The 63843-nt window shown below is 34.7% G+C and overlaps 4 protein-coding genes and 2 pseudogenes across 5 annotated transcripts; 2 read left to right on the top strand and 4 right to left on the bottom strand.

Annotated features, from left to right (window-relative positions):
- Positions 1–3256: 3256 nt before the first annotated feature.
- Positions 3257–8371, bottom strand: LOC130951832 (nuclear transport factor 2). Of its 2 annotated transcripts, none has more exons than XM_057880571.1 (10): positions 8182–8371; positions 7955–8037; positions 7724–7861; positions 6803–7079; positions 6497–6723; positions 6138–6303; positions 5899–6020; positions 5758–5817; positions 4741–4804; positions 3257–4000 (listed from the first exon to the last, which is right to left on the bottom strand). In XM_057880571.1, the coding sequence occupies exons 2-10, from the start codon at positions 8006–8008 to the stop codon at positions 3705–3707; spliced, it is 1404 nt and encodes a 467-aa protein (XP_057736554.1). In that variant the 5' UTR covers positions 8009–8037; positions 8182–8371; the 3' UTR covers positions 3257–3704. The 2 variants fall into 2 exon arrangements, with proteins under 2 accessions (XP_057736554.1, XP_057736553.1); XM_057880570.1 differs by having other exon boundaries at positions 3258–4000; positions 6138–6309; positions 8182–8370.
- Positions 8372–24581: 16210 nt separating this feature from the next.
- LOC130948531 (glycerol kinase) lies at positions 24582–27466 on the top strand. The gene is made up of 4 exons (XM_057877290.1): positions 24582–24919; positions 25156–25377; positions 25884–26832; positions 27114–27466. Exons 1-4 carry the CDS (start codon positions 24786–24788, stop codon positions 27363–27365), a joined length of 1557 nt encoding a protein of 518 aa, XP_057733273.1. The 5' UTR covers positions 24582–24785; the 3' UTR covers positions 27366–27466.
- A 1325-nt stretch (positions 27467–28791) lies between these two features.
- Positions 28792–30156, bottom strand: LOC130949135 (pentatricopeptide repeat-containing protein At2g37320-like; annotated as a pseudogene).
- On the bottom strand, positions 30147–35136 carry LOC130948532 (putative pentatricopeptide repeat-containing protein At1g53330). The gene is made up of 4 exons (XM_057877291.1): positions 34798–35136; positions 31838–33665; positions 30965–31221; positions 30147–30723 (listed from the first exon to the last, which is right to left on the bottom strand). The coding sequence occupies exon 2, from the start codon at positions 33500–33502 to the stop codon at positions 32102–32104; it is 1401 nt and encodes a 466-aa protein (XP_057733274.1). The 5' UTR covers positions 33503–33665; positions 34798–35136; the 3' UTR covers positions 30147–30723; positions 30965–31221; positions 31838–32101.
- Positions 35137–37960: 2824 nt separating this feature from the next.
- On the top strand, positions 37961–41695 carry LOC130951900 (galacturonosyltransferase 8-like). The gene is made up of 4 exons (XM_057880650.1): positions 37961–38274; positions 39062–39302; positions 39813–41057; positions 41301–41695. Exons 2-4 carry the CDS (start codon positions 39153–39155, stop codon positions 41574–41576), a joined length of 1671 nt encoding a protein of 556 aa, XP_057736633.1. The 5' UTR covers positions 37961–38274; positions 39062–39152; the 3' UTR covers positions 41577–41695.
- Positions 41696–48619: 6924 nt separating this feature from the next.
- On the bottom strand, positions 48620–49479 carry LOC130949134 (uncharacterized; annotated as a pseudogene).
- Between the last annotated feature and the right edge of the window lie 14364 nt (positions 49480–63843).

The raw sequence follows: 63843 nt of genomic DNA, 5'->3' as shown, positions 1-63843 counted from the left end.
TTCACCAAACAGAATATGACCTCAATCAAATAAAAAAAGATACTCGATTTTGCATTAATTAGCTAGTCGAAGAAATAACATACTCATTCATTATTCATGGTTCATTATATTTTTTAAATAATATATAGAAAATATATATCCTGTGTTGTGACTATTAGTAATTTTATTAATAAACCTTTTTTAAACTATTACTAATTTCAATTTTAATAGAAAATCTGAGGAAATAATTTCACTTGCCATAAATAATATACAAAAACTGTTAGTATATTATCTTTTATATGGTTAATTGAATTTATCAATGATTTTTCTGTGTAAATCGTTATTACCCAGTTTTTAATAACTACTTAATATACAAACTTTGAAATTGGAAATTATTATTACTAATTCAATTAACTGGTTAATTGAGTAATAATTGTCAAATTATTAAGGTGCAAAATCATTGATTTACTCAATAGATTTTCATATATTATTTATATTTCAAGTAATAATTTGAAATTATATTATTTACCCAATTAATAATACTATTATAAATAATTATTTTTTGCATTGATTTTTAAATCAATTATTAAATAATTATTTTTGTTAAGATAATTGATTATAAATTATTTCAAATTATATTTTGTTAAGATATAATTATTTAGATTATTACTCATGGCATGGGTATAATTTCATTTTATACCAATTAATCAATTATAATTATATGACACGGGTGTAATTTCAATTTTATCCACCGATTATTGGCAAATAAATTTTATTCTAATTATAAATAAAATTTGTTTTTATTGGAAAATAAATTGTCTTTAGGTCAACGATTTAATATATGTGTAGGTTCATTTTTTGTCAAATATAATAAAAATACAAATAAAAAAATAAAGGATAAAAACAAACTTAATAATATCTGACACTACTTCATTTTATTAAATTATTTAAAAATAGCAAATCCATAAAAAAATCGTAATATATAAATTGAGGCAATAATTTAAAATTCTATAATTATAATTTAATCAAATACTAATAGTAAAACCAAATTACCTAAACAATATTGAACCTATTCTAGTCCCTAGTCACGTATAGTATAGAATCATTCTTGTAACGACAACCAATTGAATAACATCGTAAGTTTCAATATTTAGAATTCATACAAAATCAGACCATTCTCTTGTTAGATAAGCTTCATCATCCGCTATCCATGCAATGCGGCAAGATATAGAATTGTCACACCGAGAAACCAAACTAACTCTTATTCCCCTCAATGGCATTGCATGCAAAAGAAAGCTGGTAATTTCTGAAAAAAATAAAAATATGTTAAAAAATTATTCTAATAATGAACAACTTAAACTAAGAAAATTTAAATATATTACCAATCGTTGAAATTGTATATCTGAATTTGTCACGAATTTAGCAAAACTGAACTGAAACTGAGGGAATTCAATTTCATTATGTGCTCCACTTTAAAGATTTTCGGGCAGGCGTAAAAAGCATGGAGGGGATGGAACTTGAATTTGCCCTATAAAGTTCCGTGGATGTAATTCCTCAATCAAAAATCGAGCTCCTCATAAGAAATCTAACTTTAACCACATTCCATTGGGTTGGTCATAATAGGTGAGTAGATCCAACCATCCTTCGATAAAGTAGAGACTATTGCCTCTTCTTTGAACGCTTACATCTATGTAGTTGGAACCCGAATCAGTGAAGACAACTCGATGAGGTATTTCATGGATGTGATGCATTGTAAATGATTGTGGCAAAAGACAATCGAACTGGAATATTAGACGATAAGAATAACTTAGAGTAACAACAAATAAAAAATTATCAAAAGAATAATATAATAGAATGAGTATATGAAAAATATTATAAAAAATTATAAATTATACCTTAAAAAGATCAACTTCAATAAAAAACAAAGAATATATTCTTATTCTATGAAGTAGTAAAAAAAACACTAAATATAAAATTATGAATTGACTCTCAAATTTAGATTCATGTACCACAGGATATATAGACTTTAGTAAAACAAAAATAAATATGTAAATTACCTATTATTAAGGTAATTTTTTAATAATGCATTAAATTTTGATTTGATACAATTATAATGAAGATATGTTTCTAAATTAGTATAATTATATATTATTCATTAAATATTAATTATAATATAATTATATCAAAGATATTTTTTATAAAATAATTTAAAAAAATTATTTGATATACGTGAATCGGATAACAAAGATTTTTTATTATTATTATTACTATTATTGATATTATTATTATCATTAAAATTATTAAAAGTATTTTTAATTGATAATTAATAAGTAGTTTAATAGTGCATTAAATATTAATTTGATATAATTATAATGAAGATATGTTACTAAATTAGTATAATTATATATTATTCATTTAGTATTAATTATAATATAATTATAATAAAATAATTCAGAATAGAAAAAAAATTTTATTCGTTTTGGAGGGAAAACGGAAGCATGAGAAATCGACACATCACCTTTAGTAGTTAGGGAAAAACCCAATTTTAGTATATTAAGTAGATTTTAAACACTTTTAGAAATATCTGATGGGTGAAATTTGAATGGAGTCTATAATTAATTTCATGGTGATGGAAAAAGTATAATGATGAGAAACACCTCTTTAGTGTGCAAATATCATTTTCTAACCTATAATAAAATTCATCTATGTCAAATTTCACTAAATTTATACATCAATAAATATATATTAAACAACTCTCTTGTCTATGTATATTTTAAATAAATCTAGTGTTAATTTTTAATTATATACAAAGCTCATAAACCATAACAAGTTTATTACATGATTCAATCATTCATCAAATCCAATCGATCAGATATAAACCCTGATGTACCCATTGGTTTTCCAATTCGCGTCGAATAAACTCAATTCAATGCGTGCATTGAGTATACACGTTCTGCTAACAAATATCTAAGCCCAAACAATTATCTCAATAAATCTTATGAAATAACAAATTAGTTTATTTTTTTTATCAATCTTTCACCAATCCAAAATTAACTTGCCCATCCACGTTGCCACCTAATTCTCACCCCTACATGAATGGGATTTACATCCATTTCTACTAGGAATGCTACGGTTGGTATTCATCTAAGAAGTTCATGAATGATGTTTTGTATTTCATAAAATGCTAATCATCAAATGCAGCATATAGAACTTAAAACATTGATAATAATGCTTAACATTTAACGCCTAAACAAATGGAGGAACCATTACTAAATAACATGCCAAACGAATGGAGTACTCAATATTTGTTCTAATATCATATTCAAATTTAAGTCTTAGATAGTTTTACACAAAGGAATTTTGCGTATAATGCCACTATCAGCCTGTCCTGTCAGAAATGATAAATAGACGATTTCTCACAAAATTGCAATCATGCTTCCAAAAATATTTAAAGAACTCTGGAAGCAACAAAAGGTCAAAAGCTAACCTCTGCTATATTGACACTGCTACTACCACTAACCAAATATTTAGGGCACTACCTTTACCTAAGTCACTAATATGGCAAAAAAATAGTAAGAGAAATGACCCCTAAGAAAATCTTAGTCCACCCCAAATTAAAATTTAGTTCCTTCATTGCCGCTTTACCTTTAACTAAGTGACTGAAATTGAAAATATCTTTCAATGAGTTCATCGCACCAAAAAGGCCACAAGGGTTAATAAGTTGCTCAAGCAGAAGCAGCAACACGAGCGTCCGTAGTTTTGACTGCCGCAGTACCAGAAAACCCACCACTTCGATTCCTCCGTCCACCATTTGCTCCAGGATGATTATTTCGCTGGTACCTGTCACCTCCATGATGTAGAAACCCACCCTGATTAACATTCCTATACCCACCAAATTCACCCTTTGTGTTAGGGTCGCCTCGGCCATAGCTTCTCCCATTTCCATAGGTTCCCCGTTCTCTTGCTCCTTCATTCCTGTATCCTGGCCTCCTTCCAGATGGGAATCGCCCCCTGCTATTCACTGGACACAAATAGAAACAGTTTCACTTTGCATGCAACATATTTTAAATTTCAAAATGGATGACCACCAATGATGTCTACTTGACTAGGCCAGTGAGAACAAATTGAAAATAAATAGACAACATAACTCGGGTCTTTTCTCACACTTGGCTAAATGATAAATAAAATATGGCATGCAACTTGAAATAAACAAACACTGACGATTGAAGAACCAAACAAAGCATAATCTATTTTCAAGAGAAATATCAAAGCTTTCATTTACCGAAAACATTGCATAACATTGTTTAAGTGAAACACAGTGTGCTAACTGATAAGAAAGGAAAGCATATGATAATGGCGTGATATGTGGAAGAGATAACATGGACAGGTGCAGTATCCCATCCTCAAGAAGTCAAATTGTGTGTAGTGTCAACATTAGGACATAGGAATAATGCATGTGAGACTTGTGCTCTGTCATGTGATTATTGTTTGGGTTGACACATTGTCATAGAAACAGAGGAGTAATGTTGACACTAAGAATGCAATTGTTAAGTAGTACAAAAGAAAAGTGTAGAATCACACCTTAAAAGCTAGTTGTTAAGGGGGAAGAACCATCTCCTTAGATACAACAATACATCAAACATCCCATCATACTTGATGTGGGATTTTGGGCACCCCATAATGCCTAGGTCCCTAACAGTGGTTCACAGGAAAGGAAAGGTAGACTAAAGGCAAAAAATGTTATGAATGCAGGACGCTTACCTCGAGTTGTTGATCTCTTTTCCTCAACCAAAACTTGGTGCCCTTCAATCAGAATAGGTGATGCCTGACATTGCCAATGAAAAGTGTTAACTCATAAATCCACATTCAAAAACAATTATATTGTCCAAGGGTATGTGACGCCGTATAGAAGAGTTTGACTTAATAAATACAAACAACTCTACATAAATAACTCAGCTTGGAAAGAGTTTATACACGATACATCTTAAACAAGACAAATGGAGAAACTTCTAACGCATCTTCTATTTAAGAACCACAACAAAAACCATCTACTCCCAAGATAAATCATGAACGACAGCATCAGCCACGGCAAACTTTTGAATCAGAGTCAATTCACTGACTGAAGTGCCAAATAAGCCAGAGCTTCAATATTAACAAGACATACTCAACATAGACAATAACAAGCTTAGGATAATGAATACCAGCCAAGCTCATTAGGAGATATATCAAAAATAAAATATGTCAAAGCAACTGCATAAGAAGTTGCAAAAGTGACATGACACTATGCATATGTTCTTTCTTGAGGACAAAGAGAATAATTTTTACACAAGAGATCCAAGTAAATATAATACCCAAACACGGAGCCTTTAATATGATTGTGTAAAAATAGAATTCATCACTTTGGTGGCCCACTTTTTTTCTTCTTTTGTACAAAAGTAACCATCACTAGTAGCTCATTTAAGGATATAATAATACCTTGAAAAGACAAAACTATAAGCATCTCTTTTTAATCATTTAAAGACATAAAGTTATAAATTCATAATGCAACAAGTTTTCCCAAAAGGAAAAAAACTGAACATTTCTTTCTTTTAATATTATTTTTTAAAAAAATTATTAGAAGATCACCTGATTGAACATTCTTTTAAACCATGATTTTAAAAGAATATCGCAACGTATTAGAAGATGATGATGATGAGCTATGCAAATTGAAATTGTATATGGAATTCTGAAATCCAAGGAGTATATCTCATTTTTTTTATATCTGATTTTTTTTTTTACCTCAAGTGCACTTTGGGCAGCACTTGCTACTTCAAACTCCACAAAGCCAAAGCAAAATCCCTGTTCATCCATATGCATATAGATGTTAGCTAGAAGCTGATAATAAGAACTCGGAAATCTTTGAATGAATATGCATTATACCTTTTGTGATCTAACTTGGATACCACCATTCTTAATAGGTCCAAACTTCTTGAACACACTCTCCAGGAGGGAAGGTGTAGTGTTGGGTGATAGCCCTTTCACATGAATAGAATAACCCTCAGCTGTCATAAAGGAAGGAGTCATGTTAGCAATATCAGTGCGATAAACATAGTGGGAATAAACAAAGACATGAGACAGAAAAATATGAACCAAAGAGTGGAGTTAGATGGGCACTCGACCTTCAGCTTCTTGAATGTTTGCAATTTCTTTAGTATTTGTCTCGGAACCATTTGCTTCTGAACGACTGGGTGGCGGAGATAGAGTACCTTGTTGCTCTTGGCTCTTGGTGAATGTAGCCACAGAGGTTGCGGCTGTAGAAGATGGTTTTTCACTCTTCCTCATCACCTTAACCTTGAAAGATGTACTAGTTAGATAGACATAGTAATTAACGATAAATTATTACTCATCTAGGGAAGAGAGCAAGCAAAATTTGACATCACATTCTCTATAAAACTGCCATTATTTAAGAAAATAGAATTCCAAATGTGATTCAGCAATCTGGTAGCAACAAGAGGGTGTATTGTAACAGGATACTAACAATGGAGGCATATGACTTCTTTGGAACTCTCTCGTTGGAAGATGCTGATCCAGCTATGGGCTTTGAATCATCAGGGTTTTCATCAAAAACTTCAGGTATCAGAGCTTCCGCTTCTTCAGCTGAACCTTCCCCATTTTCCATATTGAATGCTTCCTCCCTATCACTAACCACAGCTATCTTGGATATTTGCTCTGAAGCATGCATCACCCGTACAGAAGGATCTTCCACTAAAAGGAAGAAAAAGAAAAAAAATCTTGAGATAAATTGAAATGCTTTAATTTAAATTGCAAAGTATGCACACATTACCATGGTCAGAAGTCACTGGAGATTTGGAATCATGAGCACACCCTTGGGATTCATTGTCATTAACATATCGCAAAATATCATTCAAAACAAAGTAACCTTTCTCTTGAGGTGCAAGGAAGAAACATTGAGTAAATTTCTGCTTAATCTTGTCCTCTCCTTTTATAAACCCAGTGACCAGGACAAGGACACCCCCACCATAAGATTCTTGGGCATCAACAGACATAATTTCCACACTGAGTTCACCATAACCCAAAGATAATATCTTCTTATTAATATCCTGCTTGATGAGAAATTAAATTTACATTAGGATGTTTAAAAAGAAATGGAGTGGCCAACAAGTTAAGGGGTTAAAGCTAAAGAACATTTAACCCAAAGGGTTTTGTCTTACCCTTATAACCTTACTCAACAGTTTAAAACAGATAAGATAGAAAAAAAGATCAAGAGAATATAATATATTTTTACAATGTTAATCTTTACTCAAATAATTAGACACAATAGGTTTTCTAATAGTATTAATTTTAAAGATTTTTAAATATTAAATGTGTAAAAAATTATAGGAAAAGCTAACTTCTAAAGTTTCACCTCTATTTTTCCATCTATACCAAACCCACATAGTTGCCCCCAAACCACCCCCCCCCCCGGAAAACAAAAAAAAAAATCGCTCCAAACAATACAACGATACAAATATTTCAATTCCTTTCCTTCCCTTCCCTGTCCAAACCAAACTCATGAACATAACCTATGTTTCAGTCACAAAAACCCAAGCAGAGAATAAGTATCAATTTAAGATTGAGTCTTCCATCATTTACGTCTCAAAGATAATCTCACATCCATAAACATACAAATGTAAATGCAAATGTACATACAAAATCAAGCACATAACACGGGTAGGCTAGGGTTCATTCAAAAGAGAGAACTCACCTCCATTGTGGTTGTAATTCCCATTATGCCATTTTCCTCAGGGCGGCCAAACTTGCTGACATCCTGGTAAAAGCGATGCACGAGCTCAGGGCTCTCGTGCAGCATATGGTAATACTGATCAACAAAGGCACTTCCAACCTATATTACACAATCATTACAAAACCCAATCATTCATACTACGGCGAAAAGGCGAAAGATTCGACACATTGAATCCAAATATACATTACATACAATATGAGCAGGTGGAGAAGTTCTAGATGGAACTTGCTGCTCCGATGCGGCCATTCGGATATCTTTCCAAAATGCCGATTGAACTGCAGAACGAAATTATAGATTTTGAGTTACAAAATACAAAACTAGAAATAAGCACAATTCAAGAAATAAAAAAAGGCTCAAAAAAGAAGAAAAAGAACAGACCAAGATCATAAGAAGAACTACAGAAAAGAAAAGTCGGTTACCTGGACGGATCTGGACGGAGACGCGAGGATCTGTGGCGGCGATTCGAGTCGCGGTCTCCTGAACAGCGGCAGTGGGATCTGGCCGTGCGGAGAGCCTGGACTCTGGAGGTGGAGGGTTTGAGTGGGAAAAGAGTGTGAAGAGTGGTTGTGAGAGTTGAGTCACTCGGGCTATGAGAGTGATCAACGAAGAGGTACCTGGCCCTAATTAAAATTAGGGCGGTGAAACGGGCCGGACCGGCCCGGCACATTTAAGCCCGCAATGTCACAGAACATTGAACTCTAAAATATACGTGTGGTTTATTAAAGGCCGTTGTTTACTAGCATTTGATTTGCATTTTCCACGGAGCGAAAGATAGTGCGCTCTAAGTTCATAAACAATTTAATTTAATTTTTTTTAAATATAATTTAAATAATAAATATTTATATTAAAAATAATTTATTTTGTATTTGATTTTTTAATTTCAAAAATATTTATTTAAAAAAATAAAAAAATTTATTATAAAAAAATTTATTTTTTATAAATATTATAATAATCTTTTAAAAAGTTATAATTTTATTTTAAAAATTGTAATAAATATTAATTTTTATATCTATTTATAAGTCAAAGTAAGGAGTACAATACTCGAGTAAATTTTTATAATAGTTCTTGAGATTCGCATGAATACTTAATGTAGTCTTTAAAATTTCAATTTTTTCATAGTAGTCCTCCAAATAGAGCACCGAGCACTCATAGTGGTCCCTGAGCATATTTTTTGTGATGAATCGTCACCGGAGTGCTTATGTGGCGTCGTTTCGCCACGTTAGAGCCAGCTTAGCTGGCACGTTTCCAATTTATACCCATATTGGTCCCTCTCTCAATATTTAACCCTAAATTTCAAAATCCAAATCTCTAATCTTTTTCTCTGACAGCTCCTAGACCCTCTCAAACACTGAATGGTAGCCCACTTCTTTCTTCAAATACAAAGAAGACAGAGATCTTTTTCAAAGTTCACACATCACAACAAATACAAACATTTCATATTTTTTTTTTCTAAACTTTCTCAACAATCAAACATTGATCACCAAACAAGAATGAAAAGTTCAAAACTAGAAGAGAGGAGATTGGCAAAGAGATCTAACTGGCGGTGAAAGAGAGTACATAGGAAGTGACCGAGACTAAGAGTACCATGCAATTGGATTGGTGTGCAATGTACCCATTCATCATTGGTAATTTCTGTTAAACTCTACCACCTTAATCTATCTGACACTTTATCTCCTAGAATTTGTGTGACCTTCCAAGACTAATTGAGTTGAATCTCTCAAAGAATTTTCTTTCTGGTCCAAATTCGGATGGTTTTGCTAATAACCATAATTTGGAGATTCTAGATTTTGTACAAACAGGTTTCAGGGAGAAATTCTAACCCCAATTTGGAATATAACAAAACTTAGAAAGCTTTACCTTTGTAAAAATTATATGCATGGTGAGGTACCTAAAGATCTTGAAAACTTAGCTTCACTTGAGGAGTTAGTTATATATAGCAACAACTTAACAAGGAGAATTCCTAAACCAACTAGCAAGTTGAAGAAGTTTAGGGTTATTCGGGCGGGACTAAATGCTCTCTCATGGCCAATACCAGTCACGATTAGTGAGTGTGACAGCTTAGAGACATTGGGTTTGATGTAGAATCAACTAGAAGATTCTATTCCAAGGGAGCTTCAAAAACTTCAGAACCTTACCAACTTGATTCTATGGCAAAACTCACTGTTTGGGGAGATTCCTCTTGAGATTGGACACAATTGCTTGCTTTGCATATGAATTTGTTTGTCGGTGATGTCCCAAAGGAGCTTGGAAGAAAGAAATGGGCTGCTGACAGGATCAGAAACTGGGAGCTATCGGAGGAAAAAATTAGATATTTAGATTTTGAAATTTAGGATTAAATATAGAGGGAGGGACCAATGTAGGTATAAATTGAAAAAGTGCCAGCTAAGCTGACTCCAACGTGGCGAAATGACGTCACGTAAGTGCTTCAGTGATGACTCATCACCAGAAATATGCCCAGGAACTATTATAAGTGCTTGGAGTTCTATCTGAAAGACTACTATACGAAAATTGAGATCTTGAGGACTATATTGAGTATTTACGCAAATCTCAAAAACTATTATGTGAATTTAACCGTTCCTTAAAAATTAACCTATTATCAAAGATTGTCAAGTAACTAAGGTTTTAGTTTTTTACGCAATTCATTGTAAATGAAAAAAATTAAATAGTCCATTTATAAATAAAAAATAGTCAATTTAAAAAATAACTTAAAAAATTTAAAATTTAAAATAAAATCAATGAAATTTAAAATCATAAAATCAAAACAGAAGAAGATATTTTTATTAAACAACAGGATCGTAGAGAATATCATTTTGGGATCCAAAAAATGAAGACGGTTAAAAGTCACCATTGGGAGGCCGTCGAGGAGCACTTGGTTGGTGACGTTGCAGAAGATTAGAAGCCCAACATACAACATGCTTTGTGAAGCTTAAAAAGGCCAATGATGATCTAATTTTCTTTTATTGAGTCACCTGAGAAACCAAAACCAAAATCGAAAACTTTCGCGCTGTGAAGGCATGCAATGCACGGTGGCGTGCAGTTAGAATAAAAAGAGTGTTTATCGAAGAAGGATAAAGTAGAATATTCAACCGCTTTTTATGAAGTTAAGGATTATCACTGATATCTTTATTTTATGTATTTTTCTAGTTATTAGGAATGATCCTAACAAATAATTATTCTATTTAACCTTTTGTTTTTATGACGAGGAGAAATAAGATATATATATATATATAATGTATTTATAGTCATTAAATTGGTTATGATTAAGATTAAATATACATAATAAATGATATTATAAATATATTTATTGAAATGAAAGATCTTGAAAAAATTAAATTTTATTTTGGTGTGCAGATCGAGCATATAAAAAATAGGATTGTTATTCATTAAACAACACACATAGAAAAGATCTTGAAGAGATTTTATATAAATAAGTCATATTCATTATGTATCTCAATGATCGTAATTAAGGTATTTGGATGTGAAAAATGATCAATTCCGTCCTTAAAAAAGAAAAATGAAGATATATTTGGTCTTTGATTGAAAGAGAAAAAGTTATGTTGGTAAATAATTTCTCAATGAAGTCTCGTTGCAAGTATAGTTCTAAACCAACAAACAATCCTCCCAATCAAAATTTTTTTGTCACAAGTAACAAACCCCAATAAAAATTAACCGAAGTATTTAAACCTTGGATCGTCTCACAAGGAATTATAATAAAGTGGTCAATTATTGGCTATGAAGGAACAAGGGGTTTGATTTATAGAAGGGTAAGAAAAGTAAATCGAGCAAGTAAAGAAAGCAATTAACAAAGAGAGACATTCATGGCAAGGATCGAGAATATAGACTTTCTATCATAATCACTAATAACAATAATTAATAAGAATTTATCCTATTTCGTCAACCCAACAAGGGAAGAAGGTATATTGTTATCTTCCATGAGAGTGTTAGTGTTGCAAGTGTGAATAGTGTTGAAATTAGTCACACATCAAAGAAAGCAAGGAAGAGTGAGGAGTTTATAAGATGAGAAATCCATTAACTTGACACCCTAAGGTTTTGAGTTGGATGTTGTGTCTTCTCATCTTATTTTCTCTCACTTGATTCCTCCCCGAAGTCTCCCCAATTGTCGAGAGCTCTCCACGGTCGGCCCAACAAGTGGTATCAGAGCCGATGGTTAATCGGTCTGGTGATTTTAAGGGGTATTCAAGGTGAAGCATCGAAAGTCTTTCCGACAAAGGTGGTCCGGGCGATGTGTCCCGCGGTGTTTTGCGGCGGTGTGATGGACGAATACTCATATGTGGTGGAGGAGTTAGAGGGGAGTTGATGTTTGATTTGGAGGCTCACACTTGAGGGAGAGATTGTTAGTGTTGCAAGTGTGAGGAGTGTTGAAGTTAGTCCCACATCAAAGAAAGCAAGGAAGAGTGAGGAGTTTATAAGATGAGAGATCCATTAACTTGACACCTTAAGGTTTTGAGTTGGATGTGGTGTTTTCTCATCTTATTTTCTCTCACTTGATTCCTCCCTGAAGTCTCCCCAGTTGTCGAGAGCTCTCCAAAAGTCCTAATCAGCTCACTAATTGGATTATCAAGAGATTAGAGTCAATGGAAATAATATTAACTAACAACTCTAGATCACCAGCATAGGTTGGGTCTTAATGACTCAAGATTGCCTAATTCCTCTTTCCAAGCCACGAATGCTCAAAAAGCTACTCTAACATCCAACCAAGCATTTTGTCAAACACTTGGAATGCATAAAAGGAAAACATAATAAATTGCAAGGAAAGATCAAATCTAACAACTACCAATTGCAAGAAAATAATAATAACAACTCAAATTAACAATAAAAGAACATTACATGATGCCAATTCTACAACTAATTGTTCTTCCTTTACCCAAGCTTGAATTCTGCATGAAATAGCCTTAGGAATGAGTTGGATTTATGCCTGGGAAGTTTAGAAATCGCCTCTAGCGTTTTCACTTTAATGAGGTCACGTGCAAGCTGTGACGCGTATGCGTGGGTCACGTGTACGCGTCGCTTGGCATTTTGCTTTCCATGTGTGCGCGTCTGTCCTGCGTGCGCGTCGATGAATACACTCCAAATCCTTGTTTTCCCATGAATTCTCCACTTTACATGCTTTTCTCTTCACTCCTTTGATTCACTCCTAACCTTTTCAACCTGAATTCACTAACAAACACATCAAGGCATCTAGTGGAATCAAAGGTGAAATAAAATTACCAATTTAAGGGCCTAAAAAGTATGTTTTTACACTTAAGCACAAATTAAGGGAAAATTACAAAACCATGCTATTTTATTGAATAAATGTGAGAAAAGTTGATAAAATCTCCTAAATTAAGCACAAGATAAACAACCACGAAATTGGAGTTTATCAAACCTCCCCACACTTAAACCAAACATGTCCTCATGCTAAACCAAGAAAGAGACAAAGGGTATCAATATTTATTCAATGCAAACTACCTAAGTGCAACCTATCTACATGCAACTATCTAAATGAACGCACTACTTAGTCAAAATAAATCGACTTCCAAAAATACATATATAAGTGCAAGGGCTAAAGCAATAGAAATCAAATCAACCCACAATTGAATTAAGTTATTAAAAAGATTTTACAAACTTGCAAGAAAAGATGATCAAGGGTGAAAACATGTAATTGAGCTATCGAACCCTCACTGGATGTGTATCCGCTCTAGTCACTTAAGTGTATAGGATTGATTCACTCAATTCTCCCCTAATCATACTTTCTAAGATTTATTTTTCATCTAACAATCAACAATTATTTCATGCATGCATACAAATATCATGAGGTCTTTTCATAAGGTTGTAATAGGGCTAGGGTCAAGGTAGGGATGCATATGGTCAAGTGAGCTAGAATTTGAATATTTGATTAATCTAAACTTCCCACCTAACCTATGACAACCTATACAATTTAAATGCTAACCTAACTACCTATTCTTCACTTTTTTTTTTCACACTCATGCATTCTCTTTTTGATCATCACACATATGCATTGATTTTTATTGAACTTTACTTTGGGACATTTTGTCTCATTCTTATTGCTTTTCTTTTTCTTTCTTTTTCTATATTTTTTATATATATATATTTATTTATTTTGTATATATATTTTTTTCTTTTTGCAATAAAGTATGTACAAAAATATCAATGCATATGATTTTACATTTAATTAACACATGAGTATGTACCCAATTCTCAATATTTTTCAATAAAAATACAAAACACTCTTTTATCTCTACCTAATATTTCCAAACTTTCCCAAACTTGAATGATAAGCACTCTCACTAGCCTAAACTAATCAAAGATCCAAACAAGGACATTTATTATTTTTCGTTTTAAGGCTTGTAATGTGCTAAAATTAAGAACAAATGAGTTTAGCATAGGCTCAAAGTTGGCTAACAATGGAAGATAAAAGGTAAGGCTATTTGGGTAAGTGAGCTAATTGAAACAATGGCCTCAATCATATAGGTACATTCATACACAAAATAATGGACATAAAGAATCAAACAAATAAAAGATTACAATCATAGGAAGAGAATAATACACACAAGAATGAAAGTAAATGGTTATATGATGTAACCACACAATTAGGCTCAAATCTCACATGATTATGTGTTCTTAGCTCAAAACATGTTCCACAATATATGTAATTCAAGCAAGTTTTAAAAAAAAATATTTTTTTCAATCAATTGGAGTGCCCTACAGATAAAATCCTTGAAAAATTTTATTATTTTGACTAAGCTTACTATATATACATATATATATATGCAAAAATAAGAAAATACAATTAAAAATCCTAAAAGACCTAAAAATAAAATGCAAAAGTATTAGGATTAGAAATTTGTCACCCAAAAGTGGCCGATTGGTCGGATGACCTCCCCACACTTAAAGTTTGCACCGTCCTCGGTGCATTCAGGGATGAGCAAAGGGGGTACGGCGACTCTCCGTATTGCTACCTTCAGCTGATAGGTCAACCGATTGCTGTGTGTTCTTTTTCCGCTTCCGTTTTTGCTTATGACAACTCTTCCTGAAAATAGAAAATATGATAAAAAGACAAGTAAATGCAAAAGTAAGGAAGCATACAATGTTGGAATGAGATAAATCACTAGAATTGAGTGAGTGAATTAGTGTGATATTGATGGAAAAATAGGTGTGTAGGTCCTAAATTGCATGCGATTTGGAACTCACCCTAGTATTTAAAAGCCATGTCACAATTATATAAAAGAAAACATGCACTTCACTCATTCTAGTGTGCTTGAAATACTTTAAAAGACTTGTAGGTTAATATATAGACAAGTAGTGAAGAGGCATAGAAGCATTCAAGCAACAATCACGCAATTGTGAAATGGATAATTAATGGACATTGATTGATATGTAAGTAAATTTAGTGAACAGAATGGTATAAAGAGCTCACACATCAAACAATGACACATATTAAAGTTTGTTGCAACACCTAAGTGACATAGAAGTGGAACACATGGATGCTATGGAACTTAGGAAAAGAAGATAGAGTGAAGATCAATCACATAGTAAGCATTGTCCATAAAGTTTAGAAAGCTCAAAAATATGTCACTAGGTAAGCTTTGGGTCCAATTTCACAATCCCACAATCTCAATGCATGAAAGAGGTGATGTGAATAAGGGTAAATCATAAACAAGCATCACCTAACAAAAAATGCATTGATAATGTACAATTGCCTAACAATAGATGATGAATGCATGGTGGCCAAAATATGCAATTCAAAAGATTTAGAAGCTTGAAGGCAATGTCACATGTACTTGATATTCACAAATGTCAAATATGAAAACTCAAAACCAAGTGACAAATTGTAACCTCAATAAAAAAAAATCCAACAATGACAATTAATTAACAATGATGTTAAACTAACATCCTAGTAGTAATCAACAGCAATAAACAACAAACAAGATTAATAATCCAACACTTATAATGAAAAACAGAAAAATATCAAAAATTAAACTAACTAAATAGCTAACCAATTAACTAACTAAAAGAAATAGTGACAAATAGTGTTTGGTAGTGTTGGATGGTGATTAAAGAAGGGAAAGAAAAGAAGAGAAGAAAGAAGAAGGAAAGAAATGGAAAGAAGAGAAGAAAAGATGGTGGGTGAGACAGGGCAACCCACGCGTACGCATGGAGTAACGGGTAAGCGTGGATATGTGAAATGGGAGCGACGCGTACGCGTGTGTCACGTGTATGCGTGATGGGTTATTGAGAGAGGCGACGCGTACGCGTGGGTGGATTTTGTGCTAGAGGCACAATTCTAGCCCAAAACTCGCACAACTTTCGGGTTTTTGTATGGGAGGTGAGAATTTTGGATCCACGCATACGTGTGGGCGACGCGTGCGCGTGAATGGTAGGAAAACTTAGGGTCACGCGTATACGTGGTATGGTGCTCTGTTTTTCAAAATTTTTCAAGTTCTTGCACCAAACCAAACATTCCAAACCTCCAAACAGCTATCGAAACGCCATAAAACCTTATTTAACCTACTAGACTCCCAAATAAACTCAACTAACTAAACAAAATATGAAATTAAACTAATTTTTACCAATATTTACAAAAAGAAAAAGGGAAAGATGTTACCATGGTGGGGGTGTCTCCCACCTAACACTTTTATTTATTGTCCATAAGTTGGACTTATGGGGAGCTCTCATCAAGGTGGCTTGTACTTGAATCCATCCTTGAACATCCATCAATGCTTGGATCTCCAATAAGCTCCATCATTCAAAGTTAATAGCTCCAAACCTTGATGGAGTTCTTCACAAGCCATGGGACCCCAAAGGTGATCCTCCTCTTGTAATCCGAGATCCCATTTTCACACCCGTTTTCAAGTTGATCACGTTGATTCCCTTTGGGTGGTAAGAGGGTCAAATTCTCATGAAAGCACCAAACTACCCTCCTAGACCCATTCAATTGAGAACTACACCAATCCATGCTCCTCCATTTTGAGCTTCCAACCATAATGAGCCTAGATTTACAACGCCAACCACTAAACATTCTCCTCTTACGCTTCATTCCACAAAGCGCCCTAAGTTGGCCATCTGTTTCAAGCAAACCAAATTCAAGTGGGATAATAAAGCTCGGAGTAACGAGTTTTGCCCACTCAAATGAAGGATTAGATGACAACTTAGGTAGATGGGTTCCCAATGATCTTGATAACGCACGTTGCACTCCTGTCCATCCTCTTCTAGAGGCTTCCACCACATGGTAAGGCTCTTCCTCTTGCCAAGCTTCCTCAAGTTCACATTCTTCCTCACCAATATCCTTTAGCTCCTCCCCATCACTTAAGTCATAGATGGGGGGTTTAGTAAAATCGATCTTCTCATCAATTCCGAGTATAGTGGGGAAGGACTCATCAAGTTCAAAAGGATCATATGTTGATGCGGAATCATCATAGATAGGGGAACTTGGTGCTTGCCCCACTTCTTCCAATTCTCCAATTATATTTTGCCTTGGAGGTTGTGCACTAGCCTCCTTGACATCAACTTCACATTTCATGGAAGAAAGCTCTTCAAATCTAGATTCCTCCTTACACTCAACATCTCCTAAATCTTCAACCACTACTTCCTCTTGTTCAATAATCTCTACCTCCTCCTCTTTTTGCACTTCTTGTCTCAACTCCTCTTCTCCACCTTGAAGCTCCAAATTCTCCTTTTTATTGTGCTCCTCAACTAATCCTCTACATTCAACAATGGGAGTGGCTTGGATACTTGAGCACAATGAGGCCAATTGGTTCATCACTTCGGTTAAGTTAGCCACAAATTTCCCTAGCATCTTTTACTCTTCTTCTTGCTTTAGACACCTAGCTAGAAGTTCTTGTTGTTCTTGCCATAGGGGTTGGAGATATTGGTTCAATGAAGGTGGTGGTAGAAGAGATGGTTCATTGTTTGAGGGAAAGGTATTGTAGTTGGAAGGTGGTTCATGTTGGTGAGAGTCTTGAGGTGGTGTGTATGGAATTAGTGGTTCATGGGAGTATTGGTGTTGGAATGGTGGTGGCTCTAGATATGGTTCATATGGTGGTTGGTATGGTAGATATGGGTTAGGATCATATAGAGATGAATGGTGGTATGAGACTTGTGAGTATGGTGGAGGGCTATGTTAAGGAGAGGGTTCATATACATATGATGATTGTGGTTGACAACCACAATGAGGGTCATCACATACATTAGATTGGTATGCATCAAGAGTTGGATTGTACCCATAAGAAGTCGAAGGAGGTTGTTGCCAAGAAGGTTGTCCAAATTCTCATTGAAGCTTCTATTTCCATCTCCTACACATAGTTGTGACCAAACTCAATGCCAAAATGGTGAGAATTCATAGTGACAAGAAAAAATAAAAACAAATACTAATAAGAATTAATAAAAACTAACTCCTAAACAAGCAAAGACTAACAAAGAAGCATATTAACATATATACAATAGCCAATAACATAGCACCATTGCAATTCCCCGGCAACGACGCCATTTGATTGAAAGAGAAAAAGCGGTATTGGTAAAGAATTTCTCAATGAAGTCTCATTGCAAGTATAGTTCTAAACCAACAAACAATTCTCCCAATCAAAATTTGTTTGTCACAAGTAACCGACCCTAATAAAAATTAACTGAAGTATTTAAATTTCGGATCGTCTCACAAGGAATTGCAATGAAGCGATCAATTATTGCTATGAAGGAACAAGGGGTTTGATATATAGAAGGGCAAAAAAATAAGTAAATCGGGCAAGTAAAGAAAGCAATTAACGAAGAGAGACATTCATGGCAAGGATCGAGAAGATAGACTTTCTATCCTAATCACTAATAACAATAATTAACAAGAATTTATCCTATTTCGTCAACCCAACAAGGGAAGAAGGTATATTCTTATCTTCCATGAGAGAAAGTCAAATAACACTAGTTAATCTCAATCCAAAAGTCTTAATCTAACTCACTAATTGGATTAGCAAGAGATTAGAGTCAATGGAAATAATATTAACTAGGGTCTTAATGACTCAAGATTGCCTAATTCCTCTTTCCAAATCACGAATGCTCAAAAAGTTAATCTAACATCCAACCAAGCATTTTGTCAAACACTTGGAAGGCATAAAAGGAAAGCATAATAAATTGCAAGAGAAGATAAAATCTAACAACTACCAATTGCAAGGAAACAATAATAACAACTCAAATCAACAATAAAAGAACATCAAACATCAATTGCATTAAAGGAGATCCAAATCCAACATAAGCATTCATAAACATAAAAAGAGGCATAAAGAGAAATTAACACTACAAACTATGAGAATGAAAGCGTAGAAGCAAGAAATTGTAAAGAAAACAAGATGAAAATAAGAAATGAATCCTAGATCTAAGATGCAAAGTACTTTAGAACCCTAATTCTAGAGAGAAGAGGGAGCTTCTCTCTTTAGAAACTAAACTACATGATGCCAATTCTACAACTAATTGCTCCCCCTTTGCCAAAACTTGAATTCTGCATGAAATAGCCTTAGAAATGAGTTGGATTTGGGCCTGGGAAGCTCAGAAATTGCCCCCAACGTTTTCACTTTAATAAGGTCACTGCAAGCTGTAACGCGTACGCGTGGGTCACGCATACGCATCGCTTGGCATTTTGCTTTCCACCGTGCGCGTCGATGAATGCACTCCAAATCCTTGTTTTCCCATGAATTCTCTATTTTGCATGCTTTTCTCTTCACTCCTTTGATTCACTCCTAGCCTTTTCAACCTGAATTCACTAACAAACACATGAAGACATCTAGTGAAATCAAAGGTGAATTAAAATTACCAATTTAAGGGCCTAAAAAGCATGTTTTTACACTTAAGCACAAATTAAGAGAGAATTACAAAACCATGCTATTTCATTGAATAAATGTGAGAAAAGTTGATAAAATTCCCTAAATTAAGCACAAGATAAACTACAAAATTGGGGTTTATCAGTCTTGAAGTACCATATTTTAGTGTCATTGGAACACTAATATATCTTACTAATAATACACTACCTGACATATTATTTGCGGTAAATTTCCAGCAAGGTATAGTTCATCTCTAACCAGAAGATATTGAAATAGAATCAAACAAATTTTTGTATATTTTCATGGACCAATTGATATGAGATTGTTTTATCCATATGAATTCAAGTCACAATTAGTTGTCTATGCAGATGTAGAATATTTGTCTAATCTACATATCTCAAATAGAATATCTATTCACATATGGTGATACAGCTATATTATGGAGGTACACGAAACAGACGATAGCAGCAACATCCTCTAATCATGTTGAAATACTAGCGATACATGATGCAAATCGCCAGTGTTTTTGGCTCAGGAATTTGATCCAATATATTCTATCATTATGTGGACTAATTGATCATAAGATAGCTCCAACAGTTCTGTTTGAAGATAATACATCGTGCATTGCGCAAGTTAAAGGTGAATACATCAAATGTGATAGAACAAAATATATTTCTCCTAAATTCTTCTGTACTCATGATCTTCAAAATCAAGGAACGATTGATGTTCAACAGATCCGCTTAAGCGATAATCTGACAGATTTATTCACAAAGTCACTTCTAAAATCTTCCTTTAAAAGATTGGTACATAAGATTAAAATACACTGATTTCGAGATATTAAATAACGGTGACAAGATGAGGAGATTGTACTCTTTTTTCTTTGGTAATAATTTGTTTATTGAATTTTTTTAGACAAAATTTTTAATAAAACAGTTTCTATCATAAAGGATATTATATTTTTTTATTAAATTTTTTTAATAAGATTTTATGAAAGTATAACTTAAATGGTGATTCACAAAAAAGTATTGTAATAAATATGAAATGAATGTCTATTTAATATGAGTGATTCTATTTTTTAATAAAAATTATAATTAATTAGATTTAAAAATAGTGGCCCTTATAAGTATACACCTGCAAATCTAATTAGCACCTCAAAAAATTGAATTGAATACTTGATGAACAATTGAATATTGAGGTAATGCCTCAAACCTGATTATTTCTCTTTTTTTTATTTTCACTTTTTCAACATTAGATATTATTAGTTAATAGTTAACACATCTAAATTCTGGAGTTAAACCCCAAAATGGTCCTTGAGATTGGCGTTTTGCACTGAAATCGTCCTCGAGATTCCAATTGCACCAATTACGTCCCTGAGATTGAAAAAAATGCACCATAGTAGTCCCTGACCCATTTTCCATTAACGACGTGATGACATGGCATGATAACGTGGACTGTAAGTGACACGTGTCACTTCATGATTTGGCCACGTGTAATGGTAGGATGATGTGGTGACCAATGACACGTGGCATGCTGACGTGGATAGTTGTGCCACGTGTCAGAATGTTATTTGGCTACGTGTCCAGTTGTGCCACGTGTCGCAACAGTATTCGTCCACGTGTCATCCATTATGCCATCGTTGTATATGCACCAAATTAGTCCCTCACTTTGTATTAAGTGACTCATTTTAGTCCCTGAAATTGAATGTCGTGCACCAAACTAGTCCCTTCACCAATTTTTTCTCATTTTTTTCTATAAATTCAAAATTCTCAATATTTTTGAATGCATTAATTTCAATTCTATTTTTTCACATGATCTTCAAATAAAAGTGTTTTTATAAAATATTTTTTCTCTTGCGAATACCCTATTCGCCGACTTGGAGTTAACGTGAAGGCTTTTCAAGCACCTTCACTACCATCTCCAACCTCTTTCAATACTTTTATAAAATATTTTTTTTCTTGCGGATACCTCTAATAGCCGCCGTCTTAGAGTTGACGTGAAGGCATTTCAAGCTTCCCTCATTATCATCTCCGACATCTTTCATCTAGACTGCAGAGATCAAAAGTGGTAGTGAGGGTGGTTGAAGTGCCTTCAATCTAGCTCATTTATACATAACGAAAATGTGTATTTCATAAGAAAAAAATATTTATTTTAATTATTAATTTCTTGTTAAAAATACGTTTTTTTATGAAAAAAATGTGTCTAATAAATCATATAATTATTTTGTTTATAATAACATATTTATATATTACAAAATTTACCAATATTAAATTATTAAAAAAATTATATAATTAAAACTAAAATCTTAAATTTTTTTATAAAAGCACTGTATTTAAACGATATATGAAAAAATAGAATTGAAATTAGTGTATCCAAGATATTAAAATTTTAAATTAAAAAAAATGAGAAAAATTGGTGAAGGGACTAGTTTGGTGCACGACATTCAATTTCAGGGACTAAAATGAGTCACTTAATGCAAAGTGAGGGACTAATTTGGTGCATATACAACAATGGCATAATGGATGACACGTGGACTAATACTGTCGACACGTGGCACAACTGGACTCGTGGCCAAATAACATTGTGACACGTGGCACAACTATCCACGTCAGCATGCCACGTGTCACTGGTCACCACATCATCCTACCATTACACGTGGCCAAATCATGAAGTGACACGTGTTACTTACAGTCCACATCATCATGCCATGTCATCACGTCGTTAATAGAAAATGGGTCAGGGACTACTATGGTGCATTTTTTTCAATTTCAGGGACGTAATTGGTGCAATTGGAATCTCAGGGACGATTTCAGTGCAAAACGCCAATCTCAGAGACCATTTTGGGGTTTAACTCCTAAATTCTGAGATATCTAATTTGGAGGCTTATGATGACGTATACGAAGGAAAGCAATTTTATGAGCAATTTTATCCGCTTATTTGTTTACATAAAACCAACCATAATACTTGAAATATTTTGCTCTGTTGCAGAACAATTTAATTGGTAACCAAACTAACCAGAATTTATCCATATCTCTGACACACGATATATTCATTGAATATCCTAATTGTTTGTTCAATGCATCGCTGACAGGGTAAATTAAGGGATTATTATTTCTTAGGAGCTTTCTCTTTTTTCTGACTTATAATTTTAGACAAAATATATTTATATGTTGTAATAATATTTTATAATTTTTAAATTTTTTTAATTATTTTTTATTAAAATTTTAACATAAACTATCAATATAAAGAATTGCAGAATAAAAATCTACAGAAAATGTAGAGAATAGGGATGAAGACAAATATTTTTTTTATAGGAGATCAAAAAGGAGTCAGGGAACAAAAAAGCATAGTGAAGGATTCAAACAATTTTAGAAATGAAAACAAAAATATTTATACTAAAATAAATATTATAAGTTTTGAGCATTGTTAATTATAATAAAAACATAATAGAAATATAAAGATTAAAAAGAGTTAATATTTTTATTTTTAAAATATTATTTATTATATATAATTTATAAATAAATATTTTTTTATTTTTAAATTTTGAACTTGAAACATCTTAATTAAATTATAAATAATTTGTCATCTTAATTAATTTTATTTTTATGTTAGCGCTTATTGATACATTAGTATTTTTTTATATATTTATATGGGTGAGTTTCTAGTGACCAAAAAAATAGTAACCTAACATAACTAAGAATTAACCATCCAATAAACAGATTACATATAGTATGCAGAAGATACTGGATAAATTTTGTATTATGGATTATCATGTAAAACACAAAATTTAAAACCCGTAAAAGAGAAAAAAAAAACATCAATATTTTGTAACTTTATAATTAAAAGAATTAAGAAACACTAATAATAAATTTATAATAATTTAACTAATAATTTAACTTAACAAAAGTGAATTTAAATTTTGATTTAAAAGCCATGATAAAATTTTTAATAAAATTTTTAATAAAATCTTAAATTTAAATTTTACACACAGATAATAATTTTATGGTGATTTATATAATAATTTAACTTAACAAATTGAATTAAAATTTTATTTAAAAATCATGAGAAAATTTCTAACAATACATTGAATTTAAATTTTTATGAAAATAGCAAAAATGTTTAAATTAATAATAATGTAACTTAAGAAATTGAATAAAAATTAAAAAAAATAAAGTTACGAATATTATAAAAAAAGTGACTAATCATTAGTTAATAATTAATATAAAAATAAAAGAAAGACATGATGATAAAGTATCTTTTTTTAAATATATTATACTTGTAAAATATATATTATAAGAAAAATTTATTAATAAAAATCGAATTTAATTTTATTATATTGATAATATAAAATATTTTATATAATTTTTTAATTATATTTTTTTAGACAATTCTTCATACGGTTAATAAAAAAATAATTATTTTTATTGATATTACAATACATAATTAAATGTTTGTATAAATTATTTTACATTAACAATATATCAAAATTAAATTTATAAAAAAATATATAAATATAATTATACATTAAAGATTTAATTGGGATAATGAAATAATAATCAATTACACTTTTTAATTTATTTAACCGCGTGTTTATGTTTATCCATTAATTTTAAATTTAAATGTTATTAAGATATTTTTAAAAAGTAGTTATTCTTCATCCCATATTTAGCAACTGTATTTATTAAAGTCAAATCATAATTCATTTAATTCCAATTCTATCACACATCAAACTCTGATTTGTTCCTTGATTTTAGCCATCTTAACCACTCAATTCTTTCTGTCGTCATAGACAAACCCTATTTATATAGAATTATTATTATTTTTTTTAATTTAATGGCCCGTTACCATCTTTAAATATCTTATTAATCCACTAATCCAATAACAATAAAAATAATATAATAATATAAACATTTTTGTCATAAGATATGGATAATAATAACATAGTATAATAGGATGGGAATGGAACAGCTTTTATTTGTTTTGACTTTGGATAAGTGTAACAACACTAATCAATTTTGTTGGAAATAAGGAACATCGTCGTTATCCCCGAAGAAATCCCATTTGTTAGTTAGTCAAACTATGATCATATTTTCTTATTTATATATAATCCATCATTCACGCATCCATAAAGCGCTCTTTCTTTTTCCTCTTCCTGACGAATAACATCGATAATTTTCTTCGTTCAATCAAAGGAGAAAGGAAACATGTCAAAGGAGGATGTTTTTGTTGGCGCCATTGACCAAGGAACCAGTAGCAGCAGGTTCATAATCTATGACAAATCTGCTCGTCCAATTACATCTCACCAAGTTGAATTCACTCAATTCTATCCACAGGCTGGGTAAGTTTGATTCATGATTTAAAGTTTTAAACCTGTAGACTCTATTTTCTCATGAAAATTTAACAATTTCAGTATTTTTAAACAAAAAGAGATTTTTTTTTTGGTCTGGGATTATGCTATTGCGTGCTGATACCACCACCCGACTTTGTTTTTATTCAAAGGTTATCTTTTTTTGCGAAATTTGAATGAGTCTTTATTGATTTGGTGTTGATATGTGGTGGTTCGGTTTTGGGTAGGTGGGTGGAGCATGATCCAATGGAGATCTTGGAGAGTGTGAAGGTTTGTGTTGCTAAGGCTGTGGACAAGGCTACAGCTGATGGATTCAATGTGGATAAGGGTTTGAAGGCTATTGGCATCACCAATCAGAGGGAGACTACCCTTGTTTGGAGCAAATCCACTGGTGCCCCTCTTCACAATGCTATTGTTTGGATGGATGTTCGTACCACTTCGATTTGCAGGTCTATTACTGTCTCATCATTTGTTGGAATTCTTAAATTTGGTATAAATTAGTGAATTACATAATTGAATTCAATTCGTTGGTTTTGAACGATTATGAACCTTGTAATGGTGATTGAAACATGGAGTTATAAGTGAGGTCAGTTACATAGATCAGAAAGGAAGATATAATTTTTTGAATTTATAAACTAGTTTAGAAGTAGAGCATAACTCCACTGAGTCGTTAGATTCATTATTCCATTTCATGGTTTTAAATGGACCCTTTAATGAGATGATGTTAGTTTATGAATTCAATTCACTTGCAAATTTTTTTCAGGCATGAGTTGTAAGATGTAATCAATCATAATATTCTTGAAAACAAATTAGATTGATGTGTTGGATATTCTTGTTTATGTTTTATGTTTGAAGATGCTCACTCTTTGATTCCTTTTGGTATGTGAGGCATTATGTTTTTGTTAATTATCATTGTCAAGACTTGAATAGATTCCATTGGATCATTTGAGAACAGGAGATTAGAAAAGGAGTTATCTGGTGGGAAAGGCCACTTTGTGGACAGCTGTGGTTTGCCGATAAGCACATATTTCAGCGCCACGAAGCTGCTGTGGTTGATGGAAAATGTAGACGCCGTCAAGGAGGGTATAAAGAAAAAAGATGCCCTGTTTGGAACTGTAGACACTTGGTTAATATGGAATTTAACCGGAGGGAAGGACGGAGGATTGCATGTAACTGATGTATCAAATGCATCTCGGACGATGCTGATGAACCTGAAGACCCTTGATTGGGATCCTGCTACCTTAAAAACCCTTGGAATCCCTGGTGAAATTTTGCCTAAAATTGTTAGTAATGCCGAGGTCATAGGAAATGTTGCTACCGGGTGGCCGATCAAAGGGGTACAAATTTCGGGATGTTTAGGGGATCAGCACGCAGCGATGCTAGGACAAGTGTGCCGTAAAGGAGAAGCTAAAAGCACTTATGGCACAGGTGCTTTCATACTTCTAAATACCGGTGACAAAGTAATTAAGTCAAACCATGGTCTTCTAAGCACCATTGCTTACAAGCTTGGCTCCAAGGCTCAAACCAATTATGCGCTGGAAGGATCGGTTGCTATTGCTGGAGCTGCAGTGCAGTGGCTTAGGGACAATCTTGGGATTATTTCTAGTGCATCGGATATAGAGGCTATGGCATCACAGGTTGAAAACACGGGTGGCGTTTACTTTGTTCCTGCTTTCAATGGATTGTTTGCTCCGTGGTGGCGTGATGATGCTCGGGGGATTGTCATTGGAATAACAAGGTACACAACCAAGGCTCACATAGCTCGTGCTGTACTTGAGAGCATGTGTTTTCAGGTGAAAGATGTGGTGGACTCGATGCAAAAAGATTATGGAAACGATAAAAAAGATGGCGTGCTCAGAGTGGATGGTGGTGCAACTATTAACAACTTGCTGATGCAGACTCAGGTATGGACTAATTGCACTTTCTTCTACTTTTAAAAAGAAGCTTCTTAGTAATGCTCTATGGGAAGATGTTGCAAATTTAGTGGGAAAGTAGTTCAATCACATTTCACATAATAATCCCATAATACTTTTTCATTTATATCATTTCTTTTATGCTAATTCCTACTATAACTAAATACTACTAATTGGCTATTTTAGGCTATTTAGGTCCACACTTGTTACAAATTTCTTGTGAAGTTTTGTTACTTTTTCACATAACTGAAAAATTTTTGTTGACACACCAGGCAGATTTGTCTGCAATGCCGGTGATTAGGCCATCTGACATAGAGACGACAGCGCGTGGAGCAGCCTTTGCTGCTGGGTTAGCAGCTGGTATTTGGAAAGAAGATTTTATCTTCGATACGGCGGAACAGATGAAGAAAGCTACTACCTTCCGTCCGATAATGACCGAGGAAGTGAGGAAGAAGAAGGTGGAGTGCTGGAACAAAGCTGTTAATAGAAGTTTTGACTTGGCTGATCTTTCATTTGAATTATGATCTACATTGGAAAGAAAGTCTTCTTTCAATTTCAATTTGAACAAAGTTGTCCTGTTTTTCTTTACCATTTCTTTTATAAATAATAGAAATCACCTGCTAAATTAGTTATTACTAATTTATATATATATTTATTAATAATGAATTTATTTCACTAGCAATTACCTTAGGAATACTTGCTGTAAACTTTTCTGCATATACAGTTTAGAATATGAATAGTTAGTATCCAAGGAAAAGCATGACTTTGAATGAATGTCACCGGTATGCAATAATAATATTCTAAAGATGAATCGCCATCATTTTTGTTAGTAACTTGGTATTAATAGCAGTGGTCAAAAGTAACTATTTCAGTAAGTTCTACTATTTTATTTTAGTAAGGCCTTTAAGTAAACTTGGCCGTATAGTAACAAGTAAGGATTAAGAGTTTAAGATGGCTAAGACATTTTTTATTTTTCTTTTTCATTTATCAAGTGGACAGAAGCTGATGCAATCACCAATAGTCTTACTACAACTAAATCTGCCAACTACTGATACTATGTAGAATAAAATAAAAAACTTGTTTGATGGATTTCGAGTAATGCTATATATTCAAGTCATTTTATGAACCAAGTCTAACCAAGTTAAACAATAAGCCTTAGAATAGTGTTAGCCATAATTAATTTTTGTTATGCTAAACCAATTTGGTTGGACTTGGTTAACAAAAAGACTTAGATGTGTAGCATTATTCTTATTGTAAATACATAATTTAATCTCAGATTATTGGCTTCCTTATTTAAGAAAAAAAAATCCAGTAAACTAGTACATATTTTGAGTATTACTCTTTCAAATAACCTTTCTTTTCTTCTTTATTGTCAAATTGATCTGTATAACCTTTCTCTATTTGCTATATCTAGAACACCAGTAGCATCTTATGTTCATGGTTGATCCTGCAGCATTCAATAAACCTGCCACAAATAAATGGTTTAAACTTCAAAGCATTTGTGGATGCTTATAGGCATGAATCTTCTTCATCCACTGCACCAAATCCAACAGATAGCGGCAGTCTTTTAGCTTCAAACCGCTCTTTAAACTCTCAAGGAACTGAATCAGACTTTACCAAACCTGCACCTGCCCAAATTATCCAAGAGCATTCTCCAGGTGGTTAGAATGAAAAACTTGGTTCATTATTGGTTTTAGCCACATTAAACTTCATCCTCAACTCTTTAGAATTTAGAAAAGTTACTGGTTTTGCATACATAATCTCCTTTGAATGAAGGGAAAGTCTTGTAAAACATCTTTGCATGAAAGGAAGATTTGCACCGTCCATTTTGCTTCATCTAGAATGTCTTGTCATCCATGTATGTTTTACCGACAAAAAATGCATGGAATCTAGACTGCAAGTCAATGCCAGAAATGCAAACGGCCCTATAATGTAGATACTCATTTAGCATTATGAAGACCAAACATTTTCCTCATCAGAGATTTGAGACTAAAGACCTAAACTATTCATGTGCTCATTCAAATTACCCATGATCAAAAGAATGTCAGTCATCTTGTTGTTTGACTTATCTTGTGCTTCAAATCTATGAACTCTGCTTTTGACTTCAATCCAACTACAACCAGGATTCGATTTCAGACCTTTGTCTTTCAGTGACTTTTGCACTCGTGCTACCTGATTCCGCGAACCTACACTAGCATATAGATTGGTCAGCTGTTGAGTGTTGCAGGCACCTTGGTTCAAGTAATAACCTACTCTCTGCCGCTTTGATGCCAATCCAAACATCTCCATGAAGCATAGATGATGAAAGCAGTGAACCCCATATCACAGCATTGGGACAAATAGGCATGTTTCGGATGAAATCACAAGCCTCCAGCAGCAAGCCAGCCTGACCAAGAAGATCCACAATGCAAGAGTAATGATCCATTTCTGGCTCCATGCCATGCTCAATCATGGAATTTAAGTAATCTTGACCCTCCTTAACAAGGTCAGCATGCCAACACGAGGACAATATGCCAAGGTAAGTAACTTCATCCGGATTAACACCTTGATTTATCATCTCTAATCTCTTCAAAAAGAGAAATTGCCTCTTGCGCAATCCCATGCTGCGCATAAGAGCATTTTCAATGTGGCGGTAATAATGAAAACCCACGTGAATTATTTGACAATGAGCACCCTTTCCATGTCCAAGTGCTCCACTTCCCATTCAATGCAGTCACGCCCCTCATCTGACAAAAGAGCTCCAAACACATATCAACCCTCCATTCTTGTGTAAATGCAGCAATAGTCGTTGACCATGAAACTACATTTCTCTCAGGCATTTCGTCGAACACCCGGTATGCATCACCCAACAATGCACACCAAACATACAAACTAATGAAAGAGCTTCCAACATAGACATTGCCAATGAATCCAGTTGTTATTGCCAAGCAGTGATATTGAACACCTCAAACAAGGTCAAGGTGGGATGCACACGAGCTCACAGCACGTGACAAGAAGCACACATCAATCCCCAGACCTTGTTCTACAATAACAGTGGAACGAACCTTCCTTTCAGTTTTTGTGGCCCTCAAACTAGAATCATCAACAACTGGTTTTTGTAGCATCGTTTTGCAACATGCACTCGATAAGCTGACGATTTTCAACATCAATGAGACTCTTTTTTGGGGTTACAAGGTTAAGGACTTTGAGTGCACCAGCAAATTCTCTATCATCTCTTTTGGGTACCAACTTTTGGGAAGCGAAAGACCTAAAGAATTGAACTATGAAGGAAAATAATGTTGGGTTCTTTGTGCATTGGAGGAAGGAATGGACAAAAATAGACACGGATTTTTACATGATGAATAGATGTACATTTCAATTTTTTAATAAGTCATCTGTATACACCAATATCAAACTCTGTTGTCATTTCTACCATTCCGGTCGCCTGAATAATTTTTCCAGCGGTAATGGAGACTAGGTGACACATTATTGTATGATGTAGCCGTTTTGATGACATAATGGAAAATAAGTTACATTATTAAATTTGTTAAATTAAAAAATAAAAAAAGAAAAAGTTTTACAAGGTATGTCTCTTCATTCTCATAAGTTACTCTTGAATAAAAACATGCCCTAACAGAGAGTAAACAATGAGAGTGAATAATTCTAAACACTTTGCAATTAAATTTGTTACAGTTCGTTGCTTCGTTATATTCTGAAGGCAAACGTGATAAGGCAAGAAGCGTAAAAGTCCACACGCAGGCGTAGGCGAATGCGGAGAGTTCGGCTTCAGACGCGATCAAAGGTAATGCTTTCTTCCCTTGAATATGTGTTGCTACATTGAATCAAATGTAGGAAATAGGTCGCCAAATCATTCTTTTTTATCTAAGTAGTGTTCACATGTATCTGTGTTATGAAAAAAAAGAATTAACATTAAAGTAGCATAAATTAGCGCAAGCTCAATGAACATTAAAGTAGCACAGATTGACTTCTTGTCGATCAATTTGAACAAAAAGAATTAACATGTTGTATCGCAGAAGCCAGTACTACCTACATGGTGGCACAAATATACTCTTCCTCAGGTTAAATGCAAGCCCAACATATAGAATCTTAAATAAATTGAAGGAAAAAGATTATTCTCCTTCACCTGATCAAGATTAGTAGATTCTCCAACACCATTAACTCCAACAAATTCAGCAACATATAGTTTCCTTTGCTCCTTGGCAGCATGCACATCCCTCAATATGTCAATAGAGCACCTAAGGGTCAAAATACACACAAGGGCTTCTTCCATTGTTGCCTGTATTGATTTTTGAACCACAGCATCAGCTCATCAGCCTATCCTTCAGAGCTTTCAAAGCTGATTCCAAGTCTGACTTCTCCAAATTTGCTTTCCTAGCAATACTGGGCACAAAGAAGGGCAGAGAAAATATAATTAGTCACTCTCAATTACATCAAATGATACCAACAAAAATTTATTCAACTTATACTAAAAAAAAGTGAACCCAAAATGAAAAACATCATGCTCACAACTTTAAACACACAATCAAGTAACCTTCCTGCCCAAAGTGATACTAGGCCCATTTAACAATAAATTTGACTCCGAAAACCAGAATGGTGAATTCAACTATTTGTCTAATTCTTGTAGCAACATATAAAGAAACACCTTTAACCGCAACCATAATTCAGAGCTGCTAGTCAAAGTTTGCGCACCATCGTAAATAGACCCCAAAGTGTTAAAACTTAGACTCACAAAGCCAATTAAGACTCAAGGCATAACAATGAAAAAGGTCAAACAAGATTGAATATGAGAATAATCAACATTTTAATTTTTAAGAAAAAAGAGGCAAGGATGCAATGTTGGATATGACTGATGAGAAAAAGATAGTACACTTAGCTAAATGCAGCATGATCTGCTGGAACTGCTATAAATAACTAATTTATATATTATAACAATCTAACGTTTCATGTTGGCTAGCTATGTATATTAATTATATTATCTTTTATAGGATGAACATACCCAATGGCAAATCAACCAAAGGCATTATTGTTTCCCAGGTTCTGATAACTTGGTGCAAAATAACCTTGACAATGATCTTCCTTAAAGGATTAGTGGCCAAGCTATAACACTACCAATTGTAGCATAAGGCAATTCCATGTTGTTTCATGCAGAGGGTGCAAATTGTAAAATAACTGCAAAGTGGGGTAAACGACAATTATTTGCTCCTGAATATAGTTCCGCAGCATAGATATGAATGATCTTCAATTAGCAATTTGTTTACATTCATGTTTGATATGGCACGACCAATGTATCCAAAAGCTCAAAGTCAAAGTTTTCTTGCAGCTCCTTTGGTTTGAAAACCATGGAAACCACAATTTTCCATATGTCCTCATTCAAAATATCTTCCTTTCTACCCAGACTACTCAAAACTGTCAACAGCAACTCAAAATTCCCTTCGCTGCACATCCCATCTATAAATCTGTTCAAACTCCTAGAAAGAGGAGCATAGCCTTTGAACAACATCTCATCCAAAATCAATGCAGCTTCACTCAAATGCATCCATCCACATAGACCATCAAAAAGGGTGCGATACGTCACAACATCTGGAGTGCATCCTCGCCTTGGCATATCTTGAAACAAATCATTCGCTTCATTACATTTCCCTGTCTTACACAGCCAACCAATAATCACATTGTAGATCACAACATCAGGCTTCACACCACCACCTTCCATCCCATCCAAAATCCTAAACACTTCTTCGAAATTATTCTCACTACAAAACTCTGCAATCATCACATTGTAAGTCACCAAGTCAGGTTTGCAGCCATTCTTGTTCATCTCATCCAAAACCTGCCACCCCTCATCCTTCCTCCCGGCCTTGAAAAGTGCGTCCATCAGAGTGTTATAAACAGCAGCATCCAACTTCACATTGTTTCTCACCATCTCATCCTTGATCCTAAAGACTCGATCCATCTCCCCAGCCACACAACCACCTTTGATCAGCGTGGTGTACAAGTTAACATTAGGCTTCAACTTATGATCCTTTATCATAATCTCCTTCAACTTCAGCGCCTCTTGCAGCCGCATGCTTTTGCAAAGACCATTAATCAAAGTCCCAAAAGTAACCTCGCTGGGAGGAACACCAAGGTCACGCATTTCATCAAACACCTTCCATGCACAATCAATGTTGCCTCTCAAGCACCACGCATTGATCAGAATGTTGAACGTGCAAGTATCTGGCTGCGTGAATTCCATTACTCGTGACGCGAATTCTGAGAAATTCTGGAAATCGCGGGAGGTGAGGAGGGCATTGAGGAGGGAGTTGAAGGACTTGACGGTTGGCGTGCAGCGGAAGGAACCGAGGGAGAGGAAGGTGTGGATGGCGGAGGAGGGGAGGCAGTTGCGGCCATAGAGGGTGATGACTTGGCAGAGGAGGGGTTCAGGGACGCAGAAGGTGGTGTGGTGGCAGAGGCGGTGGAGGATTTGTTCCATCTCCAGGAACATCTTGGCACGGCCTAGCTTGGTGATGAGGAGGTCGTAGGAGAGGAGAGAGTGGCGGAAGGGTTTGGGTTGGGTTGGGTTTGGGTGGAGGAAGAGTTTGAGGGCTTTGGAGGGGTCTTTTTCGGAACGGAGGAGTGAAGAGAGTCTGAAGGGTGATATGGGCTTTGGTGTGGCCATTTGCATTTTTGTGCTTTACTTGCTACAACTTATTATTCATCTCTGGTCACTCACCGGTGAAGGAGCAAATGAGGAGTGCCGAGTCGAGTGTTTATCCCAAGGTTGTGAGAACGGAACCGGTCAATGAACCAGTCATCTAACTGGGTCAATGGTCTGACCGTAGTCAAACCTGTTTAATTAAATATAAAGTAAATTTATTAAAATACAGTATAAATTTTTAAATATTTAAAGAGGAATGTTAGGAAACTATCAGAATTTATTATTTTTTTGCAAGTTTCTGAAAACCAAACCTACCATTGAACTGCTCTGGCTACTGATTTACTAATTCATTAGTTTAACCGATTTAAACGTGGTTCAACCGAAATAACCGTTTTATAATAAAATAATAATTAAAACATAAATAAACACACTAAAACATAACTATAGTCTAATATAAACTTTAAAATGTCATTTAAACTATGCAAGTATTTAACTTAATTCATGCATTTACCATAATCATAACACTGTCACAACTAACAAAAATACAAATCAATTGATAAACATTCATCCCTAATAATCAATTTTTTCCAGTACTACTATTTTCTTTTACATACTTATGATACCCATTTATCCATCAGGACCTAGAAATTAAAAAAGAAAATAGAAATAGTAAAGTCAAATAATTCATTGCATTCAATGAGAGGTTTTTCTAATTTCTTTTAGGCATTTGATCAAACACCATGTGCATGAGTGCTACAATGGCAGAATCTTGTTTTAAGCTAGACAGAACTTTAACTACTACAAACAATCTTATAAATGAGCTACAAAACCCTAACTACTCCCATGCTAACCTTTAGATAGAAACAATTTCAGAGGTTGAAAAGCTCGAAGTTAAATAATCAAAATTTGAGGAGAAAATTGAAACTCACCAAGTTACCAGTCTTAGACTCTTAGTTATATAAACGGGAAAGTAGAAAATAATGAATTAACTTTTAGGAAAATTTCAGTTGAACTTTCATCATTTTCAGTGTTGAAATAAAAAACATACATTCAAATTTTGCGGGTAAAAAAAATGATAAGACAGCATCAGCAATAAGAGTTTCCACAGCATCAGTAACAACAATGGCAGTTTCAAAAACAGCAGCAGAAAAACTAGCAGTACTAGGTAAGAAACAGAAGCAAAACAACAACGTAATAAACGGTTTAAAATGTAAGACACACAACAAAAACAACAAATGTTAAATTAAACTTTAAATAGCAGCAAGAAAAACAACGTAATAAGGATGAAACCAGTACCAGCAAGAACAATGAATAGAAATCACCTTTCACAGCTGAGGGAGCACAAACGAGGGTTGGAACTCAAACACGCGAGGGAGAGGGAGCACAGATGAGGAACTCGAAGTGGAAGACGAGGGCTGGAGCGCGGCGGAACAGAGGATGAACATTGATGGAAGCGCGATGGAACAGAGGCTGAAGTGCGCAAGCGCAGCAAGAAGAGGCGGAACAGACGCGTTGATGCGACGCTGGAGCAGTGCGGACGGCGGCGGACGGCGGCGGAGCAGACGCGACAGCGCCAGTGGCTGGACAGCTTGAAGAAGAACAAGGAGATTGAGGCTTAGGGCTGCCTCTTTTCTGCGTTTGAATATCGAATACGAGAGTAGTGTGAGCTGAGGCAAAATTTAGGGGTTTTGGGGTAAAACGACATAGTATTGAGCAATTTGTCAAAAACCTGACGGGTCCCGGTTTGGTTTCACCGGTTTTTGGCCGGTTTAACGATTCGCAACAGTTTTTAAAGGAGACGGTTCTGCATATAAACCGAGCCGCTAAAGTTATTGGTTTTCGATTCGATCAGTCTGATTGATCGGTTTGAACCGATTTTTAAAACATTGATCTTTTGTCATTAATTAGTCATTATTCAATAATGTTTAAAAGTGTGGGTTAAAAGTATTTTGTTAGATTACTAAAATAAAATAATGGAATTGATGGCTAGAAATAATGGCAAAAAACAATAAATTCCAATTTGCATGAAATTGTTCTTGTGAGTTGATTGCTGATGTGGCATTTTCTCAACTTTTTTATTTTTCTTTGAAATGTGAGTTGAATTATTTCGTCATTGATGTCCGAGATGATGATCGTGTATGTTTACAGAGGAGTGTAGTTTGTAGATAGTTCGAAGATAGTGTTTGGAAGTTGATTCCGTTATAGATAGATGGCGAGATTTGTGCTCTATTATATGATTATTTTAGAACTCGGGTGTAGCGTGATAAGGTTTGAATCCCTGTCCTCAATAAGAGAAATGTCCTTCACAACCACCAAGCTGTCATGTTTTATGCATTTTATGCAATGTTCGAAAAACCGGATCGATCATCAAACCGTTCTAGTTACTGGTTTATTGATTTACTGGTCCAATCAATTTCAACCGGTCGTTCAATTGAAAAACCGTTTCAGAATAAAATAATAAATAAATTATAAATAAACATCATAAAATATAATTATAGTCTAATATAAAGCTTAAATATCTTTCAAATTTAAAACATTACATGAAATGTCAACCAAATCCATATGATTTTATCAAAATACAGTCTCAAACATTAAATAGTGAAAAGAGCAATGGTGCAAAGTATAACTAGAAATAATCATTAATCATTCTTAAATTAATTCAAAACAGTAGCATAACAAATAATCACCCCTAAATTAATTCAAAACAGCAGCATAACAAAATCACAAATCACAAATCACTTATCACAAATTCAAAATTCAAAGCACTTAGTGCCATAAGTCCAAAACAAAACAGCAGCACAAGTACATAACAAGTTAACAATAGCAGCATAACAAGTCACTAATCAGTAATCACAAATTCCAAACTCAAATCTGCAGCATTACAAAAGAACCAAGAAATCACAAATCACAAATTCAACCTCAAGTCCCTGAAACAGAGTAACACAGACTCAACTTTCTATTAACCTCAAATCAGTAAATCAGTAATCACAAATTCCAAACTCAAATTAGCAGCATTACAAAAGACCCCATAAATCACAAATCACAAATTCAACCTCAACTCCCTGAAACCTGAAACAGAGTAACACAAACTCAACTTTCACTAACCTTAAATCAGTAAATTAGTAATCACAAATTCCAAACTCAAATCAGCAGCATTACAAAAAGACCCAAGAAATCACAAATCACAAATTTAAGCTCAAATCCCTGAAACAGAGTAACAGACTCAACTTTCTACTAACCTCAAATCAGTAAATCACAGTTTCACTAACCTTCCACTGGCAGTAGAAAGACGACAGCAGGACGACGAAGACACGATGGCGACACTACAACGCACCAGCTGGAGGCCTCGAGCACCGATTTCACCTAGGAATGGAAGACGTGCCGAGCTAGAAAGGGGAGACGCCGCGGAGAAGGAGAAGGAAGAGGTTGCGGAGATGCTGACACAGACGAACGACGGCGGCGGTTCCGTCCAGGAAGCTAGATTTTTGGGTTGGGAAGGAGCTAGGGCTTGCTTTGCTGTGTGTTTTGTCCAGGAAGCTGGAATGAGCCGGGTTTGGTGAGGTGAGGGACTGAGGGGGTAACTCGCGTGGGGGTGGGTGGGTTTTTTTTTTTGTTTCCTTAACAAATCAAAACGACAGCATTTCATATGAACCGGTCGGTTCTCGATCCAGTCCAATCGGCCGGTTCAACAATTTTCTAGCGGTTTTGTCATTAGCGATTTTAGCAGGAGGACTGAACTATTTTCTACGCCGGTTCTCGATTGAACCTGTTTGACTGACTGGTCCAGTCCGATTTTCAGAATATTGGTTTTATGTTAATATACATGCAAATTATAATACATATAGATATCTTTCATCAAATAGTTTACTTATATTTAATAGATTTTAATTTTAGTTATAAACACATCCATTCTTAAATTAATTATATTTTTATTCAACAATAATTATAAACTCACTTATTTTTTTTCTTTTCATAATTATATAATATCTATTAATATTATTTTTTAACAAATATTTGTAGTATATAATAGTATAATAATAATAAATATAAACTAATTAATAAATTATTGAAATTTAAAAATAATAATTATTTTAATATAAAAATAAAACAAAATATTTATGATAAAATAAAATTAATAAAATACTTATTATTTATGTTCTATATTATTTTAAAATAATTAAATATTTTCAAAATATCAGTAAAAATAATTTTAATTTTAAATTTTTTATTTATATAAGATCGAATTAATCGGTGGAATCAATAATCCCATATTAGATTAGGTTAAAAAACGCCAGGATTGAAGCCGCGTAATTTTTTCTTTTGTGCTGACGGCTGAGACCCCGTTAATTCACAAAAATAAAAAATAAAAAATAAAAAATAAAAAATGACAGTTGTTATTAAAAAAAATCCACACAATTAGGTAATTTTTGGTTAAAAATTAAAAAGCCCAAAAGTTTCATTTTTTTGGACCAGAGCGTAGTTTACTCCCACAGTCTCACTGCCCCAAATTTCTACTGCTCTTCTCCCACTCTCGCACACACGTTTCCGGCCTCTATCTCTCAAACACCCCAACGGCGGTCACTTCTATCTCCGGCGTCAGTCCCCTCTCTTTGCTGCTGTTATTTGTTCTCTCTCCACCGTCGCTGCCACCTCTGAGCTCGTCGCCGATCTGCTCTCTTCTGCTCTTCTGTGCCTCTCTCCGCCATTGCTCTGTTTTTGCTTCAAATCTGCTCTCGCCGCTGCTGCTCTGCTCTCTGCTTCCCCAGTCCCGTTGCTGCCTCTGAACTCTCTCGCCTTCGGTCAGTTCTCTCCACTGATCTGCTCTCGTCTAGTTTCTGTGCCTCTCTCAAGATCTTGTTTTCTAATTAATTGATTATTGATGACTTGATGTGTTAACATATATGAATTCAATTTTTTAAATTTCTTTGTTCATCGATCTATTTTATTAGATATTGCCTCTTTATGAGATGTAAATTCAATGTGTGATTAAATTCAGTAGGGGCTCTTTAATCTCTGGGCTCTGTTATGCTCAAATGGAGCATTAATTTGCTTTTGTGTTAAACCTTATTACTTTATGAAAGAATGAAGTAATTAATATTCTGGAGCCTTAATTTGCTTCTGTTTGCTTGTCATTTGAGTATAGTTAAAGACAAACGGAAGGCAGAAGGCCTTAATTTTTTTTTCTTTCACATAAATTAGACAATCCTTTATGTTGTTTTGTATGAATTTGTCAGTGGCTGAAGTATGTAGTAATTATTTTCCTTGATGCCTTTGTAATTTGAGATAATTTTTATGCATGATGATTATATTAAGATGATGTTCTTGTCCGTTTTGGGGGCTTCAAGAGCTATAAATTTTTGTTAAGTAATTACTCTGCGTACTATAGTTTATACTAAATACAGAAAATCTTTGATTATGTTGCATATTTTTGTCCAATTTAACATTGCATTCGATCTTTTCGTAGAAATACTTGTGTGAAAGTAATTTAAACATATATGTTAATGAAAAATTTATATTTTCCTAATCAAAGCTGCTATTCTCGGGCTTTAGAGCTATCAAAATCAAAGCTTGCATTTTTCTTTGCAGAAGCCGGTCCATTCTTAACTGCAGCAGGGAGCATCCTTAGAGTCTTAGCCTCTGCTATTTCCCTTGCAAGCGTTGATGCTGATTCCAAACAATGGCAAACTCACAAACCAAAGGGAACCGGAGCTTCAGTTTCTCTTTTAGAGTCTTAACCTCTGCTATTTCCATTGCTCTCTGCATTTTTTTCACTTTCTCATTTCTCTTCACCACTCACCACTACCACCACCGCCACAACAACAACATCGTGAGTTTCATTTATTTTAACACTCAAACTTTACTTTCTCTCCTTTTTAGTCTTTATTTTCCTGGTAATTTTCCCGAGAAACAAATGGATTTTTCCCCCCAAGTGACCAGGGTACTTCTTTAGTGTGATTATGTTTCTTTTGGTTCACGTAATTCAACCGAAAGTTTATCAGAGTTCAAGTGGGAGGAACAATTTGTTTCTATTTGTACTCCGTATCAATTGGTTTGCTAATTTCTGTAGAAACAAAAAGAAACTTTGAGTGAAGATGTTACTAAAAGGGGATTTTTTATTTTATTTTATTTTCATCTTTCTTTTAACTTTTGGGAGGTGAATGTGACTTGAGAAGTATAGAACCAGATTCATTTGTTGTTTGGATATTTTCCATGAAACAGATCGAATGCCACTAGAAAGTTTTTTTTTTTTTTTTTTTTTCAAAATCTTTTGGTTTCTAAGTTGTCTATTAATGAAAAGAGATCTTTTGGCTAATCTGATGTTTGGATTCTGAACTAGGGTTCTGATAGTGTTGCACGTGGATTTGGATCTGTAACGAGATCCATTCTGGCCTTGAAAACAGATCCATTGAAGCCTCGGTTGGACCACATCAAGAAGCAAGCCGAGGATCACCGCACACTTGCATTGATGTATGCATCCTATGCAAAGAAACTCAAGCTTGAGAGCTCCAAGGTTGTTAGAGTTTTTGCCGAACTCTCAAGGGACTTCTCGTATCTAATGAACAAACCTCGGTACACTTCCCTCTTCGGCTCTGATGGGGTAATCGATGAAGCAGTGCTTCGCCAATTGGAAAAGGAAGTAAAGGAGCGGATTAAGACAGCTCGCCAAGTAATTGGTGAAGCCAAAGAATCATTTGATAATCAGCTAAAGATTCAGAAGTTGAAGGACACAATTTTCGCTGTGAATGAGCAGTTGACCAAGGCAAAGAAGCAAGGAGCTTTCTCCAGCTTGATTGCAGCTAAGTCAATCCCGAAGAGCTTGCACTGTATCTCAATGAGGTTGATGGAGGAGAGGATTGCACATCCAGAGAAGTATTTGGATGAGGGGAAGCCTACTGCTCCAGAACTTGAAAATCCTAAACTTTATCACTATGCCATATTCTCGGACAACGTCGTTGCAGCATCTGTTGTGGTCAATTCAGCCACAAAGAATGCAAAGGAACCGTGGAAACATGTGTTTCATGTTGTGACTGATAAGATGAATCTTGGAGCGATGCAAGTGATGTTTAAGTTGAAGGATTATAATGGGGCACATATTGAGGTTAAGGCAGTTGAAGACTACACGTTCCTGAATTCATCGTACGTGCCGGTGCTTCGACAGCTGGAATCTGCTAACCTGCAGAAATTTTACTTTGAAAACAAGCTTGAGAACGCCACAAAGGACACTACAAATATGAAATTCAGGAATCCAAAGTATTTGTCGATACTAAACCACCTGAGATTTTACTTGCCTGAGATGTATCCAAAGCTCCATAGGATTCTGTTTTTGGATGATGACATAGTGGTTCAGAAGGACCTTACTGGGTTATGGAAGATTGATATGGATGGCAAGGTGAATGGAGCTGTAGAAACATGTTTCGGATCATTCCATAGATATGCACAGTACATGAATTTCTCACACCCCTTGATAAAAGCAAAATTCAACCCTAAGGCTTGCGCATGGGCGTATGGAATGAATTTCTTTGATTTGGATGCTTGGAGAAGGGAAAAGTGCACGGAAGAGTACCATTATTGGCAGAATCTGGTAAGACTATGAGAGATTTATTAATTTGATTATGCCATAACGGTGTTAATAAATTGCATTCTTAAATCTCAAATGTAACTCACTATATGATTCCATGTGTAGATTGCTACTTAATGTGTCAGAGGCTGCATCTTCAGAAGCTAGGATATATTAATATTTTGTTTGCAATCTTTCTGCATTAGAATCATGCCTCACAACTATTGTTTACCATATTTAAGTTGGTTTATGCTGATGCTGTTGCAGAATGAGAACAGGACATTATGGAAACTAGGGACATTACCTCCAGGTCTTATCACATTCTACTCAACCACAAAGCCACTAGAGAAATCATGGCATGTTCTTGGGCTTGGTTATAACCCAAGCATCAGCATGGAAGAGATCAACAATGCGGCAGTGGTCCACTTCAATGGTAACATGAAACCATGGCTTGACATTGCTATGAATCAGTTTAAGCCACTTTGGACAAAGTTTGTTGACTTTGAGTTAGAGTTTGTTCAATCCTGCAATTTTGGTCTCTAAAATTTGTTATGATGGCTCCTTCCACAAAATTCTTAATCTGCTAATTATCTATTATGAATTATAAATGATTATTGTATCTTACAGTTGGCCTTGAAATGGTTTTCTCTAAGTGGGAAACATGACACTGGTCTCCTTGTAGTCATCAATCTTTGGTATAATGTGAAAAATGTTATATCCATGTATTAGTTGAGTTGAGTAAATCACCTTCAATCCTCTAAGGATGGCTTTGGGATTATTCTTTGTAAAAGTTCTCCGCCTTGAAAGATATATAAATTGGTAAACCAATTTTTGCTCTTGGGGCATTAAAAGCCATGATCTTTAGATCTCTTGTGAAAAGCATTTGAGTTGATTTATTTATTAGTGTTAAGCTACAGATATTTTATATTTTTATAGTAAAATATAATAGTATAATAAGATAAACATGGAGTTACGATTAAATGGCTAAGCAAAGCTACATCCGTTTTTTTTTTTTTACCAAAGATAGGAGATTCGAATTCGCAACCTTTTAATTGAGTATGGGGAGACTATGTTATTTAAGTTATTACTCTTTTTTTTTTTAATTGATGATGTAAGAGGGGTAAGTAGTCCCCGTTTAGTTGCTGAGTTATAAGCTCCTGTTTTTTTTCTTTTGGGGGTGTGAACTATTACTCATTGACAAGTTACATCCGATGTTATCTGTTATTAAAGATATTTATTGTATCGATTAGTTCGTTATGTACAACTAAATTTTGATATTCATTTTATACGGTAATGTTATATGTACAAGAATTTTTATACTTAAGTTTAATTAAGGTGATATAAGTTTAACAAAAAAATATACATACGTCATCACTTTTTTTTGTGTTTTTGTAGCACAAATATTTGATTGAAAAGTTCAAAAATTTATTGATATAATATAAAAATTTGCATATAACACACTTATTAAATAGTATAGAAATTTTTATATATAACATATAAATTTTTGCTACGAATGTATTTTATTAGTTGAGTGAGTTAATGGTTTAAGTAAGTTGTCTTTTAAAAATTTTTATGCTACACACTAAAATTTTTGTGCTTGCACCAAGATTTATGTGATGTACATAGACGGACCTACATATAAGGAAGAGGGGGCATTTGCCCCCACAAAATTTAAAAAAAAAATATTAATACTTAGAATAAAATATCATTTTTGTCTCCAACGTTTGGGGTAAGTCCTATTTGTGTCCCTAACGTTTAAATCGTTTTATTTGTATCCTTAACGTTTATAAAAATTATTCAATGTTATCCTACTATCAATTATACTAACAAATCAGATTATTTTTCAGAGTAGATCATCGATTCTATCCCAGACATTTGTATTCTAACTTCGATAAGAGATTTTTAAAATTCAAACTAAAGCGCTCATGATGTGTAATTGACAGCAGGATAACATTGAATCACTTTTACAAACATTAGGGATACAAATAGGATGATTTAAACGTTAGGGACACAAATAGGATTTATCTCAAACGTTGGAGACAAAAACAATACTTTACTCTAATACTTATATATATGTCTCTTCTTATATTACTTCAAAGTAATAAATATAAATGATTTTTTTGTGTTTTATGTTAAATTTTTTGTTAAACTTAACATATAATAATAATAATAATAATAATAATAATATATAATAATAATAATAATAATAATAATTATTATTATTATTATTATTATTATTATTATTAAATTTGGGTTAGTATAATAATAAATACATAAATAAACTCAAAATTAGTGATAATTAATTTTTTATATAATTAATAGTTGATAATTAAATTGAAACTTAGTTTTTAATTAAATACAACTTAAATTATTAATGATTTTTTAAAAATTATTTAAGATAAAAATATATTATATATAATATATTGTATTAATATTTTATTAAAAGTCTTGATTATAGTAATTATTTTGGTTAAAAAATTTATTTATACCATAAAGACTATAATAAATAGATTAACAATTAAATATGAAATAATAAAAATAAAATAATTTTTTAAGAACATATATAAAAAAATACTATTATTATGTTAAAAATAAAAAGAAAGCCAATATAAATTATTGTTTTTATTATTTGAATATTATATTGTGTGTAAAATTATCTTTTATTATTTAAAAATATTATAATAAGTGATTGTGTGTATATTTTTAGTCTTTATCAATATGTATAGATAGTTATAATTTAAAATTTTAAATATATCTAAATCAATTTGGGTTGGTCGAGTGATCAGATTAGTCGTTGTCCGCTTAGGCAAGTGTTGAGAGTTCGAATTTTATCTCGTATGTGTAGCAACTCATTGGCTAATTGCAGACTCTTAAATGAAATTCATATTCATAACGGATTAGTTCTTAACTTGTTGGGTATTGAGAAAATCCAAAAAAATATATCCATTTATCTAAATTTTATTATATTTTTGCCCCTACTGCAAAATTTTTTTGGGTTCGTCACTGGTGATGTACACCAAAATTGATATACTGTGTGTATTTTATTGGTTGGGTGTTAATATTCTGGTATGTGATTCTCTAAAAATTTTTGTATTGTATACTAAAATTTATATATTTTACATCAAAATTTTTGTATTCTAATTTTCTAAATATATATAAGAGAAGAAGAAAATGAAGACGACAAGAATGATGATGGTAAAAATAAAAAAAGGATGAGTAAAAAAAAAGAGAAGAAATTAAACAACAATGTAAAATAACAAAGAAATAACATTAAAAAAAGTGCATAAAAGCCAATAAGTTATAATTCAAATGGCATAGTTTTTCATACTCATTTAAGAGGTTACGGGTTTGACTCCTATTTTTGGCTAAAAAAAAGTTTGCATAAAAAGCAGCTCCCGCATATATACAAAACGTGCAATGATTTAATTAAAAATTTGGTTTAAAAAACGGTTAGGCACCTAACTTTACTTCACTTTATATTTCATTAAATCTAAATATTTTATATATTGGTTCTATAAGTATTTTTAGAGTAATAATTTACATATTTAAAAAATTTAAAAATTTTAGATATTTTTGTGTCAAATTATCTCATGGTAAGTTTAATTACTATTGGATGAAAATACAGAAATATAAAGAATTTGATATTTAGTTGAAAGAGAATTATAGCATATAGATCTCATAATGTACAGAGATAAAGAGGTTTTGTTATAGTCGTTGGGATTGAGACACGCATGTGAAAAGTTGATGGCGCCCTTGTCAGATGCTGAACATTCGTAGACGACTTGTGTTTTGGAGTAACGGCTTCGTTTGCTGGGTTAGGAGTTCTCTCAGTAACGTAATAGTAAAGGGTAACGGAATTGTCTTAATGGGCCAACGAATGGGCTGATAAGTAGGCTCTTCATACTATGGCTAATGAGTGGCCTCTTGTTAGATTTTGGTGGCAGGAGTTTGTTGGCTGCATAGAGGTGTATTTATATGAATATTAAATATTAGGAGTGTTAATATTTTGAAGGGAATAGTATGAGTTAATGTTTAAATTTGTCTCTGAAAGATCACGCGATCTTCATTTTTGTCCCCGAATAATTTTTTTAATCAAATTAGTCCCTGAAAGATAAACTGTTAGTCAAATTAGTCCTTCCGCCAATTGGATGATAACGTGATACACCACGTGGCAGGTCAGTAACACCTGGCACGCCACGTGACAGGTCAGTGTCACTTGACATAAAAAAAATTTTATTAGTCAAAATAGTTCTTGAAAGTCTAGACGTAAGTCATTTTCATCCCTCAAATTTTAAAAATTAGTCAAACTAATCCTTATATAATTTTTTTATAATATTAAATTTATAATATTTTTTTATACTACTAATTTTAATATTATTTTTTAAATCTTAATAAACAAAATTCTCTTTACATAAAATAATAAAAATAATTAAATTTTTATAAAGTTATTTTGTCATTTGTATTTTAAAATTTTATATTTTCAAATTGTAATTTTTTATGTGAATTTTTTTTATTTAAATGAGTTTATCAATTATTGTTGATTATATATTAAATTTTTAAATTTTATTAAATAAATAGTAATTATTTTAAATTTTAAATCTTTTTAAATTTTTTAAATTATTTTCTTATTGAAAAATTGGTTTATGGAATCACTTTTTGAATCTTAATATTCTAATATAATTTTTTAAATATTTCATTTAAAACAAAAGAAATTTTATTTTAATACGAAGCATATCTATTTATATAATGTACTAGTACAGAGTAGCTTGTGTTATGCATATGTATAATATTTCCTATTTCATTTTATCTCATTGATTTGTGAAATTAAAAGAAAAATTATATAATCTATCTCAAACATATGAAACACACAAAAATTTATTATGATGTTTGCACATATTACGCTTAAGAAGCAATTCGTTTATAATAATAATAATAAAGGGTAAGTACTGTTTTGGTCCCTAAAGTTTAGGGCCAGAATCGAAATCGTCTATCTTCTAATTTTGGATTTAAAATCATCCTTAATTTTTTTTATTAAAATCGTCCTTTTTATTAAAATTTTAATTTAATTCCTAAACTACCCCTATTCCTATTTTAATAATAAAATTTATAAAATAAAAAAAGCGCGTGTTTGGGGAAGTGGGGGAAGAAAACGCGTGGGTGGGGGGGGGTATACGAAGGTGCAGGGGCAGGGGAGGGAAAGGGGGGGGGAGGGGGATGGCGCCGGGGAGGGAGCAGCTCGCTGCTGCTCGCGTTGCTGCTGTTCGCGTTATTGCCGTCAGACTCTGTTGCCGCCGTTCATGCTTCAGTCGCCGCCACCATCGTGCCGTTTGCCTCGTGCCATCGTGAGCAGAACCACGAAGAGAGATGGATCGCGAGTGAGGGGGTCACGGGCTTGGAGCCGCCGCGCCTTCATCACCACCGTGTCTTCGCCGCGCTGCCGCCGTCGTCCTCGCCACGCTACCGCGGGTGGAGAGAGAAAGAAGGGGGGAGAAACAGGGAGGTCGCCGCCGTGACCTCCTCCTCGTCGTCGGCTTCCGCTCCGCTGTTGGTCGCCGCCTCGCCGCTGCTGCTCGCCGCCTCTGCTTCTTGCTGCGATTTTTGTTTCTGCTTCGTCTTCTACTTCTTCTGCTTCTTGATTTATTGAATTTTTGATTTGTTGAATCATTGTTGGTTTTGAGTTGTTGGTTTTCTTGATTTCTGAATTTCTTGATTTCTAAATTATTGTTTGCTGTTGATGGAAGAAGTTTGTTTATTGATCTCTGTTTGTTGTTTGCTGTGGTGGTGGTGGTGGTAGTGGTGGTGGTGTTGGTGGTGCTGTGGTGGTGTTGGTGCTGGTTGTGGTGGTGGCGATGGCGGTGGCGATGGCAGTGGCGGTGGTGTTGGTGTTGGTGTTGGTGTTGGTGTTGGTGGTGGTGGTGGAGGAGGTAATTGTGTTGGTAGTGGTGAGGGTATTTTTGTTCAAAAAAAATTATAAGGATGATTTTAATACAATAAAAAACATTAAGGATGATTTTAAATCCAAAATTAGAAGAGGGAGGATTTCGATTATGGCCCTAAACTTTAGGGACCAAAACAGTACTTACCCCTAATAATATTAACCAACAAATTTTTAATATTTTGTAAAGTTTGGAATTGAAGCAAAATTTGTGGATCTTCTTGAATTTTGACTCTAAGTATCACTACCATTACATCCTATATATAAGTAATATCGTAATGAAAAAAAAAAAGATGTAGTAAAAAAAAAATAGTGGTATAGCTTTGTTTAGGTTAACATACATAAATTTTGATTTTAAGCATATAACTTTGTTTAGATTAATAAATACATACATTTCAATTTTGATTTTATATATATATATAATATATATATATATATATATATATATATTCCAGCAAAATGTAGTAATGTAAGAAAAAAAATTTAGAATAGAAAAGAATAAGAGAGATTTTGAGAAAAATTAAAGGAGAGAGATAATTTTATGAAAAAAAATAAAAAAAATTATATAAGGACTAGTTTGACTAATTTTTAAAATTTGAGGGATGAAAATGACTTACGTATGGACTTTCAAAGACTATTTTGACTAATAAATTTTTTTTATATGTCAAGTGACACGTGGCATGCCACGTGTCACTGATCTGTCACGTGGCGTGCCACGTGTTACTGACCTGTCACGTGGCGTGCCACGTGTTACTGACCTGTCACGTGGCGTGTTACATCATCATGCCACGTGGCACTTAACGTGACACGTCATCATTCAATTGACGGAAGGACTAATTTGACTAACAGTTTATCTTTCAGGGACTAATTTGATTAAAAAAATCATTTGGAGACAAAAATAAAATCGCGTGATCTTTCAAGACGAATTTGAATATTAACCCGGAATAGTATATTAAAATAGGGAATCTTGGACCTTTGGCCCTTTTGTATACAAAAAATATAGGATATCTAATTTTCTTTCATTATATTTATAGAGTCTTTTTTAGATGGGGTCTAAAATGAGAATATGAGATCAATAATTTTGTACACATTAAATATGTCATTTTTATATATTATTAGATTTTATAAAATAAAAATTAATTAATATTATAAAAAAATATTAAAAGACTTTAATTAATATGGAGCATATTACTACACAAATAATAACATTTCTATTTTTAGAGTAAATTTAAATAAACAATACAGAACATATCAACATATAAAAAATTATGAATCTTTTTTATTATTAAATTCAATAAGTATAGAGTAACATTTTTTATGTTAAAAATAAATTCATATTAAAATTTTTTTATTTCAATATAAAATATAAAATAATTAAATTTTATCTATATTACTTGACATATGATAAATTATTTTAGTTTAAGATAAAAAATATGTTAAATATTTATTTTTTAAAATATTACTACGTAATATAAAATTATATAGATATTATTAAAATATATACTAGAGGTAATGACCAAATCAGTACTCAAAAGATTCAAATGCTGATATTTTGGTACCTCACTATTGTTATTGATAAAATGGTCCTTAAAAGATTTTAAAATTTAACAAGCGTAACCACGAGTTCACCGGAGCAAATCTCCGACAAACACTATGCTGACATGGCCACCTTATTTTGGTGACATGGCAAACCACCCCGAAACCCTAAGCCCTCCCTCCCCAACGCAGACTCCCCCTCCATCTCCCTCCCCATCGTAGCCCTTCCCAGCCCAACGCAGCCCCCTCCCCTCCCCCTCCATCCCCATCGCAGCCCCCCAACACACTCCCCCATTCCCTTTCTCTTCCCATCGCATCCCCCTTCCCTTTTCCTCTCCTTCGCAGCCCTCTTCCCTCTCCCTCCCATCGCAGATCATATAAAGGCACAGATAGAAGCATACACAACAGAACATAATATCACAATTCAAATTACAATCCACCAATACCATTTGTGTTTCTTTCCAAATGTATTATACTATTCCATCAATTACATTAAAAAATGAAGAAAAAGAAAAAAATTCACCTACAAACCCCCCAAATTTCTTACCAAGATGATCATGTAAAGTACTCTTATCAATCTCTTGGTGATGGTAACTCTGGCAAATAGTAAAAAATGTTCTGCACTAACAATTCCACTAAATTCACAATGACCAACATACCCACAATAATCGTGAAAAATTGTAGAAACGAGTTCTGTGTATCAATTGCTATAATAAGCAAAACCCAAAAAATCACGAAGACAAAGTTACAGATGAACATCAAAAGCGTGACCCAGAGGTAAGTGATGAACAAACGCTTGAAGATTTTGGGAATTGCAGAGAGGGTGGAAGAAAAGGAGATAACTTTGTTGGTGTAGAGGGAAGCGACGGTAAAGACAGTGGCGGCAGTGGAGAGGAGAGAGAAGGCGAAGAGGAAGAAAAGGTAACAGATTTTTGGGATGTTCAGGAATTGTAGCTCCTCTAGTGCTAGATCCATTATTCCTTCTTCTTCTTCTTCTTCTTCTCATATTCTCGTTCTGTTCTTCTCTGATCTGAGAGAGAGAATCGAAAGTTTTGGTTTGTAGTTGTTTTGAAAGGATGTAATTTTGAGATATTAGATTATTATTCTTTTTTATTGCAGAAATGAGATGAGATAAGATGAGATGATATGAGAGAGAGGGAGAGGGAAGGGGGCTGCCATGGGGAGGGGAAGGGAAAGGGAAAGAGGGCTACGATGAGGGAAGGGGAGGGATTAGGGTTTGGAATAATATTTTTAATTACAAATTCCAACTCAAAATAAATTTCTCTTGTCAGCAAAAATCGGTGAACACGTAAGCATCTTACTCGCCGGAGCTATGGTCCGGCAAGCACGAGGACACGCTTGGCAAATTTTTAAAACATTCAGATACCATTTTTTTAATAACAATAGTCAGGTACTAAAATGTCAGCGTTTGAATTTTTCGGGTACTGATTTGGTCATTACCTCTATATACTATTCAAAAGATTACATAGATATTATTAATTTTGTAAGAAAATAATAATTTATTAATATTTAATTTTTTGGTTGTTTTATTTATATTTTTAACAAAATAATAGAAACAGAAAATAAACAATAATATTGTTTCTTTAATATTTTTAAATACAACAACAACAACAAAGTATTTGTCCCATTAGGTGGAGTCGACTACATGAATCAAACGACGCCATTAAATTTTATCATGTATTATGTCTACAGAGAGACCATTTATATGAGATCTCGTTTGATCACCTCATAGATGATCTTCTTAGGTCTTTCTATATCTTTCACCCCTTGTCGGGGTTGGCTATATAACTGACAAATGGTATCATCAGCCATAGGACAGGCATGCATCATATGCATTTGTATGCTTTGCTTGAGTTTGAATTTATTTTGGTTTGCCTAATTGTTAAACTGTTATTAACTGTTATCTGAGCTATATACTATAACTGCTATCTATACCTGTGCTTTCCTTGTCTTTTTGTCTGTGTTTGTTATGATGTGATACTTTTGAGATTAATGGTAATGAGATGATGATTGTGTTGATTGATTATGTGAAGGGCTGAAGACTGTGATTGATTTTTGATTGAGTTGTTAGTAAAGTATAAAAAATCAAGCTGGTTCAGCATAAACTTAATGAACCTATGTTTGGAACAGGTTGGTCATTCATACCATATAGGAAATTGATTATGATTTTTCTTACAAGAAAAGAAGGGTTTTGGATTTCTGAAAAATTAAATATTGTTTCTTTGAAAATGTTTTAGATCATTAACAATTGGTTTTAAAAAAAAGATTCATAAGACGAGAGATAATCAGTGCAATTGAAAAATATTTTTCTTTTAAATATCCTCTTATAACAATTCTTAAACCCTCTACTGAAAATTCTTTTGAGGACGATGTTCTCACTCCCTTATAAAACTTTTTTTTCAGTGACAGGTTCAGGAAGCTTTAGCGCGAAGCCACAACCGACTATAGAGCTTTAATGTATATATGTGTTTTTATTTTCCGTATTTAGTTTAGTCCTAGAATTTAATTTTCCCTTGACATTTATTATTGGTGTTTGCTACGGTACGATCATAAATTTATACGTACCGATACGTTTAAAATATGGACAAATAACAATAAGCCATGTGGAATTTATTTTCCACATCAACATCTAATTTTTTTAAAGAGGTAATGACCAAATCAGTACCCGAAAGATTCAAACGCTGACATTTTGGTACCTCACTATTGTTATTGACAAAATGGTCCTTAAAAGGTTTTAAAATTTGATAAGCGTACCCACGAGTTCACCGGAGCACATTTCCGGCAAGCACAGTGCTGATGTGGCCACCGTGTTTTAGTGACTTGGCAAACCACCCTCAAAGTTCCCTCCCCAACGCACACTCCCTCCCCTTCCCTCTCCCTCCCTGTCACAGCCCCCATCCCCAACGCACACTTCTCCCTAATCGCAGTCCCCACCGCATCACAAGCCCCTCCCCAACGTACACTTTCCCTTCCTCCTTCAACACCACCATTCATAGCAACAACACCTTTAACATCAACAGCAACAACAACCTCCACCACACACTCTCTCTCTCCACCACTCCCCTTCCCCAACGCACACTTTTCTTTCCCTCCCTCAACACCACCATTCACAGCAACAACAACCTCAACAACAACAGAGTTGTCCCAAATCATAAATTGTCTCAAATTTTTAGGTTAAATTATCATTCAAAAAGATTAATCACAATAAAACTCAGAAACAAATTCATATACAATAATCAAAATAAAATAAAATAAAATAAAATAAAACTAATACATAGAGCCAAGATGAAACCCAGACTGAGGAGGCATGGCAACGACTGGGGGCTAGCAGCAAGCAAATACAAGCAGTGAAGGCGACAACGGTGAAGGCGTGCAGACAACGCAATGCTACGAAGGAGACACTGGCGGACGCAGAAGACCCGACGACGAGATGGCGACAGCGTGGTGTCCATGACACTGGCTCTGTAAGACTGGGAAGGTTGAGCTCTACTGCTGCTTTGGGGGAGAGTGAGTTGAGAGTGTGAGACACTGTGTTGGGAAGGGGATTAGAATTCAAAGAGGTAAGGGAAGGGGATTAGGGTTTAGAAAGGGGGATTTTGGACTGAGGAGGGGGGAAGTACGTTGGAGATGGGAAATTAGGGTTAGAGAGGGGGAGGGGGGAGAATGCATTCAGGAAGGGAAAGGGGGGAGTGTGTTGGGGAGGGGGAAGGAGAAGGAGAAGAACTAGGGTTAGAGAGGGGGAAGGGGAAGGATTAGGGTTGGGGAGGGGGGAGAATGCATTCAGGAAGGGGAAGGGGGAGTGCGTTGGGGAGGGGAAGGAGAAGGAGAAGAATTAGGGTTGGGGGGGAGGTATTTGCCATGTCATCAAAACGCAGTGGCCATGTCAGCACTGTGCTTGTCGGAAATGTGCTCCGGTGAACTCGTGGATACACTTGTCAAATTTTAAAATCTTTTAAGGACCATTTTGCCAATAACAATAGTGAGGTACCAAAATGTCAGCGTTTGAATCTTTCGGGTACTGATTTGGTCATTACCTCTTTTTTAAAAGAAAATATATATTATTTTACCTTATATACCTTAAATATCGTATGTGAATTTATGATCGTACTATAGCAAACACCTTTATTATTTGGTTATTAGAGGGGTAGGATTTGTGTTTAAAGAATTGTAAATAGGAAAAACAATCATTTGTACCCATGAACTTTACGAACACTGATAAAAATATCCATTAAAGAAGAAAACTAACGTTGTATCCATCAAAGATAGATTTCGTACGACAAAAGTACCCAAATCCTAAATTTATGTTGTCTTTTTAATAAAATTCCAGAATTACCCCATCCTTTATCTTCAACCCCTCCTCTCTTCTTTCCCAAATCTCAAACACCTCCATTGACACTACCTTAACCACCTTCTATTCTCTACTACTCTACTAACCACCACTGCCGCCATCTTTTCACGTTGACGATGACAAAGACGACAACAAGGCAACCAGGCAATCTATCCGTTCCCACGCAACGCTAGATGGAGAAGTTCCGGAAGTGAGACTAAACCGAGATCTAGCGCGCAAGGTCCTGTGGTACGATTCAACTCCTCCTAGGTCCACTTCAACCTCATGGACTCCATGGAAAAAAGGTCCTATATTTACAACAGTACAAATTACAAATTTATTATATAATTAACGAAATTGAACTTTCTCACTCTTCCAAATCACCACCATCATGTGCAAGATTCCTGTGTTACTCACATGCCCCCCCAAAGCGTCTTGCCAAAGTTTCAATTTTTAGCATCCAAAGGTGCTTCTCCTTCTGACATTGTATTGAAAGTGATGGAGGAACGGTGGTGATGGTAATGACGGTAATAAAGTGTTGATAGGATTTGAGATTGGAGAAGTGATTATGAGAAGTAATTAAAAGTTAGAGGGTGTTGTGACAGTGAAAAAGGAGGAAGATGAGGCTGACGGTTGTTGACGGTGGCGGTGATGATGGTGTTGGTGAAGGAGGTGGTAAAATTGATGAAAAGAATAAAGAGAGGGTTGAAATTTGCTGAAAGGGGTATTGAGATTAGGGTTAGAAAAATGGTAATTTGGGATTTTTAGGTATTGAGTTTACGATTTTTAGGCAATGAAGGTGTTTGAAATTTGGGAAAGAAGAGAGGAGGGGTTGAAGATAATGGTGTGGGTAATTCTGGAATTTTATTAAAAAGTCAACATAAATTTAGGATTTGGGTACTTTTGTCGTACGGAATCCATCTTTGATGGATATAACATTAGTTTCCTTCTTTAGTGGGTACTTTTGTCAGCGTTCGTAAAGTTCATGGGTACAAATGGTTGTTTTTCCATTGTAAATAAGTCTATGTATTTATTATTATGTGAATATGATATGTGACTATGTGATTTTAAAGTACAGACTTTTCTCATTAATAATTAAAGACTCGGTTCATATTTATGAAGTAGGCTTGATATTAAATAAATATAGTAACAAATTAAAAGATTAGAGGTAAGTAACACCTGAACTTTTAGTACGATCATGATGTGTTAAAAGTAAGGGTGTTATAGTATCCAACTCCCTAGCTTTCGTACCGACCCATTTTGTTTCTTGTAGGCACATGATGTTAATCTTTCTCCTTGTCATGGTATCTTCCACCTCCATGGATTTTCCTGTTAAAATGCCTATCTTCCATATCCCAAATCTCAACATTTTATCGTTTCGACTTTTACTTTTTTTCTTTGTGAACTAACTTACTTACTCTCGTCCATTCACGAAAACACGGGAATCCTTGCTTATTTAACATTACACCCGGGCACCGATGTTGTGGCTCTTGCTCATTTAACATTGTATGCAAGCCATACAGCGCGTTACTTCCGGGCAACAACCTAACTTTAGTGCAATAACATCTTTAATCCATGTCATGAAGATTCTATTATGTTTTTATGTTGGCTATTGAAAACATAACACAACCTTCCTCCTTTATTCGGGTTTGGGATCAGCTATGTGCTGCAGGTATAACATAGGCAGAGTTTATTTAATATTTTTAAATATCTATAAAAATTATTCTGATTGAAATAAAACTGACAAAAAAAGGATTTTAAATTATGTTGTTATTTTCACAATGGACAATTTTAATTGCGAGTCAAAGTAGGACGATCAAGAAGCAATTATATTTATATGTCTATAGACATATAATTTTTTTTAAAATAAGTAGTATGACATTATTGTAAAAAAAAGTTTTAGCTGTTATAATTATAGATGCCTTTTATGTTAATTATTATTTTTTAACTTTTTAAATATACTATGATCATATAAATATGAAGTTATGATGATTAAAAAATAAAGGAGTTGATATATTTGGTATGAACATAAGTGCTTTTGCTTCAGTTACATACTTAATTGTATTGTTTTCTCCCTCTCCTCTCCACTTTCAGTTGTCAATTTCTTTTCATCATGCAGGTGCAAAAATTACTTAGTTATGGTTGAGTTTTTTTTATTACTATTATTTAATGTTCATCAACGTGATCTATAAGAAATGCGTTTTTTTTCTCAAAAATATTTTTGAATGAAAAAACTTACATTGCTTGAATAACCTTTATATTATCATTTATAGACCCAACATTCATTATCATATATATACAACATTTGAGGCATAAACTGAGGCCCAAAAGCCAGAGCACCCAATGGAATCCGATTTCAAAAAATCTCGTTATGCCACAACAACCTCTCAGCTCAAGCTCCCAAAGTCATCCACAGCTAGTACAAATTTGACACTATACTCTTTTAACCATAGCACGTGTCACCATAAGATAAAATCTCTGTATATCTTTATATATTTACATCTTTATAGTAGAGCAACCTATAAGATTTTTGAAAATGTGTTAGGGTTTCTGAACCTGTATTTGCTTGCAAGGGTCATACTATACGCTAATGAAGCTTGAGTAACAAAACAGTAAGTACCATAATTTTCTCTAAAACTTCATGGTGAGATGAAGGGTAAACACGTCCAACGCTAACTTTTAAAAAAGTTATCTATGTACATCAACACCTTTTAAACTGGTTAACATTATATTCTACTCCCAAAATAATATCACATCAAGATATTTAAATCCCCACATCTCAAAAAAGTGATTGTTAAGAGTATTTTTATTAGGAAAATAATGCTAGAAAAGTATACAATTGAAAAGTTGAACCAAAAGAAAGATAATCCAATGACTAAGATACATAAAAGAATTTAATTATAGTAACGAGTGAATTCATCAATAAATATTTAAGTATAAATGAATTTAATTCAAGCATAATTTATAATAGTACCAACAAGACAAGGCTCTATTAGTCTATTCTTTGTTCCGTTGTTCTGTAACTAGTAGTTTGACTCTTTCTATACTTGTATGCCCTTTTTTTATCGGATGTTCATTTTACTAGGTGTGCAAATAGTTATTCTAATATTAAAATTTAGGTGGATAATTTAAAAGTATAGTATGTTTTTATTTAATTGATGTTTGTTCATATTGTTAAAAAAATCATTAATTACTTACCATAACCCATAAATAAATGAAAAGAAAAAACTACACAAGAAAACTCTATCATATTGCATGCTAATCATTAAGGCTATGTTTGGTTGGACAAAAAGAAATAGAGAGGAAGGAAATAGAAAGGAAAGAAATGAAAGGAAAGAAATTGAGTGAATTTTTATTTTCTTTAGATGTGTTTGGATGGAAGGAAAATAAAAAGGAAAGAAATGTTATAAAAAAATAATTTTACCCCTATATTATAAAATATATTGAAAAAGTGAAGGGGTAGTATTGGAAGTAGAAAGAGAAACATTAGTTTTCTCTCCATTTTCTTTCTAATGTTGGACAGAAAAAAAAATTGGTGAGCCCCACCAATTTTTTTCCATCCATTTTCTTTCCTCTCTAATTTTCCTTCTCAACCAAACAAAGAAAAATAATCATTTTCTTTCCTCTCTTTTCTTTCCTTCAATTTTTCTCTCAAACAAACATAGTGTAATTGTCTAATTTATGTTGTCATTTACTCCGAAGACCAACTCTATTAATATAATTGTGATGCAATAAGGTGAATGGATAATGGAAACCCTACAAGTACAGTTGAATTTGGCAATAAAATTCGAACTATTCTAAAAGATACTTATATATAACCAAGTGATTTTAGTAATTAAATTTAATTAAGTTGATCTGTTAATTTATTATTCAAAATCATTCCAACAAGAATTACTTGCTCAATGTATACGTGAATCGGTGAATGGCGCACATAAATTTTTAACTTTTGTAACTTCTTCCTCATCTCAACATCTCCGACTACATTCACTATTTTTTTTTTGTGGAAACTCAAGTGCAGTCGACTTCATGTAAAGTCGATTGCACCTGAGTTTTCACCTTTTTTTTTCTTGCAATATGTTCATTATTTTCTGATTTTTCTCTGTGTGTGGCTGCTTCTTATGTCAATAACACTGGGTTTGGAAGAGGTTTGTAGATCAAATTGAATGAAGTGAATATATAGTGATTTTAATTAGTGTATTAGTGTCTATTGCAAAGAGATAGATATAATAATTGTACCTAGAAGACCTTCCAATTGTATATGAACAAATTAGTAGGAAAAAAAATTCAGTGTTTATGTTGAAGATATGTTTATTATCACAAAATTTTTGTATTTGCTTCCTCTGTTTTCTTCTAAAAATATTGTATATTTACTTTAAAAAAATTTTGAGCCTATTCTTATAAATGTTGTATGTTTTATTGTAAATAAATTTCAATATTTATTTATTATATATATATATATTTTAAGTTTGCTTGTTTACTTTTAAAAGATTTATATGTTTATCATAATTAAATTTCTGTCTTTATCTTAATAATTTTTTTGTTTGCTTTTAATGTTTTTTTTTAATTTGTGTTTACCTTATAAAAAATGTATTTATTATTATAAATTTTTTGTATTTAGCTTAAAAATTTGTTTTTTTTTTCTATGATTTTTTTCAAAAAGTTTATTTATCATAAAATTATTCTATATTTATCGTCATAAAATTTCTTTAATATTTCTTCTTTATTCTTCTTGTCCATAATTTTTTTAGAAATACCAAAACAAAGTGAAAAAAAGAAAAAGCAAATAAACAAAGAAACATATTCTGACCCAACCCAATATAAAATTGGAGGTTCACTAAGCGAACTCGCACCTTGTCCGTACAATGAGATGTCTTCGATGTAACTCGATCTTCACAAGAGAAGATTCGGACAGCTGGCGGAAGTTTCTATGGGGTTGGACCTGAGTAAGAGAGCCCACTCGAACAGATAGGGATAAAGGAGAGGGACTTACCCTCTCCTCAGGTACGTCACTTTTACTCAAATTAGCCACCTCCTCGTACGGAGGCTTATTTTGGTATCAGAGTGTCCTTGCAGGTGGCTCCACTCGTCGACCTATTGACGACTGTTGGTCCCACAACATCTCAACCCTCACACTCAGGTTCCGACCCTCACCTCCAACGAACTTTTCGCCAACGGTTCAACGGACAACCGAACAATGGCGCCATCAGTGCCCTTGTGTTTGGCCTAAAGCCAAGAGGAAGCTCTCTCCTAGATCGACCCGATCCAGCAATTTCTTGAGAAGGGTAAGCTGTCAGAAAACAGGGAAGAAGCTAAGATCGTAAGAAGAGAGGCCGCTAAATATGCAGTAGTGCAAGACCAGTTATACAAGAGAGGGCTCAGTCACCACATTAGGGGTACACGAGAGGTGTAGTAGACACCACATTAGGGGTGTACTATGATGATCGACGCTAGCGAATAAGTGAAGAGGTGCCTCAGATGCCAAGAAAACACAGACTTTCATAAGGCACCGGCAGAGGAGCTAAGCTCTATCATAGCCTCTCGACCTTTCTTCTATTGGGGAGTTTATTTGCTGGGCCCTTTCTTGACGGCCCCAAGCCAAGTCAAATACCAACTAGTAGCCATTGACTACTATACCAAATGGGTAGAAGTAGAACCTTTGGCAAGTATATCGTTTGCGAACTGTAGGAAATTCCTGTAGAGGCAAGTGGTCGCAAGGTTTGGAATCCCTGAAATTGTGATATCGGATAATGGAACTCAATTTTCAAATAAGAAGTTTGGAGAGTTCCTATCAGGCCTTGGCATCAAGCAAAAGTTTTCCTCTGTGCATCACCCTCAAAGTAACGGGTAAGTAGAGGCAGTGAATAAAGTCATTTTGAAGGGACTGAAGAAGCATTTGGATCAAAGGAAGGATTCATGGACAAACGAGTTGGCATTGGTCCTATGGTCTTATAGGACAATGCTGCAATCGTCTACCAAAGAGACGCCCTTCCATCTCACTTACGGCATGGACGCCATGATTCCCGTGGAGATAGGAGAACCCAGCCCAAGGTTGTTATTAGGAGGAGTTGAGGAGGCGGCCGAAAAAGAGCTAGTAGATGAAACCAGCACCCATTTGTTGGAAGTAGCGCTAAAGAAGAGGTTGGCACTACACTACAATCGCAGGGTTCATAACAAAAGATTCGAAGAGGGAAACCTGGTATTACGATGCAACGACATCGGTCCGTCGACACCAGGGGAAGGGAATCTCTTCCCCAACTAGGAAGGACCTTACAAGGTAAGGAAGGTGCAAGGAAAAGATGTATACAAGCTCGAGCTACTAGATAGGAAGGAGATACCAAAGACTTGGAATGCGGCGAACCTCAGAAGATTCTACTCCTAAGGCTTAGACGGTCTCCTAGCTATGGTCTCACGATTTGGTTACTTTTCTTTCTCGTATTCATTTCATTCCTTGTGTTCATTTTTATTTACTTTGTTTTAATCTTGCAAGCCTACTTGTAGTCTCATGATATATGAAAAAAGGGGTACTCTTTTCCCTTACCGTCAGCTCGGAACAGCGGCAAGGAATTTTGATGAGGCCCATTATTTTAAAACTACTAGTATTTTGTGTTAAAATTTATTGTTTGGAAATTACTACCAAGTTACGAGTATGGCTTCCCATAACTGATCAACTCAGAAGCCCTTGCACGAAGACACACGGATATCCATCGGTACATGAATAAATGACCAATATCATACATGAAAATAAACCAAGTTTTAACAAGCCCACAAATCGGGAGTTCAAAAGGGCAACACATCGGCCCAGCAAACAAAAAGACATCAACATTACAAGTTTAATTACAAATTTTTCACTTCCTCAGTATGTTAACGATCTTGCCATCTTGGATCATTTTAAAAGCACCAACAATCGAGATGTCGAATTCAAGGACAATTAGTGAGACTTGGGCTTTGATCCCCTCCTCGGTAGCAGCTATTGCGTCCCGGGCATCTTTGATAATATGCTTGTTCTTTTTCTTCATGTTTGTGACCTCAAGGCTAGCTGCGCCAGCCGATCTCACGGATTCTGCCAGCTCTTTTTCTAGTTCTTTCACCTTACTCTCTCGTCCACTTCGGCCTGACCTTGAGCGGTGTTGAGTTGCTTTGAAAGGGAAATGTCCCGATCAACAAGACGCTAGATCTCGTCATCTGCCACCTTCATCTTCCTCTTGGCTTTGCTCAGTTTAGCCCCCGAGGTCTCTCCTTCAGCCTTCAACTTAATAATTTCACGCTGAGCCATCTTGTGCTTTTCATCTAAAATCTGACACTAGGCTAAGATTGACTCCACCTTCCTCGTGATAGCGGCAGCTTGGAGAAGGCTCCAATATGTCCACCTCGCTTGGGCGACTAGGTCGTCATCCCAGAAGAAATTTTCAGTGCCTGGTAGTAGCTGGAATCAACAAATAAGCCCGCATCGAAGTTTTTTCCATCACAGAGAGCACCTAACCCGGCTTGGAGCTGGATTTTGTTTTCTTGTTGTTGGGAATCACAACCACTTCGGGCTCCTCAACCTGAGCACCCGAAGACTACGCAACCACCGCAAGTTGGCCATAGTCAACCTCACCACTAGCCCTGGGCCCAGGAGGTAGCCTAGTCAGAGGCTGAGATTGAACCTCCAGCTCGTCGGCTTGAGAAATCTCGACTTGAGGAGTGGAGGAATCAGAGTTCTCGTCATCCCCAAGAAAGAAGTGAGTCATCGAACGACTAATCGAAGTATTCTCAACAGCCATCCCAACTACAAAAGAAAAAGAAAACCAAGTTATGAAGTCGGCAATTAGGCAGCAATAAGTAAATCAGGGCATCGTCAGAATAACAAAAAGAAACATGAATTTATCTATGCAGTCCCGTCCGGCTTTCCGGTCACCCATTAGGAGGTGAGGGTTAAGGGGATGAGAACCAAATATTGCCAGCAAGATATCGGCAATTTGCTGGTTCTACCGACCTAAACCTTCATAGGTCGTTTTGATTAAGTAGTTGGAAAGGTACCCCTTTTTATGCTTACCCTCCTAGAAAGGGTTCGTGAGTAAGAAAAAGAAGAGGAAGACTTCGACGATGGTCGGGAGCTCCAAGTACTCGCATATCATTTCAAAGCACCGGATGACAGCCCAGCTGTTCGGATGAAGTTGTGAGAGAAAAACATCACACCGATTTAAGAGAGCCATGATGAAGGGAGAGAAGGGAAGTCGAACTCCCAAAGTAGTGAACATAGGTTTATACACCCACATCCAGTTTGAGACACGAGGAGCCTTAAGATTAAGTTGGAAAATGTGTTCCTGGGAGCCCGGCACGAAGAGTTCATAATTCGCCTCCTTGAGGCTGCCTCGCATAATGCTCCTAAGTCACGGAGCTCTGTTAACTCCTCCGTGGTTACCCTGAAGGATGTGCTCGTGACACCGGTAGTACACTGAGTGTACTGATTCACAGATGGTCATTGCGTCATACCTACAGCGGGGGCACTACTTAAATCGTGAGGGCGGGAGAAGGTTCTAAGTCAAAACTAAGTTATTCTACACTTAAATCAAAATCATTCTACACTAAACCATTCTAGCTTAAATTGCAAAAAAAAGACACCTGTGGTACCCCCTAAAAGCTATCTAGCAAGCATTAGTTCGATCTAAAAAAGCAACAATAAAAAGGAAACCAAGGCTACAATGACGGAGAATAAGCAAAAATGGCACGGATAAATGGTCACTTACTAACAATTGCAACGCAGAAAGGTGCTAGAAGATGAAAATGGCAGGACTCTCATGACAATAGTAAAAAATCTGCAAGCAAGGAGGGAAATGGCATTTGCAGAAGGGTAGATAAATGGGTAAGTAATGGTAAGCAATTGTGGAAAAAGGCTAGGCCCAAGTAAAAGGCCCCACCCGAACAGATAGGGATAAAGGGGAAGGACCTACCCCTCTCCTTAAGATCCCTATTCTTGCAACAGACGCGGCATAATTGCAAAAAGAGTGCCTTCCTTCCCTCACAACCTAGTCTGCTCGTGGTCATGGAAAACCCGTCTTTTTGGCATAACTGCCTCTAGCAGCCCCTTCTCTAAGACCTTGGTCAATAAGTTAGTTCCTTTTACTCATATTCATGTGCTGCGGATTCTCCCTTTTGCACCTAAGACCGTCTTTTCATTAACTCCTGGGCAATCAGGTTCGGTTTCTCCCGAAGAGCCTGCATTCCATGCTTCCGATTCAAGTCCTGAAAACCTTCGTGCTAACAAGCCATTCTCTTCCGAACTCTTCCGAAAGTGCCACGGTGGATTCTAGAACTGGGGTTATTCCGACAACAAGGGACTAAGGCAAACCTTACTTTCTTCTTATGATTCTGCTCGAACTGTCTTCTCTAAAGCGAAAGGTTATGATTTCGGATTCTTATACTTCAGCTAAATAAAGTTCTGTGACCTCTGTGTTGAAGGAAAAAGCGTTCTTGTACACTCATTCGCGCGATCGTTCATCTTTCATTTCCCATTTTTACAATTTTTTAAGAATGCACTAAATACGGAATCTCTAAACACTATTCTGGCCAAACCAAAGTAGTCTTCCTTCTAGTGAGTCCCACTTCCCTGGGATCTCCCCCTAAAAAACAAATATACCTAAAAGATCGAAAGATCTCCGGATCGGTTAAGGAAATTCTATTACCGGACGGAGAAAGCGGCGTTTGGATTAGAAAGGATGTCGCAAGATCAATTGTTTTTTCCTGCTGTCGGAAGATCGGTTGTTGAGGCCTGAAGGAAAATGCTGGATAGTGTACTTCCTGTAAAGACTGTAAAGAGAAGCCCGAACGAAACGGATGGCTATCAGGTGCAACTTCTAGAGGTTGCTTTTAACTGTAAGTCGAATATGGGTAGGAAATGACTAACTATTTACAGCGAGACAGAGTCAAAGAAGGATCGCTGTAAAACCACTTGTCTCTTATTTTGTAATGAGTAATTGCGTTAGTAGTCTATCTTCTGCTGCTAATATTCTTTCTAGTGTGTAGCTACGTCACTTGCTGGGCTTGCAGCTGTTTAAGAGGAGCAAGCGCACTAGGCCCTCTTATAAGGCCCGTAGCTTTGAAGAGAAGCAGAGGTTGGCTTTTAGGGTTTCACTAACTAGCACCATTGTTAAGGATAGTCTGAAGCTTTTAGCGCCTTAAGAAAAGAAAGCTTGGTGCCAGCGGCGAATAAATGGGTCGCAACGGTTTCATATGCATTCATGTGAATCAAGAGAGTGACTTTACCGGTTTCCTAAACTAGCCATTGGTCTACGATGAGCTCTTTACTTGAACTACTTAGGAAAGACCACCCTTTAATGTATAAGGGTTGTAGACCGGGGGACGGAATCCAATCTTCGCAGAGTTAACATTCCTCCATCGAATGAGATAAAGCTCAATGGCAATCACAACTATATCTGGGACCCCTTCTCCCTTGGGCTAAAGCCCTTATATATATCCGATCTTATGGTGTGCTAAAGAGTGGGCCTAGTATCCCATGGATTGATTAAACAGGTAAAGGTACGCCGTTAGAGTGAGTGCGCTTTACTAATAGAATATCAAGTAAAGGCTCTAAGCTCCTTCGACTGATTGTTCGCATCGGATCTCAGGTTCTCTATTGCACTCCCCCCCCTACGGGACGGGTTCTTTTCACCTTTCCCTCACGGTACTTGTACGCTATCGGTCATTGAGGAATACTTAGGCTTAGAGGGTGGTCCCCCTTTCTCGCGTAAAAGCGATCAGAATTCGAACACGCCGCGTTTTACTGGGAAGGATCGAACCATGGGAACGAATCTACAGGGCTATCACCTTCTTTGGCCAGATCTTCCAACCTTTTCACAATTGAAGTTCACTGCGCCCTTTAAATGAAAGGGGCTTGCTGGTTTGTAGCTACGGCTCTTATCCTTCCTTTATGGTTCGTAATTCTTAGTTTAGACTTCTTTCTTTAGACTGCTTTCGCTTGCGCCCCTTGTTCCTGCTTTAGCCTGTGAGGT

The sequence above is a fragment of the Arachis stenosperma genome, chromosome 9, assembly GCF_014773155.1.
Source record: "Arachis stenosperma cultivar V10309 chromosome 9, arast.V10309.gnm1.PFL2, whole genome shotgun sequence".
NCBI lineage: Eukaryota > Viridiplantae > Streptophyta > Magnoliopsida > Fabales > Fabaceae > Arachis > Arachis stenosperma.
This window is presented reverse-complemented; position numbering and strand designations above follow the sequence as displayed.

Coding starts and splice junctions, on each gene's coding strand:
- LOC130948532 (XM_057877291.1), bottom strand. CDS start 33,502: ATGCAAATGGCCACACCAAAGCCCATATCACCCTTCAGACTCTCTTCA.
- LOC130948531 (XM_057877290.1), top strand. CDS start 24,786: ATGTCAAAGGAGGATGTTTTTGTTGGCGCCATTGACCAAGGAACCAGT. Junction 25,378..25,883: donor CGTACCACTTCGATTTGCAG/GTCTATTACTGT, acceptor ATTTGAGAACAG/GAGATTAGAAAAGGAGTTAT. Junction 26,833..27,113: donor ACTTGCTGATGCAGACTCAG/GTATGGACTAAT, acceptor TTGACACACCAG/GCAGATTTGTCTGCAATGCC.
- LOC130951832 (XM_057880570.1), bottom strand. CDS start 8,008: ATGGCCGCATCGGAGCAGCAAGTTCCATCTAGAACTTCTCCACCTGCT. Junction 6,310..6,496: donor AGAAGTCATATGCCTCCATT/GTTAGTATCCTG, acceptor ACATCTTTCAAG/GTTAAGGTGATGAGGAAGAG. Junction 5,818..5,898: donor TCCAAGTTAGATCACAAAAG/GTATAATGCATA, acceptor ATGGATGAACAG/GGATTTTGCTTTGGCTTTGT.
- LOC130951900 (XM_057880650.1), top strand. CDS start 39,153: ATGGCAAACTCACAAACCAAAGGGAACCGGAGCTTCAGTTTCTCTTTT. Junction 39,303..39,812: donor ACCGCCACAACAACAACATC/GTGAGTTTCATT, acceptor ATTCTGAACTAG/GGTTCTGATAGTGTTGCACG. Junction 41,058..41,300: donor ACCATTATTGGCAGAATCTG/GTAAGACTATGA, acceptor ATGCTGTTGCAG/AATGAGAACAGGACATTATG.